This window comes from Ambystoma mexicanum, chromosome 4p (genome assembly GCF_040938575.1).
Source record: "Ambystoma mexicanum isolate Mex_15411 chromosome 4p, UKY_AmexF1_1, whole genome shotgun sequence".
Lineage (NCBI taxonomy): Eukaryota > Metazoa > Chordata > Amphibia > Caudata > Ambystomatidae > Ambystoma > Ambystoma mexicanum.
In genome coordinates this window covers 703,972,832-704,044,920 of record NC_090927.1, presented here as the reverse complement: position 1 = coordinate 704,044,920, position 72,089 = coordinate 703,972,832, and the positions used below count along the sequence as shown (strand labels likewise).

Here is a 72,089-nt window from a genome sequence, read left to right as displayed (position 1 = left end):
CTAGACGTCCTCCCTCTTGTTCCCACGAATGAGGCCCAGGAACAACAGGATCTGCAGACCTCCACAGGAACAGAAGCCAGCTGGAACCAATTTCTTCTAACCAAAGGTACTGTAAAACTAAGGGGACTTACCTGTTGTTGTGTAGCCATGCTAGTTCTCAGTTGAGATTTGTCTTGGTTGCAGCTTTGCCCGTCAAAAGCCTCCCAGCTTCTGGCCCTACAGTGCTTCTATTTTTCCTACAAAGACTTCTAAAACACTGTGCAAGAATTTTACATACCTGCAAGAAGTGCTTCAGCTCACCTAGACTTTTGCTCAACATTGGCTGGCCTGGCTCCCTGATTGACTCTTCTTACCTCTGACTTTGTGTTTGACCTTTCCTCCAGGAAAGGGTTAATTTGCTTTGCATTGGGAGTTTCAAAAAGTACTTACCTGCTTCAGAATATTTATTAACCTTTATGTTATTCCAAACCCTTTACTTTGACACCAAACTCAGTATTACTCTAAATGTACCAGTGATATATTAATGTCCACAGTGTCCTAGTTATTTAAGTCACCTCAGGGTGTAGGAGGAATCTGTGTGCCATCCCAAATGGGTACTTGTTGATTTAGAGAAACTAAGAGTGTGCATTTTGAAGTGCTTGTGTTACATAAATATTGCTCCCTTCTGAGGAAGGCTTATTCATCTGACTGTTAAATAAATTAATAATTTTTTACTCAAGAAACCTTGAGTGTAAGAGTTTATTTGAATACTTGTCACTGTGAATCTCTATGTAAACACCCTACTGCTCACATTGACCCCTCTTGAGATAAGCCTGGCTGCTCAGCCACACTACCAACCTCTGTACTACAGACTTATATCAAAGGTTGGGTTACCTATTGCCAGCAGGACAAGGTTGGTGTAGTCTCCCAAAGGGTACTGCATACAATCTTGCCTAACAGTCGTCATTTCTAATCACCCAACAATTGTACCTAAACCTCTTTACTGCCAAGGACGAGCTATCTCGTCCTTGGGATTACCTCCCTGAAGCCAAGGATGAGATAGCTTGTCCTTTCAGGCACTCTGTTTTGTGCGATCCCTGCAGAGCAGGCATCGCACAAAACTGTAATCCAACCCCCGGGCTATGTGAGGGGGAGGTCCCCCCTCACTGCCAGGGGGCTGGATTACCTTCAGTTTCACGTCGGCGTGCGTAAAGTACGTTGGCGTGAAACCGAAAGTAAAATCACTGCAGCAGCCGAAAACGGCTGCTGCAGTGAAAGAAAGAAGGTAAGAGCCCTTCTTTCTCCGCGTCGATCTCCGGCTTTATTTCAAGCTGGAGATCGAGACGGGTATCGTTGGAAAGGGGAGATCCTCCCCTTTCCAACGATACCCATTGTGTGGCATTGCTGCCCGCGGATCGGGCGCAGGGCGCGCTATCCGTGGGCAGCAATGTCACCGGATCAATGCAGATCCGTTTGTGACGCGGGGGGAGGGGGGCTGCTTACTAGGTAAGCGGCCCTCTTCCCCCCGTGGCCCCAAAGCATGGGGCCACAGCGCCAGAGACTCCTGGGGGCAGATGATCACTGCCCCCAGGGGTGAAAAGAAAAAAAGAAAAAAGAATCGAGGGAAGGGGGGAGGTGGGAGGGGGTTTAGGGCCCTGGGGCCCACTAGACCACCCGGGATATGGCAAAAAGTGGTGTCATTGGAAAGGGGAGGTTCTCCCCTTTCCAAGGACACCATCTACATGAGGCATTGCTGGTCACAGATCACCCACTGGACCACCATGGATCCGTTTGTTAGTTGGGGGGAGGGGGGAAGCTTCAAGTCCGCAGCCCTCCCCCCCCAGCCCCCAAAGCATGGGGGCACATGCATGTGAACCCTGGGGCAGATGGCTGACCATCTGCCCCCAGGGAATTATTAAAAAAACAAAAATGAAAAATTCGAGGGAAGGGGGAGGTGGGAGGGGGTTTGGGGCCTTGGGGCCCACTAGACCACCAGGGATATGGCAAAAAGTGGTGTCCTTGGAAAGGGGAGGTTCTCCCCTTTCCAAGGACACCCTCTACATGAGGCATTTCTGGTCACGGATCACTAGCCACCATGGATTTTTTACTGAATGAAAGGGGTGAGGCTGCCCACCCCAACCGAAGTAGAAAGGGGGGCACCCCTTGTAACCCTCCCTGGGGGCAGATATCTGCTCCTAGGAAGTGGCATCTGACCCCAGGGAGGGATGCATGAGGTGCCCCCCTATCTGCCCCAGGGAGGGTTGCATTAGGTGGGGCCCTCCATTTGGGGTGTGGGGGGGGGGTGAGTGCCACCCCCTGTTGCAGTACAACATTCGCTGCCAATTTAGGGTGGCCCTCAGCCCCCCCTAAAATGCAGCCTACAATTTTGTATATTTTTTTTTGTTTACCCAAGTTCGCTTGGCACAGATGGCCACATTAGTGTGCCAATCTGCCCCCAGGGTGCCCAAACCCTACTGCCCCATCTATTGGGGGTCCTGCCCCACCTTTTGTGGTGGCCCTCTTCCCCCCCCCACCCAAAATGGCTGGGGGGGACACCTCATGCAGCCTCCCTGAACCTCCTAGGAAGGGCTGTATGATGTGCCCCCCCTCCGTTCGGTGTGGGTGAGGAGAGGGCCAACACAAATGGTGGGACAGACTCCCCAATAGATGGGGCAGTAGGGTTTGGGCACCCTGGGGGCAGATTGGCACACTAATGTGGCCATCTGTGCCAAGTGAACCTGGGTAAACAAAAATAAATACAAGATCGTAGGCTGCATTTTAGGGGGGGGCTGAGGGGCATCCTAAATTGGCAGCGAATGATGTAGTGCCACGGGGGGTGGCCCTCACCCCCTTATCCCAAATGGAGGGCCCCACCTCATGCAACCCTCCCTGGGGGCAGTTATCTGCTCCTAGGAAGGGGCATCTGACCCCTGGGAGGGATGCATGAGGTGGGGCCTCCCCTATCTGACACCAGGGAGTGTTGCCCTCCATTTGGGGTGGGGTTGGGGTGAGGGCCACCCCATGTTGCAGTACATCATTCGCTGCCAATTTAGGGTGCCCCTCAGCCCCCCCTAAAATACAGCCTACAATTTTGTATTATTTTTTTTGTTTACCCAAGTTCGCTTGGCGCAGATGGCTACATTAGTGTGCCAATCTGCCCCAAGGGTGCCCAAACCCTACTGCCCCATCTATTGGGGGTCCTGCCCCCCCTTTTATGGTGGCCCTCTCCCCCCCACCCAAAATGGCTGGGGGGAACCTCATGCAGCCCTCCCTGAGCCTCCTAGAAAGGGCTGCATGATGTGCCCCCCCCTCCGTTCGGTGTGTGTGAGAAGAGGGCCAACACAAATGGTGGGACAAGCCCTCCAATAGATGGGCAGTAGGGGTTGGGCACCCTGGGGGCAGATTGGCACACTAATGTGGCCATCTGCGCCAAGCGAAGTTGGGTAAACAAAGAAAATAGTACAAAATTGTAGGCTGCTTTTTAGGGGGGGCTGAGGGGCACCCTACATTGCTGGCAAATGGTCTACTGTAACGGGGGGTGGCCCTCTCCCCCCCACCCCAAATGGAGGTCCTCACCTCATGCATCCCTACCTGGGGTCAGATGCCCCTTCCTAGGAGCAGATATCTACCCCCAGGGAGGGTTGCATGAGGTGTGGCCCTCCATTTGGGGAGGGGGGGTGAGGGCCACCCACGTTGCAGTATAACATTCACTGCCAATTTAGGGTGGCCCTCAGCCCCCCCTAAAAAGCAGCCTACGATTTTGTATTATTTTCTTTGTTTACCCAACTTCGCTTGGCACAGATGGGCACATTAGTGTCCCAATCTGCCCCCAGGGTGCCCAAACCCTACTGCCCCAGGCATTGGGGGGCCTGTCCCACCATTTTTGGAGGCCCTCTCCCCCCACCCCAAATGGAGGGGGTGTACCTCACGCAGCTGTTTGTAGGAGGCCCAGGGAGGCCTGCATGAGGTGCCCCTGCCACCCATTTGGGGTGAAGGGGGAGAGGGCCCCCAAAAATGGTGGGACAGGTCCCCCAGTGGGTGGGGCAGTAAGGTTTGGGCACCCTGGGGCCAGATTGGCACACCAATGTGCCCCTCTGCACCAAGGCAAGTTTCGTAAACAAAGAAAAAAATGGAAAATGGTGGAATGCTTTTTAGGGGGAGCTGTGGGGCACCCCAAAGGGTCTGGGAAGTTTCTAATGGGATGGGGCATTCACCCCCCCCCCCAGCCGCAATGGAGTGGGTGCCATGTCATTCAGCCCTCACTGGGACCAGATATCTGCTCCTAGGAACGGACGCCTGAGCCCAGGGAGGAGTGCAGGACGGCCCCCCCATTATCTGCCCCTGGGGAGGGCTACATGAGATGGGCCGCCCCTCCAATTTGGCCATGTGTGGGTTCCCACGGGTGTCCTCTTTTGGAAAATGTGTGGGGTGCCCTGTTTTCCTTGCTGGCTTTGACACCCTAGGCCCAAATCTGTAGGTTGCCCACATGAACAAAATGGGCAGTGGCGAAAGGCTTGGGGTTACCAGTGGGTTACCCTTTTCCTTTTGCGCCCCCGGTAGGTGCACCCACACATGTGAGGTAGCGTTTTCATCGGAACACGTGTGGGGACGCGGGAAGGTAGGCCATGTGTTGTTGGGGGCGTGTTTCGATGGGTGAGCCGAGCGAAATGTGCAGAAAATGCGTTTATTTTCCCCCATTTCAGACTTTGCAGGGGTGTCTGGGTAATAAATTCTGGGGAGATTTGCGCAAATCATACCTCTGCGGATTCCCACGGGTGTCCTCTTTTCGGAAATGCATGGGGTTCCCTATTTTCCTTGGTGGTTTGGACACCCGAGGGCCATATCTGTATGGTGTGCTGGTCGGCAGAGAATCTTAAATTCCGGTCTGAAAACAGACTTGGGGTTACTTGTGTTTTAGGCTTTCCCCTTCGTGCCTAGGTAGGTGCACCCACACATGTGAGGTACCGTTTTCATCGGGACACCTGTGGGAACGCGGGACGGTAGGCCATGTGTTGTTGGGGGTGTGTTTCGATGGGTGAGCCGAGCGAAATGTGCGGAAAATGTGTTTTTTTTCCCACATTTCGGACTTTGCGGGGGTGTCTGGGTTATTAATTCTGGGGCGATGTGCCCAAATCATACCTCTGCGGATTCCCATGGGTGTCCTCTTTTAGGAAATACATGGAGTTCCCTGTTTTCCTTGGTGGCTTGGACACCCAAGGCCCATATCTGTATGTTGTGCCGGTCGGCAGAGCGTCTGAAATTCCGGTCTGAAAACAGACTTGGGGTTACTTGTGTTTTAGGCTTTCCCCTTGGCGGCCAGGTAGGTGCACCCACACATGTGAGGTACCGTTTTCATCAGGACACCTGTGGGAACGCGAGATGGTAGGCTATGTGTTGTTGGGGGCGTGTTCCGATGGGTGAGCCGAGCGAAATGTGCAGAAAATGCGTTTTTTTCCCAACATTTCGGACTTTGCGGGGGTGTTTGGGTAATAAATTCTGGGGCGATGTGCGCAAATCATACCTCTGTGGATTCCCACGGGTGTCCTATTTTCGGAAATGCATGGGGTTCCCTGTTTTCCTTGGTGGCTTGGACACCCGAGGCCTATATCTGTATGTTGTGCCGCTCGGCAGAGAGTCTGAAATTCCAGTCTGAAAACAGACTTGGGGTTACTTTTGTTTTAGGCTTTTCCCTTGGCGGACAGGTAGGTGCACCCACACATGTGAGGTACCGTTTTCTTCGGGACAACTGTGGGAATGCGGGACGGTAGGCCATGTGTTGTTGGGGGCGTGTTTCGATGGGTGAGCCTAGCGAAATGTGCGGAAAATGCGTTTTTTCCCACATTTTGGAATTTGCGGGGGGGTCTGGGTAATAAATTCTGGGGCGATGTGCGCAAATCATACCTCTGCGGATTCCCAAGGGTGTCCTATTTTCGGAAATGCATGGGGTTCCCTGTTTTCCTTGGTGGCTTGGACACCCGAGGCCCGTATCTGTATGTTGTGCCGGTCGGCAGAGCGTCTGAAATTCCGGTCTGAAAACAGACTCGGGGTTACTTGTGTTTTAGGCTTTCCCCTTGGCGGCCAGGTAGGTGCACTTCCACATGTGAGGTACCGTTTTCATCTGGACACCTGTGGGAACGTGGGACGATAGGCCATGAGTTGTTGGGGGTGTGTTTCGAAGGGTGAGCCGAGCGAAATGTGCGGAAAATGCGTTTTTTTACCGACATTTCGGACTTTGCAGGGGTGTCTGGGTAATAAATTCTGGGGCGATGTGCACAAATCATACCTCTGCGGATTCCCACTGGTGTCCTCTTTTCGGAAATGCATGGGGTTCCCTGTTTTCCTTCGTGGCTTGGACACCCGAGGCCCATATCTGTATGTTGTGCCGGTCGGCAGAGAGTCTGAAATTCCGGTCTGAAAACCGACTTGGGGTTACTTGTGTTTTAGGCTTTCCCCTTGGCGACCAGGTAGGTGCACCCACACATGTGAGGTACCGTTTTCATCGGGACACCTGTGGGAACGGGGGACGGTAGGCCATGTGTTGTTGGGGGCATGTTTGGATGGGTGAGCCGAGCGAAATGTGCGGAAAATGCGTTTTTTTCCCACATTTCGTACTTTGCGGGGTTGTCTGGGTAATACATTCTGGGGCAATGTGCGCAAATCATACCTCTGCGGATTCCCACGGGTGTCCTCTTTTCGGAAATGCATGGGGTTCCCTGTTTTCCTTGGTGGCTTGGAACCCGAGGCCCATTGTTATGCCACTTACCCGGGGTACACGACGCATCCACAGGTCCCGGCGATTCCCGTCCTGGCGCATCTATCCCCGATACAGGTTGGGGGACCCTTGGTCATCTGCGGCCCAAGCCACCTCCGGAATTTCCCGTACGCGTGCTTTGCGCAGACGCGGAGGGCCGTGTTTCGCTCTCCGCGCATGCGCCGTCCACAGAGCGCTCGGGAGGTTGCAAGCTTGCTTCCCAAGCCTCGTTTTGGGCGCGTCAGCACCCGGGGACATCACGGATTGCGTTCCAAGCCTCTCGGATGCTGCCTGCCCTATATAAAGGGCCAGTTTGCTTGAACAAACCGCGTCTCAACGCGGTTTGTTTCCTGATCGCGTTCCCGCTCGTGTTACTCTTGAGTGGCACCTTGTCAGCATTCCTAGTCCTTTGCTCTTGTCCTTCCCTACTGAAGTTTCCTTTCCTTGTCAGCCTCTTGGTGTTCTTGCCTCATCTCCCTTCTAGCCAGTAGGTTTCCTGGGCCTCATTTCCTTCCTGCTCCCTTCCTTCCTGCCAGCGTTTTCCCTAGTTCTGCCCCAGGGTTCCTAATCCCTCCTGCCTCTTGCCTGTTGGTTCAGTGCCTTCCCTCCTGCCTCTTGCCTGTTGGTTCAGTGCCTTCCCTCCTGCCTCTTGCCTGTTGGTTCAGTGCCTTGCCTCCTGCTTCTTGCCTGTTGGTTCAGTGCCTTGCCTCCTGCTTCCTGCCTGCTGGTTCAGTGTCTTGCCTCCTGCTTCCTGTCTGTTGGTTCAGTGCCTAGTCTTCCTTGGAGTTCTGAGTCTACGACATCTTCTCTGCACCATCTGCTGTGGACCTTCTATCCAGTCAAGACCCGCCTTCCCTGTCAGTGCTTGCACTGTCCCGACGTCACTCAAATCAGGGAAGTGCGCATCCGTGGCGTTGGGAGCTGGTTCACCACTGACCCTGTTTGAATTCTGGGTGGGTGTTGTGCTGGTTCCTCGCGTCACACATTCTGCAACCATCAGTTGGACAGCCTGGCTACTTCACCACGACCATCCACTGGAAATTCAGGTACCCAGCGCCCACAAGATGCTTTCCTTAACAGATTGAGACACCTACCTTCTGATCCCGAGATGGATGAAACCCAGGAACTTCGGGATGAGATGCGGGCCCTTCGAGCTGAGATGTCAGCACTTCACCAGGAGAACATTGGTCTAAGACAGTTGGTGGCACAAGGTACCGGGGCTACACCTCAGGGTGAAGGTGCTATGGCTCATACCGCACCTATCAAATTCGATGGCGATTCAAGACGTGTGGTCGAGTTTTGTAATCATTGTAGAATACATTTCCTCTTCAGGTCTTCCTATTTTAACTCAGACAAGGCCAAGATTGGATATATTCTGGGTAATTTGACTGGGAACGCGCTTGCTTGGGCAGCGCCTTTGGTGGCTGCCAATAGCCCTATTCTCAACGACTTTGCAGCATTCGAAAAGGCATTTCTAGAGGTTTTTCAATCACCCAATTTGGCTTCTGCAGCACAGAATCAATTGATGGACCTTAAGCAAGGAGCCATGGACATAATAGCCTATATTGGTCGCTTCCGACAATTGGCCACCGATTCCCAAAATCGTAACCCAAAAGACTCTGTTTAGTCGGGGATTGAGAGAAGAATATAAGGACGAATTATTACACATTCCAGAGCCCGACACCCTTCAGCAACTAGTGGAACAAGTTTTGCGGATTGATCACAGACTGGCAGAACGAAGAGGAGAAAGACGTTGAGCTGAGAGGCTGTTTTCCAGACCCACAAACACCTCTACTGGAATTCCTGGGTCTTCGGACTCCGGTCCAGAACCCATGCAGTTGGGTGCTGTGAGGGGTCCGTTATCAGAAGCAGAAAAGAAACGCCGAAGAAGTCAAAGGTTATGTTTGTACTGCGGAGCCGCCGGACATTACTTGGGTACCTGTCCTTTACGTCCTCAAAGGAAGTCGGAAAACTAGGTGACCTGTCGTCTATAAGAAAGGCAACGACAGGTCTCGCTTTACTTTCAGTCCTTTCCGGTCCTTGCTCCCTGTTCCAGCCCATGCAACCCGCTGTTTTATTAGTTTTGGAAATCAAATTGAGATGGTTAGACAAAGAGGTGAGGGCTCTTGGCTTATTGGACTGTGGAGCATCTGGCAATTACATCGACGAAAGTTTCGCAGCAAGGCATGGTATACCTTTGTTTTCCCGGAAGAATGTTCTGTCTGTGGAGGTGATTGATGGGACTCCTTTATCCTCGGGGCCAATACGTCAACATACCATGGGTCTATTCATCCAGATCAATGAACATGGTGAAAGAATCGCTCTGGACGTTATCAAATCACCTTCGTATGCAATAGTTCTGGGTTTACCGTGGCTGCAATGCCACAATCCTACTATCGATTGGGAAGCACGTACTTTGGTTTTTGCTTCCGCTCATTGCCTTCGGAATTGCTGCTTGCCTGGCAGGCCTCAGAACATCGTCATCTCTACGCCTCTTACTAGAAGCAATAATTCACCCGGTCTTTGCTCACTGTTCCCAATACCTCAAGTGTACAACGATTTTCGGAAGGTCTTCTCCGAACCAGGGGATATTCCTCTACCTCCTCACAGACCATTCGATTTGATACCAGGTTCGGTGATACCTCACGGGAAGGTGTACGCCTTGTCCTTGACCGAGAAAAAGGCCTTACAGGAATACTTGGATGACTGCACCAAGAAGGGATACATAACAACCTCAAAATCCCCTGCTGGTTTTCCTTTATTCTTTGTGAAGAAGAAGGAAGGTACATTACGTCCTTGTATAGACTATCGACAACTGAACGACATCACGCAAAAGGACAGATATCCACTGCCCTTAATCCGGGATATCAAGGAATCCCTTCGAACAGCTCAAGTCTTCACCAAGCTAGATCTCCGTGGTGCTTATCATCTGATCCGGATAAAGGAAGGCGATGAATGGAAGACGGCCTTCAAAACCCCATTCGGACATTATGAATATCGGGTGATGCCATTCGGTTTGTGTAATGCCCCGGCCGTTTTTCAGCGCTTTATGGACTACATTTTTAGCGACTTGATTGGCCTCTCTGTCTGGGTGTATCTGGATGATATCCTCATTTTTTCTGTTACCCAGGAACAACATGTGAAACACGTCCGAGACGTACTTCGACGGCTATCCCAGAATCAATTGTACGCAAAAGCTGAGAAGTGCTCTTTTCACAAGCAAAGCATGGAGTTTTTCGGCTATGTGATCAGCGGATCAGGCATTTTCATGGATCCCGCAAAGGTACAAGCCATTCAGAACTGGAATCAACCTCGTGATCTGAAGTCCCTGCAGCGGTTTTTAGGATTTGCCAATTTTTATCAGCACTTCATACCTCATTTCTCACAGCTAACGACTCCTTTAACTGGACTAACCATCAGCAAAGTACCTTTCCTCTGGGATTCGCAGGCCACCTTGGCCTTTGACACCTTGAATAAGGCCTTCAGCACAGCACCTATTCTGTGTCACCCCAATGACGAAATACCATACATTGTAGAAGCAGACGCTTCCGACTTCGCTGTTGGTGCTGTTCTCCTGCAAAAGCAACCCGAAACCGACATGGAACATCCTGTGGCGTATTTCTCCCGTAAACTCACTCCTAGTGAAAGGAACTATGCCGTGATTGAGAAGGAGTTATTGGCCATAAAAGCAGCATTTGAAGAATGGAGGCATCATCTCCTCGGGGGACGGTATTCGGTGGAAGTCCGTACTGACCATCGCAATTTACAGTATTTACGTTCTCTTCAGTGCCGTACCTCTCGTCAAGCCCGATGGGCCTTCTTTTTCTCTCACTACGACTTCCATATTACTTACATTCCCTGTGCTCAGAACTTGAAGGCTGATGCCTTATCTCGTTCTTTGGAAGGAGACGTTAAGGGCGACTGTAGTGACAAACCACTGATCTCTCCGAAGCATTTTCTGCTTACGCTCTCGCCCCATCTCCAGAAGATTGCACAGGATACCATAACAGATCCAGTTCGGGCTAGCCTCTTGAAACGACCACAGATCACTGAAAACAATGGGTTGCTGTTTTACCGGAACAGGTTATACATACCCTCAAACTTTCTTCGAACTCTTGTACTTCGCGGGTTCCATGATTCCCGAATCGGCGGACATCGTGGCATAAAGGCCACCCAAGAACTAATATCCAGACAATTCTGGTGGCCAGGTTGGGCCGAAGAAATTGAGCAGTATGTCAAGAGCTGTCCTGTGTGCGCTCAGACCAAAATCCCAAGGAAAAGACCATTGGGGTTACTTCATCCCACAGAGATACCTCCTTACCCATGGCATACCATAGCCACAGATTTCATCGTTGATCTTCCTCCATCTGACGGATATACCTGCATCATGGTAGTTGTAGACTGTTTCACTAAGACTGCCCATTTTATTCCATTTCCCGGAATACCCACGGCATCCCAGATGGCTTTAGCGTTCTTCCAGGAAATATACAGATTACATGGATTGCCAGAAAAGATCATATCTGATCGTGGATCCCAGTTTCTGTCCTCTTTTTGGCGTCAGTTGTGTAGTCATCTAGGCATCCACAGAGCCCTGAGCTCGGGTTATCATCCACACACTAACGGTCAGACGGAAAGAACCAATCAAACTTTGGAGCACTACCTTCGATGTTTTGCTAACGCCACTCAGACCAATTGGAAGACACATCTGGTTCTTGCTGAAGCCTCCTATAATAACGCAAAACATTCTGCTACCGGACTCAGTCCTTTTTACTGTTCTTTTGGTCAACATCCTAAATTGGTGCCTTTTCATCCAGTACCACCCAGTACAGTTCCATCTGCTGATCGTCTGGTCGTCGCCATCCAAAGGCAGCACTTGTTGGCACACAGAACACTTGTTGAGGCACAGGGGCGCATGAAGCAGCAGGCTGATAAAGGACGCACTCCCGAACCACTTTTCCATGTGGGAGATTTGGTCTGGTTGTCCTCTAAGAATCTGCCAGTGCGTAATCTACCTACCAAACTGGCTCCCCGTTATTTTGGCCCATTCAAGGTTACTAAGCGTTTGTCCTCTGTAGCATATCGCCTACGGTTGCCGCAGTCCTGGCGGGTTCATCCTGTCTTCCATGTCTCCCTTTTGAAACCTTATGGGGTTGACACCTTCCAGCGATCCTTCTCCCGACCTGCCTCTGTTACTGTCCATGGTGTACCCGAATTCGAAGTACAGGAGATTTGTGATTTGCGCATACGACGGGGAGTGCTTCAGTATTTGGTGGACTGGAAGGGTTACCCGGCCTGTGATCGCACTTGGGAACCTTGCAGTTTTGTGCACGCTCCCCGTCTGGTTCGCGACTTCTACCTCCGATTTCCTTGGAAGCCTGGGGCCCCCGGCCTTTCTGGGAGGGGACATAGTGTTATGCCACTTACCCGGGATACAGGACGCATCCTCAGGTCGCGGCGATTCCCGTCCTGGCGCATCTATCCCCGATACAGGTTGGGGGACCCTTGGTCATCTGCGGCCCAAGCCGCCTCCGGAATTTCCCGTACGCGTGCTTTGCGCAGACGCGGAGGGCCGTGTTTTGCTCTCCGCGCATGCACCGTCCACAGAGCGCTCGGGAGGTTGCAAGCTTGCTTCCCAAGCCTCGTTTTGGGCGCGTCAGCACCCGGGGACATCACGGATTGCGTTCCAAGCCTCCCGGATGCTGCCTGCCCTATATAAAGGGCCAGTTTGCTTGAACAAACCGCGTCTCAACGCGGTTTGTTTCCTGATCGCGTTCCCGCTCGTGTTACTCTTGAGTGGCACCTTGTCAGCATTCCTAGTCCTTTGCTCTTGTCCTTCCCTACTGAAGTTTCCTTTCCTTGTCAGCCTGTTGGTGTTCTTGCCTCATCTCCCTTCTAGCCAGTAGGTTCCCTGGGCCTCATTTCCTTCCTGCTCCCTTCCTTCCTGCCAGCGTTTTCCCTAGTTCTGCCCCAGGGTTCCTAATCCCTCCTGCCTCTTGCCTGTTGGTTCAGTGCCTTCCCTCCTGCCTCTTGCCTGTTGGTTCAGTGCCTTCCCTCCTGCCTCTTGCCTGTTGGTTCAGTGCCTTGCCTCCTGCTTCTTGCCTGTTGGTTCAGTGCCTTGCCTCCTGCTTCCTGCCTGCTGGTTCAGTGTCTTGCCTCCTGCTTCCTGTCTGTTGGTTCAGTGCCTAGTCTTCCTTGGAGTTCTGAGTCTACGACACCTTCTCTGCACCATCTGCTGTGGACCTTCTATCCAGTCAAGACCCGCCTTCCCTGTCAGTGCTTGCACTGTCCCGACGTCACTCAAATCAGGGAAGTGTGCATCCGTGGCGTTGGGAGCTGGTTCACCACTGACCCTGTTTGAATTCTGGGTGGGTGTTGTGCTGGTTCCTCGCGTCACACATTCTGCAACCATCAGTTGGACAGCCTGGCTACTTCACCACGACCATCCACTGGAAATTCAGGTACCCAGCGCCCACGAGACGCTTTCCTTAACACCCATATCTGTATGTTGTGCCGGTCGGCAGAGCGTCTGAAATTCCGGTCTGAAAACAGACTTGGGGTTACTTGTGTTTTAGGCTTTCCCCTTGGCGGCCAGGTAGGTGCACCCACACATGTGAGGTACCGTTTTCATCGGGACACCTGTGGAAATGCGTGACAGTAGGCCATGTGTTGTTGGGGGCGTGTTTCGATGGGTGAGCCGAGTGAAATGTGCGAAAAATGCATTTTTTTTGCACATTTCGGACTTTGCAGGGGTTTCTGGGTATTAAATTCTGGGGCGATGTGCGCAAATCATACCTCTGCGGATTCCAACAGGTGTCCTCTTTTCGGAAATGCATGGGGTTCCCTGTTTTCCTTGGTGGCTTGGACACCTGAGGCCCATATCTGTATGTTGTGCCGGTCGGCAGAGCGTCTGAAATTCCGGTCTGAAAACAGACTTGGAGTTACTTGTGTTTTAGGCTTTCCCCTTGGCGGCCAGGTAGGTGCACCCACACATGTGAGGTACCATTTTCATCGGGACACCTGTGGGAACGCGGGACGGTAGGCCATGTGTTGTTGAGGGCGTGTTTCGATGGATGAGCCGAGCGAAATGTGCGGAAAATGTGTTTTTTTCCCCACATTTCGGACTTTGCAGGGGTGTCTGGGTAATAGTTTCTGGGGCGATGTGCGCAAATCATACCTCTGTGGATTCACACAGGTGTCCTCTTTTAGGAAATGCATGGGGTTCCATGTTTTCCTTGGTGGCTTGGACACCCGAGGCCCATATCTGTATGTTGTGCCGGTCGGCAGAGCGTCTGAAATTCTGGTCTGAAAACAGACTTGGGGTTACTTGTGTTTTAGGCTTTCCCCTTGGGGGCCAGGTAGGTGCACCCACACATGTGAGGTACCGTTTTCATCGAGACACTTGTGGGAATGCGGGACGGTAGGCCATGTGTTTTTGGGGGTGTGTTTCTATGGGTGAGCCGAGCGAAATGTGCGGAAAATGCTTTTTTTTCCCCACATTTCAGACTTTGCGGGGGTGTCTGGGTAATACATTCTGGGGCTATGTGCGCAAATCATACCTTTGCAGATTCCCACGGGTGTCCTCTTTTCGGAAATGCATGGGGTTCCCTCTTTTCCTTGGTGGCTTGGACACCCGAGGCCCATAGCTGTATGTTGTGCTGGTCGGCAGAGCGTCTGAAATTCCAGTCTGAAAACAGACTTGGGGTTACTTGTGTTGTAGGCTTTCCCCTTGGTGGCCAGGTAGGTGCACCCACACATGTGAGGTACTGTTTTCATCGGGACACCTGTGGGAACATGGGACGGTAGGCCATGTGTTGTGTTTGTGTGGTTTTCATAACGTTTTGTCCCATTTGCTGGTGCCCTTTGTCACACAACCCTTTAATTTCCCAAATGTGCCCTACATTTAGTCGCTGCTTCAGGCACCATACACTTTTGTAACCTGCACAAGTCACCTACCCTTGAAAAGTTCTGCCTGTGCTCTTTCAAAGAATGTATGCTTGCCGTTCCTCACCACATTGGTTTTCCCGATTACTAAGTGCGTCTGTTCAGGCCGTGAGCGTAAAACTCCTGTTTACCATGACTCAGTGTTTGGCTTGTGGTATTGCTTGTTTTGTAAAACACTACAAAAAATGTGTGCTTTCCTAACTGCAAGAGTCGGGGGAATGTATCGAAGCATTGCTTTTCTCAAAATTCATAGAAGCCATTGCCGTACCAAGCCAACCATGTCCAACGCATACCTTTTTTTCGGTCATTTTCCCGTTTTTCCCCCAATTTATGGCAGTTTCCCCTACCTAGTTGTTGCCTGACGTACGCAAATCACCCCTTCCTAAACTTGGAATTTTGTCTACTTTTCAGAAATATATGCCTTTCTGTCCTCCAATTTGGCTTTCCTACCCTTTTCTCCCATTCCGTCCATGCATGTCCAATTGGCAAAAATGGCCAAAATCGCCTACCTCTCACAAAACGGTTGATAACCACATCAAAATAATTTTCTTTAGTTTTCACTCAACCTGTTCTTGAAAGCCAGGAAATTGGGGAACTCAGCACAGCAAACCATTTGTTCCTAGCTCTTACAGGGAAAAAAACCACAGGCTTCTTTGTACATCATTTTATTGGCATTTTTTGGAAAAAAACCAAAATGTTTGCCCTTTTTGCTTATTTTCTCTCACCCCCCTACAGCAACCTAGGATTCCTGGATGGCGTTACGACCGCCTACATGTGGAGAAAAAAGGAGCCAAATGTGGCCGAGATAGTTCATGTAACAAAAACGTTACAAGCCATTGAATGGCCACATACCGAAATCACCAAAAAAGGCCCTGGCACTGGGGGGAAATACCCATGGCAGTTAAAGGGTTAAGTGCCACAGACAGAATTGCCTGAAAGACAGGCCCCCACACAAAGGCCTTGGAGTCCAGCATCCTTACTGGGTACAACCGGTTAATAATAATGTAATAATGTCGCCACAAAAATCTCCACAATATTGGAACCTAGTTGGGGGATCTGAACCTCAAATCTCCCCTATCGTTATATCACAATTTGATTTGAGTCAATTTTATTCAAGTATTGCTTTTCCTTATGGGTTTTTTTTACTCCATACTGTTGGATTCCTATTCTTGCTTTATCCTTCAAGGTTTTTCACACAATCTGTTGTTTCCCAAATAAAACATTACATTTTTATTTCGTTTCTTTTGAATGCAACCTTTATTAAAAAATGAGAGGTGTTGATCTAATATCTTCTCGGCTGCAAAGGAGATTATATAAGTCGAGAGATAGAACTCATGAAACTGTTACACAAGTCATATTTGTTAAAAAACATTTTTTGGAGTGTATGGACCAGGGATAGTCGAAAACAACTCCTATTCCTTGTGATTCGGAGATGTATTTCTTGATGTGGACTCTGAACCTCAAGTTTTAATAAAATTTAATTTACATGATCCCTTTTCGTGTTAGGATCTGAAGTGTGGCTTGATTTGGGGATATCTCTGATCCATAGTTATTCCTATCAGGTCACATAGAAGCCGACCGGCTTCAGTGGTATTGAGGTTATTAGAATCACTTTCTTCAGGGCTAAGGACCAACACCCCTTAGTGTGTGGTCTGATTTCTTCTGCTGGTAGTGGTGAATCTCTAAGTTCAGAATAGGAGATTGCCCTATTACAGGTGAAGCAGCTTCCCAATGTCAGGGTCCTTGGATGCAGGCAGATAAATTATTTACAGATTCCCGAATCCGAGATGATCGCACACGTATCAACATCGGACTTTGTTTTGAATCTTGAGGGGTACCTTTCATCTATCGCGAGGTGAACAAGGAATGTGCGATCACCCTTTAGAATGTGTCCGAAGTCTCGTCCTCTTTCTGTTTGGCGGACAACATCACGAAACGTTCATAGTCCGCGTTGACAAGAGGCAGAAAATGGGCTTGAAGTGCGGTTTTCGCCTGACCGTAGGATCCATCCCCTGGTGGAAGCGATTCAAAGATCTCCTGGACTGAGGGCCCTGCCCAGTACAACATGGTTGCCAGCCTGCTGTCATCATCAATCACTTGAGTGGCCCGAAAGTACATGTCCAGGCGGTCAATCCACCTCTTCCATCTGGGCCCAAAGCTAGAAGGCGACATCAAACTCTGGGATAGGCTGTAAGGCCGCGTGTGCACGTGCCTGGGCCATGGCAGGAAGTATTGGCTGGGCAACAGGTGCTACCGCCGGCTGCACTGGAGGCAGTGGGCCTGGAAGCCCTGCTTGAGCAAATGGAGGCTGCTGCAATGCTACTGGTTGTGCAGCGTCCTGATCTTCAGTATCACTCATGAGTTTGAACGCACAGGCACCCCCAGCATGGAAAATGGGGGCCGCAACTCAAACTCTGATCCACATCCAGGCACAGGAAAACTCACCTGGGAGCGAAGAAGGCAAGAGCACACTGTCCCCCTCCACGGGCAATCATTAACAGCCCAGTCCCAGCCACAAGGCCTGATGATTCCAGGAAGTAGAATGAAGAACCACTGCAACACACCTCTGTGATGATGAAGGAGATGAAAAAGCAGTAAGGCCACCATCTGATGATGAAGAGGATGAAGAAGGCCCCAGCCTTCAGCTGTTCCAAAAATTGAGTCAAGGAAGAATTATGGGCTATGCAGGCCCAGCCATTGTAGCCCTCCTCCTCGCTTGCACTCGACGTAGAAGATCCAAAATTCGAAAAGAAATCGAAATTCGGGCATAGGCACGCAGCTCAAACTGTCTGCTAGCAGTGTGTCCAAAAATTAGGCCTGGATGCCACTCACCGCCCAAACCGGAGCTCTGTGAAGTCCACGGCCTGATTATTCAAAATGGCCACCAGCCGCGTGGGTGAAGCACGGCCTACAGCATGAAACTAAATGTCAGCAAGATTCTGTTTCAGGAAGAAAAATTGCAGATTCATCACCGCCGGGCCCAGGCATCATTCCCCACTCGTCGCCACTGATGGGGGTGTGTCCTGACCCCCAGCGATACCCGTAAGCCCCCCAGCGCACAAGTACTCACACAGCACACCTCCTTCTGGCTCGGGCTTCCCGGTCGCACTGTTGCGGCCGGGAACACCCCGTTTATTTATACTGCACGCAGCGGCGTGCAACGTCACGCCGCCGCGTGCGTGCTCCGTCATCGGGCAGCGCCACAACATGTATACCCCATTCTATTCGGGTGGGCTAGGCCAGTCCTGTTTTATATTTGCATAGCTCCAAAACCTTTCATGGACCTTGGGCGGGTGAAACCACCCGATTTTTTCGGGTGAAACCCCATTCATTCCTATGGGGTGCACGCATAGCTCTCAACTCACACGCATTCGGAGGGTGTCACCCGCCTTATAAAGGGCCGACTCACCCGCCAAGCCTCCTGCACACCCATTCATTCCAATGGGCGTCTTACCCGCCAAAAACAAAATCGGGTGATTTCACCCGCCTATGCATCGCAAATGGTTGAGAGCTATGGTGTACGGAGCTCGGCAGGTGAAAGAGGTGCCTAAGTGGCGGGTGACACTCGCCAAAAGCGTGTGAGTTAAGAGGTATGTATTTGAGACTTCTAGTCATGGATTTCCAATTATAACATGTTTTCTATTCCATGACTCAGAACGGCCTCCACTCCTATGCTTTTCTTTCAATCCTCAGACTTAATAGTTTTTCCATTTATGGAAAAACAGGGCTGCATGGAACAGTAATCCAGAGAACTCCGTTGAAAATGCACACATTTAGCAACACCTTCGTATTTTCAGATCTGACAATTTCAAGACACATGAAGGTACACAGGATAAGAATGAAATCGGAAAACTAAAATCCTCATGCCATGCATATTTGGTAGCGACTAGTTCCCATTGAGAAACTGGCCATTGCTACACCCCGCCCACTCTTCTTTGCGTGCATAGTGGGATTATAGGACAGAACACGAATGGAAATAAAGCACCCTGTGGCTGCATCGCAGCGTACCCTGCGGATCGCGTCATAGACAGCGCATGCGTCGACGTGAAACGTCCCGGCTTCCGCTTCCTGTCATTACGTGCCCTTGGTTTGTCTGCATTTCGTTTTAGCGGAGCACAGAAAGTCCGTTCAGCGCTAGTCAAGATGTTGCGGAACCTGATGGTAACGTAGAAGCTCGCGCTTTTTGGGGTTATAGCGTGTTATACTGATGGGCTATTTGGTACAGAATTCGGAGATCCTGTGGTGGTTCGTGTCCTTGAGATCGCTCGTTTTGACTGCATCCTCGGTGTTGTGCGTAACTTCTTTCTTACGGAACTTATCATGTGCGCAAGATGTGGGGATTTATGTGTTAGGTATCCTTGGCCCTCGCACTGACTGTGGACCCCCTTCCCCCCCCCCCCCCCCCCCCCCATACAGCCACATTTGCTTAATGGCGCATAATTAGGCAAACGAGCACCGACTCGTTTTCTGTTCACGAGGCTACCACCTATACTGATACCCTCAATTACCAATCGTATCAACTTATATTGAAGAGCCTGCTTTTGATTTATTGTTATGGGCATGTATATTCAATGTACTTCAATTTTGAGCTGCTACGGAATCTCTATTCCTTAGACTCCCAGCGAATGACGTTGAGGCGGCGATGGTGTTAACTTGCTCATCGTCTTACCTAAAGTATCAATAGAAATGTTTGATTATAGGGGGCGGGTTATTTGGCCAAGACCTGAAATGGTGTAGTGCTGTGTGTGGTAGTTATTCTGGTGGGAAGACCTTCAGTATCTGCCATGTTTTCACGTCTATTTCTATGACTGCGATTGTGTAGTTATCCGAAGATATCTGGGGCTGTTAAAATTCCCCATCTGACCTTGAATCCTTTATTTGCGCTTTGGCATGCCCCATGAAAGTGAAACTGGCTACCCTCTATCCCTGTTTAATCAAAGGAGCCACCTTGACGTACAAGACGCCGGCGCAGTGCACATTTAACTTCCGCCTTAACATGGGTGTCCATAAAATAGGACCCATTCTGGTGTAAATGTCTACGTGTAACTTAACAGGGGTGCTGTCAGTCTCAGCATTTTGGTGGGGCTGGAGGATATTTTTGAAAAGTGGGTCGTGACGTGAGTGGGTTCTTGAATGAATACTCAATGCCGAAGTGCACATAAAAATTGGAACGATGTTCCTCTGCCCCACGCCACCCCTTGTTCTGCTCCCTTGTATTCCCCCATACAGCCCTCTGCCCAAATTCAACCCCCCCCTACCTGGCTCCTTCCTTTCCTTCCCTCCACCCCAAAAATCTTTGATGTACGAAAGTGGTCACAAGAATAAAGAAAACGTATATACATTTAAGTGACCACATTTGGTGTCATTGCCCCTCAGCATGCAGCTTTATGCAGCCTCCCCTTCACCCACTATTCACACCTCCTGAAGGGTTATGCCCATCCATATAGCCACTGATACTCCCCTCCCATTACCTGCAGACACCTGTTATTTTTTTTTCTTCCCTCATTTTGTTAAACATTACAATTAGGCGACAAACAGTGTTTCGTGTCATAACAGGCCAAAAAAAAAACAGTAAAAGGGGGTATACAGGAAAGGCGACAAGACAAACTGGTGGGGTAATAGCATAGGTTAGGGAAGAAAAACGAGACGAAAAGAAAAAAACCGACCAACCAATTATGCTGTTGTAGTATGGGTTCACCCCCAATCTTTCCAGCATTGTCTCTTATACAGGTATAGGTAAAAGTCTCTGGATCTATGTTGTCCATTTGGCAAGATGAAAAATGAAAAGCGAGATGTATCTATTATCTGGGGCTCATGGGGGTTTATCATCCAAAGGGTACAATGCATAGTTAACCAGAGACTTCCATGCCTTGAAGAGGAGGCCCACTTCCCCACCATGCACATCAATGCCCCCCCCACCCCCCATGCCGTCGTTTTGGCAGTGCTCCAGCGTTGCATTTCTTTGAACCACACCTCAAACCTCGGCCCCTTATTTGACTTCCACGTCATAGCAATACATCTCTTACCCAAAATGCAGGCCAGATCCATAAATCTGGAAATGTGTTTATATTTTAACGGCCCTGGCGTTCGTCCCCAGAATGCATTCTTGCGGGGTCCATTGGTATCTGGTGATTCCAGGAATCACACAGGTAAGTTTAATCGCATTCCAAAACCTGTGCACACACTCCCAAAACATATGCATCATGTGAGCGTCTGCCCTGCCGCACCTAGGGCAGTTAGACGTCGCATCATTGTTAAACTTACCTGCAGACACCTATGTGCCTACACAAGCGCCTACAGCTGTTCCCAGATTGCTGCTTGATGGCCTGGGAATAGGCTTAATTCGCAAACAGTCAACTGAAATAAACAGTTTAGCACAAGGTGGTTTGGCATAGCATTGTAAACGCAGAGCATAAATTCTAATCCCCAGCAGTGGACTGTTATTTATTTATATTTATAAATTAAAATGTATATTTAAAAGTGCCCTTTCCTACCGCCATGGAACGACACTGCAGGTCTGTTATGACAGGATCTCAGGAATTAAGCTCAAAGTATACGCTTTTAAGCTGCCAGTATTCATTAGTTTACTTTATTCAGGTAGCTCAGTTCATCAGGTCTCATCAGTTACATTAGGAGATTAGGAAGTACAGACATAGGAACCCACTGGCTCCCACCACCCAGGCTACATCTTTCAACTTCCTACTTCACACACAAACATTCCAATCATTCTACTAACATTCCACACATGACATCACAGCTTGCAATGCACCTCATACAAGCAGGCTGCAGGAAGGAAAGTCAATCACAAGGTCACATAAATTAAGGGAACTATGACGATTTCCCTGAGAAGTAAGGGAACGTCGTACCCTTTGATTCCCTCCCACTTTGACATCTGCTGCAAGTGAATACATGCCCACAATCAGTTGTGCTTTGCTTTGTGCACTATGGCTTCAGTAACCCCTACGCATAAGCTCTCTGCTCCCAGTAGTACTGAAAAAATGGAGACACAAAAGCGAATCAAAGGGGAGAGTGTAGATAATGTATCTGTGCTGGGAAGCAAATAAAGCACCTTCTCATGCATAACAACAAATACCTGCATTTAGAGACCCTCCCCTTAATGTCAATATATTTGTGTGGCACCAGCTGTCCGGGAGAGTCGACCATTGCTGCTTGTATCAGTTGGTGTCAAGCGAACCACGCTACTTTATTCTGCAAGTACAAGTTAACTACCTCCTCCAATTTCGAGCCCTGTAAGTCTATTCTAGTGCACTGCATTGAACGTGTCAAAAATGAATAATGCCTTGTTTAGTTTCTGATTTAGAGTTTTCACTGGTGCACTCGTCCCTGGAAAAATCTACCATCAGCTATGTACTAACTGGATTCAAAAACGGACTTCAGCCACACGTTTATTCTTCTTTAGGAAGGGTATGGTAATGGTGCAAAATTTTGTTTCTAGTTTTTATTTCGGATGATGGGTGGCCACACTTAATCTATGCACCATGAGCACAGATTTCGCTCCAGTCAAAGTGAGGGTACATTTCTCTCGCCAGTAAATGGTGCTTTAATACCACGATCAGCTTGGGCTCATAATGTTTTAGCACAACTAGATTTTACTCGTAGTGCAGTAGCTCCACCTATTGTGACAGCATAGTTGTAGCACTCCTACTAAAAACTACAACTGATTTAGGTGGGGAGGTTCAAGTATGCTCCAATCCTTCTACCGCTCTGTCCCCCTTTATCTTTTTGTCTGGGACACAACAGCTCCTTTCAGCAAAGCCAGCAGTTAGCCTCGACACTTTAAATCGCTCGGTACTGAATGTTCTGTATACAGTTCCATCTCAAAAAGTTCCTTGGTACTTAAAATGTAGTAAGCACTCTGAAAAACCATGCTCATCGTGCCTAGAGGAGGTAATGGCTTGAGGCATGGACACATCCAGAATAAAAGGAACACTGAAGGTAGCAGTGTATGCCAATTGCTTAAAAGGATGTACTTTTAAGGGGAAAACAATCCCATTAACTTACATCCAGGAATGTTGGTACAACTCTTGCTCAGATCTTTCCGGCCAGAGACATTTGAAGTAGGTAGGTGATTTGTTATAACTTTAAAGTAATAATCGACATACACAAATCAAACCCATTGATGCTCACCGCTTTGGCGAGGTATGGGCACATGGGTGAATCTTCTGTTTTTAAATAGATGGGTATGCAGCTGTGCTCACCAGTACGTTTCATGGGTGCTCCCCCTACTAAAAAAACACTCTAGACCCACTGATTCCCACCAACTACCGTCCCATCACTACAGTGCCATTTCTCTTAAAAACTCTAGATAAAATGGCTTATTCACAAATCCAAAACCATCTAGAATCGAACTCCTTGCTAGGATCTAGACAATCAGGCTTCAGATCTCAGCACGGGACAGAAACCGCACTATTGGATTTAAAGGCCCAAATCGATGAGATGAGGGAAACTCTGCCCTTCTTCTACTCTTGGATTTATCGGCTCCCTTTGATTTGGTCGATCAGGTCCTATGCAGCCACATGGACATGGCAGCTTTCTTCTCAGCTGACGCCATAGCATGGATGCAATCTTTTCTTAGTGATCGTACCATGCGAGTCTGCAGCGTGCCCCAGGGATCTTTTCTCACCCACACTAACATTTTCACCAAGCCACTTTTAGATGGGGTATCGCCTACACTAATTATGGTGATATACCCAGATCTTCCTACCCCTTACTGGCGACTGTGAAAAGGATTTGGCCTTGGTGAACAAGGTCTATCTCGTCATCCAGGTATGGATGCCCACCCATGGACTATGCCTCAATGATGACGAGACTGAGATCATTATCCTGGGCACCCCATCGTCTCTAAATATATCAACAATAACAAAATTACAGTTGTCTAGGAAGTAGTACTTGGACGCCACCCTCTCCCTCAACAAACAGGTAAATGCCATGGCTTCAACAACAGCCTACACCTGCAAGCTGATAAGAGCAGGCAAAGCCTTCCTCTCTAATGACAGTTGCATTACCCTGGCCAGAGCACTCATACACTCAAAGCTCGACTATTGCAACGCCATGTACATAGGAGCGAACAAACAAATAACCAAAAAAAAAATCCAAGTCCTGCAAAGCAGTGCTCTTAGAGCTGCCCTAGGAATCGCAAGGAGAGAACATACCTCTGAGACAAGAAGATACAACAATTGGCTATCCACCGTAGATAAAATCAAACTAAAAGTTGCCTCACTCACGCACAAATGCATAAAGTAGCCCCAAATTTCCTATCGGACAGAATTGCCATGAAACCCACAACCAAATTAACCAGACTCTCCAATACAAACTGCCTCCTAATTCCCAGATTCAAACTAACCAGAGTGGGTGGCAACAGCTTCCAGGTTAAGGCAGCACAGCTCTGGCACTCGCCCCCCCCCCCCTCTCAGAACAGAGCACTCCTATTACAAATTCCGACAGTGCACAATCAAGTGGCTTAAGGACTCAGACCTCCAAGCGAACCTATGACAACCTGTCAAACTGTCCTTGCTAGCCAGTGATCACTCTGCACACTGCATACACCCCATTCAACCTGCTTTGCCATCCACTACACTTACCGCCTTCAGCCCTAAGTTTATATGTCTGACCTTGTAAATACTCTATTTGTACATACCCTGTATATTTGAAACTCTGTGTATCTGACTGTGTAACTATTTTGACTGTATACTTCTCGTGTAACTAAGCTTTGAATGATCCTATGCTATACGCCCTTATACCCTTAGGTCTGGCGCGCAATACAAGTAATAAACAAATAGCGATGTATTGCGGGCCGCCTAGGTCGAATGTCCAATTGGTAGTTATTATACTTCTCGCAACGTCTAACACTGCTTATACATTGTTAACTAGGGGGGGTAACTGCTCCTATAGTGGTTTTATGATTCTAATACCTTGTTTTAGAACAAACCAATGTGAATAGGACAATGTTACGGTTCCCATCTATGGGATTTCTCCAATGGTTAGAATAGGTTGGCACGTTTTTAAATGCACTGCCATGCCACTCTGATATGCTGCCTTACCTGAATCCACCACACTAGCTCTATATTACTATTAACCCTCTCTGCCCATACTGCTGTCCCCAGCCTACGGCAACTTCGCTGCACTCTGTGAGCATACTGTCTAACCATCTGTGACGCTTGATGATACTTGCTCACTGTAACCCTATGTTTTTATATACTGCAACTACTTTATTTGCCTAATATGGCCATGATGATGTACCCTGCCATAATGACATTTGCCAAACTTACCCCATTGTGACCTTATTGATTTTCGTGCACCCCCTAGAAATTCAAATCTAGGTGTTGTGATTTTGCTGAACTGCTGCCCACTATGTCCCACCACCTTTGCATGCCACAACATAGAGAATCGACTCTAGGCACTATATCCTGTTGAATTTCTGATCTACTGCCTTACCACTCACTGGGGGGACGCACCCACCACCATTACCCCACACTAAGCTAAGCAAATACACTACCCTTCTCCCCCCTCCAACCCAACCTGCCTCTACTCTACCTCGCACTAAGCCCCCCCCAATACCACACAAGATAAAAAAAACATCAAATGCACACTACACCCACCTCTCAAATGTGCACTACTGAACGTCCGATCCCTACCTGCACATGCCCTAGAGATAAATGACCTCCTTACCACACTCAATCTGGACCTACTATGCATCACAGAAACATGGCTCCATGATGCCTCCTGCCCAGCCATTGCACTAGTCCTACCCACAGGCTACACCATCCTTGGGCAAGATAGATGTGACAAGATTGGAGGGGGAGTCGCCCTCATCCACAAAGTCTTGTTCTTCCCCCAACAATCTAATCAATATACACATCCTATACAGACCTCCCGTACTCTCAGCAGACTTCCGAGAGCACCTCTCCCACCGGCTCAGCAATAACATCAAAAAAGTCCTCCCAAATCCCCCTATTAGGAGACCTTAACCTTAGGATATAATGATCCTAAAGATAAATCTGCCGCAACCCTAGCAAAAGAACTCGCAGATTTGGGATTTGCTCAATGCGTCCTCACCTCCACTCATTCCAAAGGTCGCACCCTTGACTGGGTCATGGACCATAACTGTGCATCCCGCATTACTGCCAATACTCCCCTCCCTTGGAGGGACCACACATGCATCAAATTCCTTATCCCCACCAACCCCAAACCTAAAAATCTCACCTACGCACCACCTCCCACAAAAAGAAGTTCAAAAAACTAAAAGCAGACAACTGTCCGCACCTCAAAAATCCCTGCGTAGCACCACCTTTCCCTCAGGACCCAAACATACTATCAGCTATTTTAACGAGACTCTCACCAACGCCATAAACTCTATAGCCCCTCTTGAAAATAATAAAGGAAAAAAAATCATTCCACTGCAACTCATGGTTCTCAGATGAACTCCAAACCCTGCGAACTCAAAGCCTCAAGCGCTAAAAAACTGGCAAATGGATCCCAGTGACATAAATAAGAGCCTTTTCAAACAAATAGCCCTCCAATATAAAAAAGCCACCTTAGCAGCCAAATCCAACTCCTTCAATGACAGGATCTCAAAGGCCAACTCCCAAGATAAATAATTATTTGCAATCTTTAACAAACAGTCACTCCCCCAGCCAGCACCGAAGAGATAACCAAAGACGAAGCCTGGTGCATTAGCATTCAGTCTGCCATGCTCAACAAAATAAAACTCCTCCAGAACAAAATCCAAAACCATTGCAAAGATCTCCCTAATCAAAAAAACAACCGCACCTTTCAAGACAAGTGTAGTAATTTCAATCACGCTCAATTCTCTTTGAGACGTCGCTGAACTGGAGGTCCTCAATCTCATCAAAAACCTCAAACCATCTCTCCAAAGCAGAAATCTGCCCGCCCAAACTCATCGAGGAATGCACTAATGACCTAGCACCCCTGATTACTGCCTTCATCAATGCATCCTTCCAAACAGGAACCGTCCCAGACAATCTCAAGGAAGCCTGGGTACGGCCATTCCTTAAAAAAAAAAGGCCACACTTTACCCAACAACTACAGACCGATAACAACAGTCCCGTTCTCTTAAAAATCCTAGACAAAGCAGCTCACAACCAGATACAATCATACTTAGAAGCAAACTCACCCATGCAGCTCATTTCTCCAAACAAGCATCATCCTGGATCACATCCTTCCTTGAAGGTAGAGCCATGAAGATCTACTCGGACACAGCCAACGCAGACCCTACCACCGTCAACTGCGGCGTCCCCCAAGGATCTTGCACAGCCCCCACACTCTATAACCTCTTTACAAAACCCCTCTTCGACCTACTGGACTCTATGGGTATAGCATATACCAAATAGACGATACCCAAGTACTTATTCCCCTATCTGGACTCTTATCACCAAGACACCACGACCCTTCACAACATCTATGCCACTATCCAAGCCTGGATGGCAATTAATGGCCTCTGTCTTAACGTGGAGAAGACTGAAATCATCATCCTTGGCCTAACAAACACAAAGTCCCCAATACGCCAACTTCAATATAGACAACACTTCCATCACTGTATCATCCACCGTCAAGACTCTAGGCGTTCACGTTGACGCAAATCTATTGATGAACAAAGTCAGCTCCATAGCCTCTGCATCTGCATTCAGCACCAAACTCATCAATGCCATGAACCCATACCTGTCCACCCCCAACCGCCTGGCCATAGCCAGAGCAACTATAGGCGCCAAACTAGACTACTGCAACACCCTCCTTGCTGGCACCTCTGCCAAGAACATTCAAAGACTGCAAACCACACAACAATGCACTCGGAGCCGCCCTGAGCATCCCTAAAAGACCATATATCCCACGCCAGACGTGAAGCACGTTGGCTCCAGGTCAAAGACCGTATCACGCTGAAAATCCTCACCATCACACACAGATGTATCTACAAAACCTCCCCAATTTACCTATCTGAAGCATTATCCAGGACCACATCCACGCGCCCCACCAGAGCCCAGTACACCAACCAGTTACAACCACCACACATAAACAGAGCTACAGCTGGAGGTTTAGGCTTCTCCTACATTGCACCAAAACTTTGGAACTCTCTCCCGGCCACCCTTAAGGCTGAAACCTCCATCCATGTCTTCCGCAACAACCTCAAGGCCACGCTCCTCAACTAGCCTTGCCCTGGCATTCTGATTGTAATATAATACAAATGTATATCTTGTAACCTGTACATATATTACCAATGATTATATAACTATTTTGTAGCCTGTGTGTGTATGTATATATATATAATATATATATATATATATATATATATATATATATTCTAATGACTATGTAACTAAGCCTTGTACTGTAACAAGTGCCACGATGTCCTCGGACTGTTGTGCGCTATATAAATACGAATAAAACAAATAGGTTGCAGCCAAAGGCTGAAATTGCCCATTTGCTCATACCCATGTATAGTTAAGTATGACTCCAGTTCCTTTTTAACAAGAGTTTTGGATTCAAATATCTTATTGGCCACATGCTTAAAATTGGCAGTAATAGCTTAGTGTAGGTCAATTGGTCATGCCAATATATCTATTTAGTCGGAAGCAGACTGCTATTGTTCAGACACTTTCGTTTCATATTCCAGTTTATACAGCTTCTTGCACAGAAATCTCAGACTTGCATTATAAGAAACCATCAATTTTGTGCTCCTTATTGAGACCCTGTGTTGTACATCGAAGTCTACAAATCATCTTAGATTCCAGTTGTCTCAGATGTTGTTGCAAATCTCCATCTCGTTTGCCACAAGATGCTCTTTGGATGCCCATAAATTGAATCTCTGCCTTATTGGGCATCTGATGATCTTGCCAATGATTTGGCAACGATAGCTTGGAATCCTGACTGTTGAGACTGGAAAGATGCTCCCCGATACGCACCCGCAGTTCCCGTATGGTGCTGCCAATATACAGATACGCTTGTGTAGGCGCTATACAAATAAACATTAGTATACCATTACCAAATAATCGCGTACACTATATAATTTGATCTACAATTAATACATTCTTTTATTTCCGTTTTGATCTCTACATGACCTACAAATGCTGTCGTATTACGATGCGCATATCTCAGCCAATCACTGCCACTCTAATGACGGACATAATTTTGTTTTATTGTAGGTGTACGAGTGTACACAAACCTAGGTTTACCTTAAATAGAATTACTTGGATCAGTATCCAATAGTAACGGGTGTCAATTCTTCAGTTCCATGCATTAGATCACTATCTTGCAAGTACTTAGTGGTACTTTCTACTTGTAATCTGAGCTGCTTCTTAATGGTTCTATCATATCCCATCTCTGAACAGAATAAGCCTGCTCTTACGCCCTCTCCACGCAACCCCATGAGTACCCTCGTTCCTGAAAGCTTTTGCCTAACAAATCACATTCCCGTTCAAAAGTAATATTTGTGCTGCAGTTCCTTTTGGCTCTGTAAAATTCTCCCACTTGATATTAGCAATGGTTGCCCTCTTATGGCAACTACTAGCAAATAAAGTAGAATTCTGTTGGCTTCCAAAGTCTTGTTTTCCAATGTCGTAAGGTCAAGGAAATCTATGGAGTTAACATCAATATTCCCTGTAAACTCACGAATTATTCAGATAATCAATCTTCAAGTTATCTTGGATACCCTGCCAAATTAAAAACACATCGTCAACATACCTCCTCCAGAGCTTGACTTCATTATTATTATAAATGTAATTATGCTCCAAGTATTCCATAAATAGGTTGGCCAGCAAGGGTGCATATTTTGCTCCCATCGCTACAACTTTAATTGATTGGGAAGTAATTGTGTTGTAATGTAAATTCTAAGACCATGTCTAGTTTTTACATTCCATTAGACCAGATATGATGGCTGACAAACAAGGTGACCCAGCAAGTAGGTTTTGAAAACCATACAGCCACGGTGTTGCAGATAGTTGACAGAAAAGGATCACAGTCTTAAAAAGATAACTTGACACATCCCTTCTCTCTACAGGGTGCACCTGTAGGAAGTGTTAGGGGAATATTATGTGACAAAAGGAAATCCTATCCCAAATCCTACCATTATTTTCTAGCTTGGAACGATAAATTCCCTATGACACGAATTGCTAACAAGTTACCAAAGGTGGCAGGAAGAGAGTGAATAATTGATTGGTGGCCATTAGATTGTTACGGAACAGGTCCGTCCCACCAGAAGCGAGAGTAGTGCTTGTTACAGCGCAGAATACACAAATGTACGGAATACCAGACTTTGGATAGGTTGGTTGACCAAAATTCCTTTGGAACCTCGAAACGGACTTTTGTGCACAGTAAATAACAATAAAAAAAGATGTTCTAGTGAAGGGAGAACAAGATGTTCTAGGGAAGAGAGAACGAGAACAATTCCAATCCACTTAACGGCTAGGTCCCTAGACGGATTTGCTTTTGGGTGATCCGTGTCTCGACAATGCACGAAAACGTGCCTAATGAAATATCCAGTAATTATGATCAGGTCAAAGTTTTTCACCCATCAATTCTCAAAGGAAATACACTGTATAATAGAACAGCCCTTTGAAGCACCTACTACAAAACTAAGAATGTTTGTCATATTCCAAAAGTAACGAGATAGCAGAACCTGCATGATGCAGGGACATTGGTTTAACTTGCAACAGACCGGTCATTAGTCAATCTCCGAGATTGTCTCATCAGTAGCAAGTCTCATCGGTAGCACTAGATTCAACATCCTATGAAGATTGTGGTTGACGAAATTGGCAATGAACAGCATTGGTCTTGTTAAAAACGGAACATCTTGCCAGTATAGCAGTTATACAAACAGATTCAATTAACAGTTTATTTCTGCCAATTTGGCATGAATTGACATTTTTTTTGCCCCAAATTCGAGACCTGGAGAGTTTTACGATGGTTAAGAGATTAAAGGATTGTTAAAATAATACTATTTTAAAAAGTAAAAATGTCAATGGAGTACTGGTGTAGACAAGCTATAGGCCTGCTTTGATGGCAAGCAGATCTAAAAGTGCAGCAAGTCAATAAAACAGATTATAGCAGGGGTGGGGCTGACTATTTGCCCAGTTGTTTGGGGGCACATGAATAGATGGCTCTAGAACCTGCTGAGGACAACGATGGCAACAGTGAAACATGTGTAGAGTAGGAGGTGTTTAAAGTTGGTAAGGAGTTTTTGCTGGAGCAGAAGAATGCATGGTAGTACCCTTCAGAGAAGGTGAGTAAGAAAGTAAACAAAAACGGGATTATAAAGTGATCTGACTAGATAATCAGCAGAATGATGCAACTACGGGCAATAATGTAACCAAGGCAGTGAAAGGATTCCGGAAAGGAGGAGAATGAAGCTTGGGGACATATGGAAAAATAGCTTGGACACGTTACCAGTTGTCCTTTAACCAAATTTGAAATCTCAACCTAGAACAAATGTGTGCCATTATGGGAGTTGTGAATGAAAAATCTACACAATTTTTAAAGTTTCAGGGGAACAGAAGCATGTGGGCGATTTGTAGTAGGTTGCGTGGTAAACTGATCGGAAGCAGCTTCAGGTAAGAAGTACAGACAGTATAGTTTAAACAAAACGTGCCACAGTCTAATGCACTCGTCCAAACTATTATGGCAAGTATTGTCACACTATATACATACCTTAAACCGATTTCTTTCATTTATTTTTTTAAATTTATTTTTGCTGTTGTTGGACACCTTCCAGGTTACTGCACCTGGTTACTCCAAATTATCAATATTGTACACATTGCAGGTTCCTACTATTTACCAACACGTGCTCCAATAAGGTATTTTTCAAGGCAGAAATCTTTAACGTGATTAGTCTAAATCATAACCTAATACAAAAAGTAAATATTGACAATGCAAATACAATCATGTCCAAATTGTGTGCAGAACAGAGAAGAGGCGACAAGCGTTCAGGGAGAACATGAGGAAAAAGAAAAATAATTAGGTCTGTCAAACGTATCTCCTAAAGCACCAATAACATGTGGTTGCTTCGGATTCATAAAACAATTGCTTGACAAGTGCTCTTTTGTCAGTTAACAGGGTATTTGATTCCCCGTCTAACATTGGTGTACAGTACTTCTCATCTGAGGTATCATTCTAAATGAATCGGCTCTTGCCCAATTAGCATATCAATTGGTAGGTGCCATATATCGCTGTTGTATTATGCCCACTGTCTTGAAAATGCCATACACCTTGAAAGCATGACGAACGACTTAGCTGATCATAAGAAATACAAGTTACTTGGTATAGAGAGCTGTATTGTTGTTCAACCAAAATTTGGGAAAGAAGTCTTCTTTGTAAGGAGTACAAACGTCCCCGTGGATTTCAGTCCGTTTACTCTAGAATTTTATTAGAAGTTTACTTTGAAAACCCTCCCATTACACATGATTTCCAAATGGGGTTGGATGCAGGATACTTCAGTACTACTCACCCTGTATGCGTTTGCAGTCCTCTTGATATAGTTTATATAAATATCACTGAGTTAACGAGTACGTCGTCGACTCAATCCTATATAAGCTCTTCTCACCAGAAATGTGTTCCAGTTTCTGGTTCTCTACAAGAATGGTACCAAGTTGGTTCCGCCTCTAGCCTGCATGGATTACATGTACAATTTAGTTCATACACCGTCACATTAAGCACACATTTGCTCCAAAAATCCCTGATTTAGCTTTTACCAATAAGCCTTGGTGATCCCAAGTCTTGTTGGGTACCTTGCAATGAAGGTTCCAGCCTCCGTCTGGGGACCGTGAGTTTTCGCTCATGGGCGCCATTTATATAATGCTGTTGACTTCTTGCGTGTGTGAAGCACGGCGTGACGGCAACTGCATTCCTTTACTCTAGCCTACTCTTCCCCAATTGAGCCTACCATGGTTGCATTACCTACATTGTTCAGTTGCATGAAATACTTAGTTAGCACTCCATCCAGGCAGTGATGATCCTTTGTTCAAGCAAATCATTGCAGAATCATGTCAAAATTGCCTAACATAACAAAATATGGTTTGTGTTGAGTTGGTTAATCTTAGTATGAAATTATGGGGATCCTGCTTTCGGGCACTACAGCTGTTCAAGTCTAGGGGTGTGTGGGGGGAAATCATCATTTCACTTGGGTTGGCAGATTCGGTTTATTGATGCACAGTACCATGTCTCATAAAGCCCAAACATTAGTTTTATACAGTGCCCTAGATAAGTGCCATATTGTGCTTCATTTCATTTAGGCTACATGCAAATGTTTTGTTGTCTTAGACTTTCAGTGAACACAGGTTCACTACTCCATGAGTCTATTTTGTGTCCCTCACAGGAGAATTGCCAAGCCTGAGACAAGTACAGTAAACTTACTGTCGATCCACTGGCTTAATTGTATGCCACTGTTTGTGCTCATTCAGGCTGTGCATGCCATTTCCTGTAAGAACTTATTACCAGTAGTTACCTTTTGGATTATGGACCAACTTCAGAAGCGAAAAAAACATCTCCTGGGTATCCAGCATTGACCAATGACCAGGAGCATCCATTGAGGAACCAGGAACTAGAACATTGCGTTCTGCAAATCTAACTTTTACATAAGTTGTAAACCTATCACTTTGTCCATTATTTATGACCCATTATGCTTTAAATGTCGTATAGAGGTGTCCTACTGCTTATTTATAGATTGTCACAAATGCACATTCGCATAAATGTTTGTTCGAGATCAGTTGGTACGGTTAGCCAATAGTTGCTCCTGGTAGCTAAGCAGGCTCTTCTAGCAGGAGCTAAATGGCTCCCAACTCACCTCAATTCTGAACTCTAATTACTGGCATCTTTCTCAGTATGCCTTTTTTCCCCCTATACTGTGATGGATGCCATACAGGTTGCAAAAGTTGCACTCGCTGCTAGCTAGCAATATTTGACTCTTGGCGAGTAAGGAATGGTGTCTGGCGTGTATGTTTAGCATTAAGGTGGCCATTTATGGTGTCTGGCTTTTAGCTTGCAATTTAATTTTTGCACCCTCTGCTATAAGACACATGGAGTAGTGGCAAGGGTCTAATCAAATAATGAATGTACCTTTCCTTTAGAGGTACTTGATATTACCCTTGTCTATTAAACCTTTGGCAGGTGAAACTGCTGATTTCGCAGCTCTTGCTTAAGAGTGGTCCGGTTCATGTAAATGGGTAGCTGGTGGCCGAGTCTTGCGCACTGCACACTCTCGTAAACTAGATGGGTTGCTATAGTAACTGGCCAATTTCCAGCATGCTGTCATCTGCAAGCTCACAATAGAATTCATTGCAATACATTTGTAGAATGATGCATGTTTTGGGCTTTAAATCACCTTCATAATAGTAGCCTTATTCTATCCTCACTGACTATGGTTTAATGCTGTATGAAACTTGGATCTCGACTTCCAGTACATAGGCATTTTTTCCATTGGATTCCTTGTCTGTAACGGGACCCCGTTTGGTAAAGAACAGTTACTCAACGTCATACCAGGAAATTAAAATTGAAACCTGTGTTTGCACCCAGACACAGTAAACACCCCAGCAAGTGAAGAGACGAAGAATGTTACAATAGGATTGCAGTCCATTTTCTAATGAGATGTTTTCTTTCAGGCACTCCGTCAAATTTCTCAAAGGGCAATCAACACCACCTCTAGGAAACAAGTTCAAAACAAAGTTGCAGAGAAACAGAAGCTTTTTCAGGTACTTTTTAAAAAAAACTTTTTTCAGTTTTCTGTATAGTGTTGAGTAGTTTGTTCTTAAATTTCAGGACCACAGATTATGGGATGATTGCTCCCATCCTCTCCACGTGCCAACCCCTTTCAATAGGTTTTGGTAGTTGGTGTTTGTGACTTCCTTTTCCAGTGACCAAGAAATGGACTTAAGCGCCAACAAGCAAACCTATGACTAATAAAGACGTCCTTGCTGCCTGTGTGTTTTCATTGCAGTTGTTTTGCTTTTTAAGTTGGGATTCATAAACACTCAAGGAAAGCGGACGATGGCTGCACCCCTGCTTTCTTTGTTTACCATTTGTTTGCAATTATGAACTCCTCCTTTAATTTGTAAGCGAGCAAAGCGATGGCACAACTGTAGAGCGAGTAGATGAATAAATATGCTGTATAAATTGTAAGGCAGTAAACGTAAGCATACTTTCTCTAGCCAACATTCTAAAGGTGTTCAGTCGACATGCAAGTACTTGGGTAGTGTTTTTGGACCTTCAACAAGACCTTTTTACCCCATTGGTAAAAACGCACGTTAGTAAATCATCTGAAGCAGACCTGTTGCAGAGATTCCCAAATGGACGGGACATGCTTCCTTGGACGACCACTGCTACGATGATGGACCAGCCCTCCAATCCCCATATTCTCTCAACAATGCAGGTGTGGTGAGTTGTCAAAGAAACCAGTCTGTCTGTCAGGCAGGTTCAGTTCTTGGTAGGGTGCAACACAGACCTCTCCACAAGCAAAATGTAAAACTTCAGTGAGATTATGAGCAGTGCAGTGAAGATGCCTCTTCAGTAGCTGGTCTGCCCCGGGGCACTTCCGCCATCCAGTCTATGGGAGGGAATGCACAAAGTAAGGTTGCTGGAGTGTTAAGTGACCTCAATTCAGCACTCCAACTAAGTCCATGCCAAGTCTGGGAAGCCCTTATTTATATATTTTTATGACCAGTTCATGGATCTGGATGATAAACCCTTGTAAAACGTCCCTCTCTTTGAATCCCCCTGACCTCACTGAGCCAAGAAGTAGGTTTGTTTTGCAAACTGTTATAATTAATATTTGATAGCACACTGTTGTAATCAGTTAGGAGTTGGTATAGAAAGGATAAGGTAGCTGAGAATGCTTTTATGGTTTCAAGGAAAAACATGAGGGAAAGAATGCAGCACAGAAATAAACTGATATGGTTTCAAAAAGAGGGAATATAATCACTTTTCCCCTTGTGGCAATTCACCCCCCACCCCCCCCCCCCCCATGCAGTATAAAGAGATGGAAGGAGAGCACACATTTTTCAGGAATACCATCAGATACAATACCAATTCAGTCCTCCACCCCCCCTCCCCCCCTAGCAAGCTTGGAGCACAGGGATGATTTTAAAACCCCACCCTCTGAGGATCCTGATAGGCTAGAGAATTCTCTGTGCTCTCACTGGGAAACTAAGTTGTGAGTCAGAGTGATGCTGCCATTTTACAATCTATTGAAGAAACGCCCCTTTGCTTTTACTGAGAATCAATTTTACCCAAAACACATATTTCCCAGATACCATTTGTTGAAATGACATATACACATCATAGATTGATCAAGGTACAGTTTGGTTCGAGGCCCATGTTTCTACGAACTTGGGTTCAAAAATACATTTTGCATTTTTTTAGTGACTTTCGCCATATTGGTTTTTCCTCAAAATTTACACAGACCTGTACCCTCTCCCTGAGCATGTTAATATAAGTTATCATGTCTCTAGCATAAATACAGTGTCTACAGCATTAATAAATTGCAGGGTTCCGTCCCAGAACATCGTACGGAATTGAGTATAGACTCAAATTGTAGGTACATTTTTCATATTCAGGATCTCCAACTTGTACATTTCTGTAAGCTTAATACAATATTATATAAGCAATTAAATAACGCATACATTTGCCCTTAATGGAATTCACATCTTCTGAGTCTGGGTCCACCCCCCAGAAGCTTGGCTTGACTCAGATCAGATGTCTTGTTTCTCCTAGAGCAGTGTTGACAGTTAACACCCAAATCAGCATATCCTATTCAGTGGAAAGAGGCTATTGTTCCTTTCTGCCAGGCTGCAGGAAACTCTCCTCCCCTCCTAATTTACATGTCAAGGCGATATCCTGTACTGTTGGTGGTAAGAGCAGGTGTGAAGACTTCCCATCCTCTTGAACTTTTAATTGAATCAGACTGTCTTGTGAGGAGTTCTGGGAAGAGTAGGTGTTAAGAATTCTCCAGCAGGGGGTCTGGCATGGATTCACATGCTCATGAATATTCCCCGTCGTCAGGCTGGGAATCCTCGGTAAAGAAAAAACCAGTATCAGTTTCGTTTCTGATCTGTCTTTCGTAGTAGTAACCAATCACTGGTCTCTGCGTCATACTGACCACAGCCAATGACTGCCCTCTACCTAAGCCCCGCCTCTGGCAGCCATCTTCAGATTTTTACCGCACGTTCATGTGTTTGGATCCTCGTGCTATTGCTCTCGAGCGTTAGTGCTATTTTTTTCACGTTTTTTTCTCAAAAAACTTTGTTTTTTTCGGTCAAAAGAGCCTCAAGCTCCACCGACTCTCCATCCGATCAACGGGGACCCGTGTCAGATTCGTCTACGCCCCTCAAGGGTGAAGATTCGTCGCGCTACGTTTTTTGGAGGATTCCAGAAGTTTCTCAGGCCCATCTCGGTCATGGCCCAGGAGAAGGGAAGCTCGATGCCCGGAAAGCTGTTCAGGGTCTGCCCTGGATGCCAGCTACAGAATGTCTTTAAGGAAGACGAACACTCCTTTTGTCTTTACTGCCTACATGAGGACAAGACGCACGTGGAGAAGGACGTGCGTTTTGCGGCAACATGTCGGAGCGGACCATGAAGGACCGCCATCAACGTCTCGCCAAGTGGCTGGAAGGGAAGAGCCCGTCTGGCGAGAAAAGGAGGAAGAAATCCGAGCGGTCGCCAAGCACCGCGAGTCCGCTGGCACCGGGAGTGCCGAACGGTCGGGCTCTACGGGCGCCAGGCAGGGCGCACCCTCCCCGGCACCATCAACCACAAGCCAACGCTCTGGGTCGGGTAAGAGGAAGTCCGAGAACCCGGCGAAGCTCCTGGAGAGGCCCCGGTCGAGCTTGAAGGCGGAGGGGGAGCGAGGCAGTGTCCCCTCTCCCCCCTCAAGGAGAAGGCGGTGAGCGCACCTAAGGTGGTGAAAGCCTTGATCCATCCGGCCAAGGGCTCTATCTAGACAGTCGCGGCGGCCCTGGCTCAGCCTGTGGAGGCTACACCAGTGGTGGCGACCTCGGGGCTCAGTCTCCCAGCCACCGCGGAGGGAGTCCTCTTTTATGCCCATCGACAGGACCCCGTGAAACCTCCGACGGAGAAGAAAAAGGGGGGGCAGGAGGTCGTCGTGGATTCGGCCTCAACCTCTGAGGAAGAACTGATCGAGGTCTTAAGCCACGGCGTTGGCGTGGAAGACCAGCCCGTCGGGAGGGATCCCGACGCAGGAGACGACGACCCTGACCGCCCGTCGGACTCCCCTCTACCAGCGCCGCAAGACAACTCGGCGGCCATTTTGTTGGCTATACAGTCCTTGTGCTCAGAGATAAGGACGAGACTGCCGTTGCCAGTGGAGGAGCCACTCCCGTCGGGGGACCCGGAACCAGGCCCTTCGGGCGGCCCCCCTCCTAAGAAAAGAAGGATTCACCCTCCACCTCGTTGTCAGCCGTCGCGCCCCGTTCAGCCCTCCTCCCCGTCCACGACTCGAGGGGATGACACGGGGACTGACACGGCCGCGACGGGTACGGACGACGAGGTGGACGACGAGGATCTGCCGTCACCTCCCACCCGGGCTTCCCCGCCCGACGAGATTGGATCTTTTCACTCCATGATCGCCAGGGCGTCCGAGCTCTTCCAGCTCTGCCCTGAGGAGAAGAAGGAAGGTTTCCTTTATCAGCGGCGCGAGGCCAAGAGGAAGACGGTCCTCTCGGTACCTCTGCTGGACGATATTTGGGATGATGGCCTTGCCCTCCTCAAGAACCCATCCACGACGCCGGCTAGAAGAGACCGGTACGAGAAGAAGTACCGGGTCCCGGACGCGGCCCCCTTGTGTCTCCGGGCACAGCCTACCCCGGACTCCGTCGTCTCCACAGCGGCCAGGAAGAAAGCGGCGGGGTGCGGCCCCCACGTCGACTTCCCCCGCCGGGGGGCGAGGGAAAGAAATTGGACACGATGGGACGCAGGGTCATCTCGTCGGCAGCAACGACGATTAAGGCGGCCAACGCCTTGGCTATCGTAGCCCGCTACGACAGGGAGCTGTGGTACAAACTGGCTCCCCTGCTGGACTTCCTACCGGACGACAAGAGGGCGGATGCCCTGGAGATCTTGCAGGAAGGTGAGGTGGCGTCGGACCACGCCATCACGATTGCGACGGACATCGCCGACACTGGATTTTCGCCAGTTGGGCAACGGCGTGTGCCTTAGGCGGCGGGGATGGCTCAAGGCTACTGACTTCCGTCAAGACGTACAGACCAGAGTCCTGGACATGCCGTTCGATGGGAACAACCTGTTTGGGAAAACAGTGGACGATTCCCTTCAAGCCATTAAAGCGGACACGGGGACGGCCCGGGCTCTTGGGGTTCTCCAGCAACGGCGGCCGCCCTTTCGGAGCCTCAAGGTTCCGGCGGCGGATTTTCCACCTACCGTCAAGCGGCCCGTTCGTCGTCTCAGGAAGCTTACAGGCGACGAGGCAAGTCAGGCGGACCCCGCCGTCTTCGTCAAGGCGGCAAAGCCACGTCTAAGCAGGATTGAACCGGCCGTGGGGTCGGGGCCCCCACCGAAGCACCCCAGTGGGAGGCCGGCTGGTGAGCTTAGTCAGCGTGTGGGAGTCCATCTCCACCGACCGTTGGGTGCCCTGGCCCAGGGCCACGCGCTCGAGCTTCAAAGAAGGTGCCTGCGCGTCCCCCCTGTGGCCAGGAAAGAGCTTCACGTCCCTCAGCTTCTCCGGGAGGTAAAGGCGATGCTCAGGAAGGGCGCCATCAAACTCGTCCCAAAGAGGATTCGGGGCTCCGGAGGATGGCGCCCCATCCTAGACCTACGACAGCTGAACAAGTTCATCAAGGTGCAGAAGTTCCGGATGGTCACCCTCCAGCACGTCCTGGGTCAGCTGGAGGAGGGCGACTTCCTGTCGTCGCTGGATTTGGAGGATGCCTACTTCCATATTCCCATCCTAAAGGGGCACCGGAAATTTCTCAGGTTCGTGGTCCAAGGGCGTCACTATCAGTTCAGAGCCCTTCCCTTCGGTCTGCGGTGGGCACCCAGGGTATTCACCAAGTGCCTTGCACCAGTGGCGGCACAGCTGCGCCGAGAGGGGATCCACGTCTACCCCTACCTGGACGACTGGCTCATCCGAGCCAAGACGAGGGAGCTCGCCGTGGAGCACACGGCAAGGACCGTCCAACTTCTTACGGACCTGGGATTCTCTGTGAACTACGCCAAGTCCCATCTGGTACCCGCGCAAGACGCACTGTGTTTCTGGGAGCGAAGCTCGACCGTGTCCCTTCTGGCCTCCCCGTCGGAGGAAAGGACCAGGGCCATCCTGGGCAAGGTACAGCGGATGTTGGTTGCCGACGCGGCCAAGGTGAGGTCCATCCAGTCCCTCCTCGGAATGATGTCTTCTTGCATCTACCTCATTCCCATGTGCAGGCTCCGGATGCGCCCGTTGCAGGAGTTCCTGGATGCGCGCTGGATCCAAAGGACGGGCAACTTCGAGGAGAGGATCACACTCAACTAGAGTTTCCGACGAGCGATCCGGTGGTGGAGCACCCGCGCGCATCTGACGGCGGGCATGGACTTCCAGACCCCAGGCCACCAGGAGAAAGTGAACACGGATGCCTCCCTGGAAGGGTGGGGAGCGCACACCGGAAATCTGCACGCGAGAGGCCTTTGGCTCCCGACGAAGAAGTCCCTCCATATCAACGTCCTGGAGCTCCATGCAGTGTTTTGGGCCCTCAGGTCCTTCCTTCCGTCCCTCAAGGGCAAGGTGGTGAGGATCTTCACCGACAACACCCACCATGTTTTACATCAGGAAACAGGGCGGAACCAGGTCCCCAGCACTGTCCAAGGAGGCGCAGGACCTGTGGCATTGGGCCGTCGCCCAAAGGATGTTTCTGGTGCCGTTTCATCTGGCAGGGATAAACACCATCGCCGACTCACTCAGCAGGGAGCTGCGCTCGTGCTACAAGTGGGAACTACGGCAGGATCTAGTGGATCGCCTCTTCCGACGGTGGTGCACACCCCAGATCGACCTGTTCGCGACGTCGACGAACTCCCAAGTGCCGGAGGTTCGCCAGCAGGTTTCCCCAGCCGAGGAGCATGGGCGATGCTTACGCGTTCCCTCCTCTGCCACTGCTGATCCGGCTCATCAACCAGCTCAAGAGGTCACGGTGCAGGATGATCCTAGTCGCACCTGCGTGGCCGAGGCAGATATGGTTCCCGGACCTTCTGGACTTGTCACCGTCCCCGTCAATCAAGCTGCCAGTGGACGCGGATCTGCTCTCCAGGGAAGGAGGCGCCATCCTCCACCACGACCCAAAGTCACTGAACTTGCAGGCCTGGCTCCTGCAGCGCTAGAGTTTGGAGGATACGACATACCGGCCGACTGCAGAGAGGTTCTTGCAAAGGCCAGGGCGTCCTCGACTCTTAAATGCTACGGACACAAATGGAAGAGGTTCTGTCTGGTGCCACGCACAGAACATTAACCCTCTAAGGATTACGGCTCCCCAAGTGCTGCCGTACCTGTTGACGCTGGCCAAGGCTGGACTGGCACACGCGTCCATCAAGATTCATCTTGCTGCGATCTCCCGATACACCAGAACCACGGGGCGGACGTCCTTGTGGTCTCATCGTCTGGTGAAAGAGTTAATGAAGGGACTGTTCAGATTGTTCCCGCCGGTGAAGGCTCCGGCCCCGGCGTGGGAGCTCAACGTGGTGCTGACCGAGCTCATGGGACCTCTGTTCGAGCCTCTGCACTCGGCCCCGTTGAAGTTTCTGTCGTGGAAAACAGCGTTTCTTGTGGCCATCACCTCCGCACGACGAGTGGGAGAGATCCAGGCCCTATCTTGCAAGCCACCATACTTGACTTTTCACGACACGAGGGTGGTGCTCAGGACGCACCCCTCCTTCATGCCCAATGTGCCGTCGGACTTCCACCTCAACGAACCCTTGGTGTTGCCTGTGTTTTTCCCGTCGCCTTAGTCGCCGGCTGAGAGGACTTTGCACTCGCTGGATGTGGCTAGAGCGCGAAGTTCTACGTGGACCGCACGAAGTGTTTTCGGAAGACGTCACAACTCTTTGTGAACTTTGGACCTGTCAATCAGGGGAAGGCTCTCTCGAAGGCTTCCATTTCCAGATGGCTCTCCGGCTGTAACATGTACTGTCATCGGTTGGCAAACCGACCGCTGCCTGGCCGTCCGAGAGCCCATTCCACCAGAGCGATCGCAGCTACCACGGCGTTCCTTTCTGGTGTGCCCCTGCTGGACATATGCAGGGCTGCTACGTGGAGGTCGACGCACACCTTCACAAAATTCTACTGCGTCGATCGGGATTCCAGGGAGGAGTCCAGGGTCGGCCAAGCAGTGCTGCGCAACCTGTTCGCCTGAGGTGAGCCTGGTGAGGAGGTAAGATTGCTTGATGTTGAGTTTGATGTAATGCTTAATGTTGAGCCTTTGCCACCTCCCGTGGTTGTGCATGTGTGTACTGCTATGTATTCTTTATTCATGAGCATGTGAATCCATGCCAGACCCCATGCTGGAGAAGGAACAAGTTATTTACCTGTAACTGTTGTTCTCCAGCATGGGTCTGGCATGGATTCACATGCGAACCCTCCCGCCTACCCCTCTGCGGCTCTTCACTTGGTCATACTGCCACTTCACGTGCTTCCAAATCTGAAGATGGCTGCCAGAGGCGGGGCTTAGGTAGAGGGCAGTCATTGGCTGTGGTCAGTATGACGCAGAGAACAGTGATTGGTTACTACTACGAAAGACAGATCAGAAACGAAACTGATACTGTTTTTTTCTTTACCGAGGATTCCCAGCCTGACGACGGGGAATATTCATGAGCATGTGAATCCATGCCAGACCCATGCTGGAGAACAGTTACAGGTAAGTAACTTGTTCCTTCTCATTGATCAGCAAGCCTTTGAAGTTCAGGCTGACTCGGGTTCCTTTTGGAACTCCTGAAATGCAGGTCTCCTGTCAGAGTTTAGATCGCTAGCGCCGGTTCGTGTCAAATGCTGGTACTGCACCCATTTTTGGGAGCTGTCTTGAATTAATACATTTCAAAAAGAGAGGATTTTACTTGATAGTATATGATCCTTGCTTAACATGGCATTGATGTGGATCTGCAGTAGAGTAAAGTATAACTCAACCAGAGTTGGATTTTTGTTTGGTTTCGTACCCATGATCTTAGCAATTTTTGACATTAACAAGAACAGATTTTGAACAGAACCATCTTTCTTTGCACTGGTTTTTGCTCTGTGTACAGGCCCATCACGCTCGCACTGGTGGGTGGCAGGTCAGGCGACCATTTTGGTGTGCGCAAAACTGCACGGTTTTACTGGATTCTGGCGCAAATGTGGGCTTTTCCACCATCTTGGATTTTCTAAGCCCACAGCACCAAATGTTGTAGCATAATAGTTCAAACGTGGGTCAAGACACCCGACAAGCGCCCCCCCACATCCCCCCGCCCGACTGCACTTTGATTTCGAGTCGAGGGGGAGTCTGGTGCAAAGGATGTTTTGATCCACGCGCTGGGAGGCCCGCATCATCTTCTGATTCCACAGATGGCACAGTTCAGCATCTTTTCCTCCATCGGGGTGGATCGATCGGTTCTCCTCGCCGGTCCTGATGGGAGTTTCGGGCGGTACCCCGGGCCCCTCGGATCTTTGCTCTCGGTCCCCGGGTCGTCCTCCTTGGTCCGTCTCCATGGTTTCATCTCTCCTAGGATGACAAAGCAAAGCGGCAGAAACATATTCGCTTTCGGCTATGCACCCACGACTCTAGGCCCTGACCACAACCACCGCAGCATAACATACCCATAGAAACACCTACCAAATGACCACAACCCAAAAAACATAATACATCCACCTTAGAACTGTGCACTTCAATTAACATTCTAAAAAATTACAACCAACGTACAAACTCAATACATACCCTCTTCAACCATTGCTCTTCTAACGACCCAAAACCAACCTCATACTAAACTAAAATAGCCAGTAGTGCGCTCCGTGTTTAGTATGTCCTCGGACAAGTGCGGTGACCGCACACACCTCATGGCCTTCTACCTAAACAAATACAACATTTAACCCATCTTACTCCCCGCCCCACCCTCCAACAACTAATACACACATACACTCCCCAAAATTGGATTTATGCTCCCTTCCAGCGCATGTCCGCGCATCCAATATGGCGGGCGCATCGAAACTATTTGATGCGCCTCATCCCAGCCAATCGGAGAGCACGTCGCGTGTAAGCTGATTATCCACAATCTGTGACCTGTCCGCGGAGTGAACAGCGAAGTGTGCCCACGGAGCAGACATGGATATCTCTTTTTTAAAAAAAAAAAGACCTACTTTTTGGTTGTGTTAAAAATAAAACGCAACTGGACGGATTTTCACCAAATTTACAAAAGTACGCTTTCGGGACCAAGTCGCAGGCCCTGCTGCAAATTTGGTGAACATCCGTCCATCGGTTTGGGCTGTAGGCGCAACAGAAATGTTTTCACCTTTAGTCTATTGGGGGGGGGGATACATTTTGGGACCAACTATAACTTTGCCCCCCCCTTCCTCCTCCTCCTCCCCGGACCAAACTTCAACAAACTGGAAATATGAAAACTGAAATATTTATATATTTCAAATGTACAGCCCTGCATGGGGGGGGGTGGTGATGGATGTCCTATTGAGTGATTCTTTCTACTACATGTTAACACCCCATTCTGAAACCTGCTTTAGGAAGTAAAAAAAGGCTTTTGAATAGCTGGAAATTGGTACAAAAGCCATTAGTTCTGCAGTTCAATTCCTACTAAATATACAGTATCTGAACTTGATACAGGATGCAAGGGCTGCATTTGCACGATGACTCTCTTTAGCCCCCAAATCCCTTCCTAGACTTTGTAATACTTGCCGCTGCTGAGCAAGATGAATGGCCACACACTTTTTGCGTTTGACAAGTGTGACATAACCTGAAAGGCAGAGGCAATGAAACGGTGATGGTTCCTAGCAAGGCATTGACAGGAGTGTACCCCGACCCATCTATTTCACTAGCCATTATACTATATTAACGCTGGTGAAGCTGGTGTTCTGCCTTTTAAACTCTGACGTTCATTACATCCCGAAACATGCATTATAGCATAAGTAATAAACCTCTAGCTGGTTAACCTGATAACAATGGGGATGAAGGCTCTGCACACGCGTTTTTCTACTAGTGCTTTGTTCTCTGCATTCGAAGGAGACCAACTTGCGGAGTTGTCGTACATTTTAACTTCCCCTCACTTCTGTTCTATTTTGCTATTTGCATTGCAACAATCCTGTTTCAGATCCCATGTTCGCTGCATCGGTGAAGTGACGCTGCTTTACTGTTTTCTTTGATACGCTGCATAAGAAGTGAGGCCACAAATCAATATCTGAACTGTACCATGTAACAAACTTTTCTTTGTGCTTTTCAACGATTAGGAAATGCAGATTCAGAAACTCATTGAGAGAACTGATTAGACGAAAGCAATGGTTTTTATAAGATCAGTTCATTTGGCACATGAGAAACTAACAGTCACTGACCTTTTAGTTGCTGCTTTGGCATAGTCCTCATTGGTTAGCCGGTTCTACGTGGCTTGGGTGTACAACTTCCCCGTCCTTGCGTTTTGCAGGAAATGGGATGAATTCCAAAAGCACATCCTCCCCACATCCCCAAACTGCCTTGCCACCATATAGCACCTGTGATTACATAATCCGATGTGGGAGTTTATCACATTTCTTGATCTCAGTTTTTGCTGCTGTAGCTGTTCTTGCCAATAGCATGCATGCAGCATTCACCACTACAGCGAAATCCCAAATCCCCCCCGCCCCCCTACGTATCGACTAATCGCCATTAGCGTGCCCTCCATTTTTCAGTGTAACTCTTTGCTTACAATGGAAGCGTGCACCCAGACGGTAAATCTACCTTTTACTGCGGTCCCAATAACTAGAATGGCCTGATGGGTTCCACGCCATTGGTGTGCAGTGCGGTTTTCTGTTGGAATAATGTTTCAGTACACAATTCCCCCAGCCTAGATACAGTGGAAGGCTTCCTCTGGCCCTTTGGCAAAGTTTCCTATAAATGAAACCTAGTTTGGAGCAAAACCCATATTTGAAGCCCCAACCATACATTTAGAAGCTACACCCGCTGGAATGTTCCCCTTTCTAAATTTGAAACCTGTAGTACAATCGCAATGAAGAGGAAGTCATGCTTTCAGTTTATACCAAAAAATTCGTAGTTTTTTTTTTTTCGTTTTTTAAATGCGCAATCTGCATAATTTATGTAAGGCTTAAATTGACACATCACTGAATTGTATGCAACGTATTTTTTTTAACATGGAACAATTTAAAATCTGATCTGGTTCTGGCAAAATTGGATCCAGTGACTGCCAAGCTGTTCGTGAATTAGACATCTAGCCAAATAAATGACTTCATTCACCATTTCATTAAAAAAAGTTTGTTTTAAAAGCCAATCCAAACGAGGCTTGTATTCCTATCCTTATTTTAAGCTCTGAATGCTAGTGTAGCTTGGAATAGATAAGTGGGTTAAGAACCTGCAGCGGATATTTGGCTGCCAGTTTCACATCAAAATGACAAGGGCACATTAACCCACCAAGCCAACAATAAAAAAAATAACGGGGGAACAAGTGAGCGTTTCTTTAACCATTTTATAAAGTGCAGAATGGACTGTTGCAAATTGTAGGCAACCATGCTATAATTTCCATGCCTAAATTTTGTAGGTACAAGACAAATTAAAGCTGGTTTCCACGCCCACTTTATCCCCGTGAGGTAAGATGATGAAACCTAGCTTTATTAGGCATTTTTACCATAAGTATTACATTTTTGTAAATGCATTTTGAATACTATTTAAATACAATACAATCTGTTCACATAATAATTTGTATTGATAAAATCAAGTAAAATCTCTATTGGCACATCTAGACCTTCTTAGCCATGCACGAAGTAAAAACTTTGATGCAGAATACAACATTTTAGATGATTAGTGTTCTTGCACAAATTTAATGCAAAATTAATGGTCCTAACGCCGTTATAATTAAATGGAGGCCGTAATTAACAAGATCTCACATCTTTAACCCTTGCAGAGGAGCAAAAGGTGGCCTGCTGTCTCCTTTGCCACACCACAAACCGGTCAGCTCAACTTATTGGTAGTCTTCCACTTCACAGTGAAAGCTGCCACTTCAATTTGAACGTAATTTGAATATAAAGTGCACGTTAATCCAGGAGTCATCACACCAAGGTTATTTTCATAAACCACAACTTGCTTGAAGGATAGATGCAAACGTCCAGTGGCCCAAGTTAAGTAGTCCTGTTGCATTTGATACTGGGTTGATCCTTGGCATGCCTTCTTTACCTGTTACATTTTTTCTGGGTTATCCCATAATGATGCCAGGCAACATATGCAGACTTGAACCATGGCAGTGGTCTTGATCATTCAGGTAAAGAAATCTGTTGGCTTTCGATAATGTTTTAGTCCATATTCACACCCAGTTTAGTAGCGGTTTGGTGCGCAAGATCTCGGCTATGGGCTATAGATTACACCCCCAACGGAGACTGACCAGCGTTGCTGCTCCAGGTTGCATGAGCTCTTACCTCCGTCATTCTCCGATACACTCAAAGCAGATACCTTTAGGTCTTTTCCCCCAATTATGCCCAATAAGTGCTGCTGGCAGAGCTTGGGGCTTATACAGTTGTGATGCGGGTGAGATTTCTCCTCTGCTAGGAGTGTGTGCCCCTAAATATTGACCAATTGTAGCTGTTACCTGATGACACTAAACCATAAAAGAATCTGATAGTCTAATCCCAAGATCATCAACGTTGAAGCCTTTAAAATCCTGATTAAGGTTAATCGGGTCAAGAGCTAAGCTGGTTACTCTGAGAATCCCTTTTCCCAGTTCCTCGTAGCCTTTCAGAAACTGGGCTGTTATCTTCCCATTTTCTTTGTTGCACTTCTTAAGCATATCCCAAAGCAATACTGCAAATATCTTGCTCTTGCACAAAGTGACGTTGTCCATGCAGCTCTCCAAGTAGCAAACCTACAGGTTGATGTTGGCCTCGAATAGTGTAACTGTCACTTGATTAGCTAGATCTATAGAGTGGTTTACATTGTAACCAGCCTTGCAGATGGGGGGGGGTTATATCGGCACATTTGACTGCCTAAAAAGAGGCATATTCTATCAAAAAATAAAACCATGGAGTAATAATACTCCCAACAAAGAATTGGGAAACGCCTTTACTTGTCCCCCTTATTTCACTCAAATGGCTCCATGGATGTTTGGACCAGCTGTGCACGTAGTACCACAGGAAGAAATTGCTATTACTGCCTGATTGGTAAAAGTAAAGCTGTATCTTTTATGTGTATGAATAACTAGGTGCAAAGAAATAATTTTACAAAAACATTTCTGTTTCTCAGTTGAAACATTATTTCACTCGCTTATAAAATACTCCGATTGGGAAGACTTGCATATCATTTTAGTTCCAACTTAAACTTCAAAACCTTATCTGGATCACTGACTAATAGTACATTGCCTCACATCCACCCTTGTCTTGTTACAGTCCAACAATAAATGAAGCTATAGAAAGCAGTATAATTTAGCTCTGCCATGTAAACCAGGTATACATTAATCGAGTGCTAGTGGAAGCACTACGAAACAGCACCCTATGAAGGGTCTGCACGAAAAATGAGTAATTGTATTTGACAGGGAGTCTTGTAAATGATGGCTGCATGGCTGTATGAATATGCATGTATCTACCCAAGCATACAGGTAGATGTCTGTGTATGCGATGAACCTTTTCCCGGGTGTAGCCCTGCCTACGGTAAGTGAGTTTGAGGCGTAGCCGTGAACTGAACTCCCTTAGGATGAATTTGAGATTGTGCCATTCAGAATTGAGTTACCCTGCAGAAAAACGCCATGTACCTTCAAGGATGATGCCCTCAGTATGTTGTCTCCTAGTCCTCTTCCCTTAACCGCAGCTAACCAAACACCTTTCTTTTCCTGTGCCCCCTTTTTTATCCTCCCCAATCCAATTTGCCCCTCCTGTGGCTCACTCCCTCTCTTGATTCGCTGAGACAACCACTGTGTATTTTTCCCAGGGGAGGTGTTCCAGGCAAGAAAACGCACCCTTTCTTGTGCGTGGGTCTACCAGCTACATGCACTGAGGGACAGCCAACCTTCTAGAATCCTCCCCAGCAACAGTCTCTTGGAAGAATGTGTATCCTGGGCGCCCACTTCCTACCAGCGCACAGACCAGGAGAAGCTTTGCTGGATTTTCTGCAAGAAACCTGAAGGGTGCATGAAAGGAACCCCCCCCCCCCCCCCCAAACCCTCTCCACCGCTCTGCCTGGGAAAGATGGCCGCCAAAGGACAGGACATCTTCAACGGGTTTTAAAATGACAAGGGGAGCCATTTTAAATGATGCGCCCCCCCCATTGTGAATTATCGCGGCTGCAGCAACAGCTGCCTTGATCAATGCTTCAGAAAAATCAACAAATGTCACCAGCCTGTTCATGGGATGCCTGGAAAGTACCAATGTCACTTTTTCAACAAAGTTATGGGGATACAAAGTGTCCCCACATCACTCCAGGGAGGATGACTTGTGCTGCAATTGGTAAAAAAAACTGTTGCAGAAAGGCGACTACTCCTGAATGGAGGTCTGGCGGTACTGCAGTGGCCCCAAAATGACTTGCAGTAGGGACCCTGTGGTGGGCTACTGCCATAGGAATGAGGCTCAAAAAGGCTATGGAGAGAGATAGCCCCTTAAGAGGGGTCCAGTGATCTCTACCACTGTACTTAAAGGTGGCAAAAAAGTCTCTCACCTCCAGAGTCAAGAAAATATCCCTGAGTCGAGCAGTAGTGCTGGGATGCACAGGACTGAGGGGAAAATATTTCACAAATAAAAATCTGTCTTAACCAGGTCTGCATTCAGCTACTCTATTTATAAGCACTATGCATATCATTCACTGAAGTACTGTTAAAAACGAGCATTGGCAAAGTCAACAGTTGTAGTTTGTGTATGTTTCAGCCATTTGCCAGGCAGTGCTATTAGATTCCGGGTACTCGGGCCATTTTTCACCAGCTACTATCAACGCGCAGTTGAATAACACTACAGCAGTGGCTGGCGAGTGACCATACCTACACAAAAGCCCAAACTGTTGGCATTGCAAATGCTTGCTTGTACATGTTACCATGCAGAGCTGCCCTGGTAAATTCAGTGGGCCAGTCAATTTAAGATTTGTGTATTCTACATAAAAGCCTCACTAAAGGAATTGCTTCCCATATAATGGCAACGGAACTTGATATATTGCACATCAGGTTCTTGGCATAATAGCGACTTATGATTTAACTTATCACAATCTCTTTGGGTATCGAATACTACCTGTGACGTTGTTTTCTTTCACTTACAGTGATGTCGGTGCCTATGTAACTTGGGGAGCATGCATGTTTTTTGCTGCAGAGCCATGTAAATCATAAACCTGGCCCGGCTCTCAGTGGAATACTTCACATTTGGACTGCAGGTCAAGTCACCATGCAAATTGTCATAAGTCCTCCCTTCACCTTGGTATAGCATGCATGCACACTACAAATACTAGTTTATGCTCTGCACGGCTGGTCTGGAAAATCTACCATTGTTGATGTTAATTTCTGACCTCTACAATCGCAGACGCATACCAGAGCAATACATACTTTACTATCCAACGAGGCATCAAATGTGTGCACTCCTTTGTACATACGTACACACCCAATAAAGCCTTGCCCATGCCTGCACTCCACAGCCATTCAAGTGCACCATGTCCTCTTACATACACACATGACTGCTTATTACCTCCAAGAAAACTGCATGCAGAGCTTTGGAAAGGCGAGCAGAGATGAAATAAACTATTTTAGAATACAGAGAAGACGTGCGAGGATAAGCTTAAATGAGGGTGACTGGGAAGGGACATGGTGAAATGGGTGAGGAGGTACTTGGAGGAAGGGATGAAGGAGTGTATAAAAAGGAAGGGTGACAAACTTGATTGCAGTCAGATCAAGTGAGGAAAGATAGTTGGAGAGTGGTCAACTCCTTTAGTCCCATCTTGCCAGCATCCCCTTTACAATATGTATTTATGGCAGGCTTTACTTGCAAGGAAGAGCAGCTGACACACACGGACTCCCAAACTCCAATCCTGAGTTTCCATCTATCCGCATTTGGGGTTTGCCTGCAGCTTGAGACTACTTTGTGATGGTCGTGTGATGTCCTGGTGCTTGGTGACCACAATCTACTGAGCTTCTGTGAAATCGGTTGCAGTTAGCGCAACAGCGGCTTTCTCCTATAACCCTGTCTCTGCCGTGCACCATTTCTCCAAATCCCTCCACCACTTGGCTACACTCGGCGCTCTCATATCTTTCCATCCCATGGCTATATTGCGCTTGCTCGTGATATATATCGCGTCTTTCTCATTTCTTTTGAACCGCCCCAGCATGCAGGCTTCTGGCGTTTCTACATCAATATCCCCCCCCCTCCCTGGGCCACTTTCCATGCCATCTCCCTCCAAAAACCCTGTACCACCGGGCATCCCCAAAACATGAGCCCCGCCCCCTCTTTGCACTTGGGACACACGGGTGTCCTGCTCCCTAAAATGTGGATATTACAGCAGGCGTAAGATATGCTCTTTGCACTATGTATAGTTGTATCAACTGTAGCCTGGCATTTCTTATGGTACTTCTTGATTCCACCCCACTCGCCCTCCTCAAATTACCTCCCCAGCTCCCTCTCCGGTTTGCTTCTACAGTGCAGCTCGGCCCGAGCAGTACAGCCCAATGATACATTGTATATCCTGGACACCTCGTGTCTCCCTTCTGCTGCCGCAAGAATTCTCTACATCCTCGTTCTCTATATTCCCCCCCCCCGCCCCCTTCCTGGCTCTGGGCCACCTCTCGCCGAGCAATCCTAGCATTGTGAAGTGCAGCAAGACTGTCCTGCCTGTATCCCAGACTCCTCCCCGTATTTCCACCTTCCCCTCAGATCTCCTAACGTGGCCACTCTTCACGTCTTCCAACCTGCCTCTATTCTCCTGTCTCCTGCTCTGTTGTCCACCACCGCCACTATCGGTATCTGCGGGGAGAGTGTGGTCGGGATACCGGACACTTTACAAGCCCTGCCCCAGATTTGCATCCCCAGTTTCTCCAGGGTACCCTTTCCCTCCCGTGCTTCCCGCGGAGCCAAGAGGAGGTCTCTCAGGCACCGTCCTCTCAGCCTGGGCTGCAATTATGTCTCTATCGTAACTTAATCAGCCATCCACTTCACCACGTGCCGCAACTGACAATCCAGGAAGTACAGCTCGAAATTTGGCACCCGCAGCCCTCCCTGGTCGTATGGTCTCTGCAATGTGTGGAGGGCCACCCTATGCCTACCTTCCTGCCACAGGTACCCCCTGCATAATTTCTAACACCCGGGAATATCGTATGGGACATTCCCAAAGCAGTGCATGAGGCACGGCAAGGCCACCATTTTCAGCACTGCCACTCTTCCCACCACGGACAAGGGCGGTTTGCTCCAGAACCTCATGGAAGCCGCCGAGCCCGCCTTGGCTCGCATCGTATTGTGCTTCCATTCCTGGGCAGGTTCCCAGCAAATGTTAATGCCCAAATATCTAAATGTGGTCCTGCTCCAGGTCAGGGGGAGTACCAGCAATTCTCCAGCATGGGGTCTGGCATGGATTCACATGCTCATGAATATTCCCCGTCATCAGGCTGGGAATCCTTGGTAAAGAAAAAATCAGTTTCGTTTCTGATCCGTCTTTCGTAGTAGTAACCAATTGCTGATCTCTGCGTCATATTGACCAGAGCCAATGACTGCCCTCTACCTAGGCCCCGCCTCTGGCAGCCATCTTCTGATTTTTACTGCACGTTCAAGTGTTTGGAGTCCTCGTGCTTAGCTCTCGAGCTTTTATTGCGCGTTTTGCGCTTTTTCAGGTGAATTTTCACATTTTTCCGGTTAATCGTGCCTCAAGCTCCACCGTTTCTACTCCCGTTAACGGCTACCCGTTGCAGGATTTTCCTACGCCCCTCAAGGGTGAAGATTTCGTCGACTTCTTGGAGGATTCCAGAAGATTCGCGGCCTACTTCGAGATGGCCCAGGATGCGAGTTTGTCGCCCGGACCCAAGCTGTTTCGCAGCTGCCCTGGATGCGGGCTGCAGAATGTGTTTAAGGAAGACGAACATTCGCGATGCCTCTTCTGTCTTCATGGGGACAAGACTCATGTAGAGAAGGACTGCCAGTTCTGCAAGAACTTGTCGGAGCGGACCATGAGGGACCGTCGATCCCGTCTCGCAAGCTGGTTGGAGAAGGGCTCGACGGGTGAGCAGAAGAAGAAAGGGTCCGAGTGGGCTTCTAAGTCCTGTGCGGGTGCCCCGGCAACGGGGGCCCAACACCAGGCAAAGCGCCGCTGGCTCCGGGAGCGCCGAAAGGTCGGGCTCTTCGGTCGCCAGGCAGGGCGCACCTTCCCCGGCACCGTCAACCACGAGCCAACGCTCCGGTTCGGGGAAGAGTAAGGCCGAGACCCCGGGTAACCTTCGGGAGAAGCCCCGTCCGATCTCGGAAGAGGGGGAGCGAGGCGTCGCCCCTCCCCGAAGGAGAGGGCCCGGGACGCACCTAAGGTGGTGAAGGCCCCTACCCAGCAGGCGAAGGCCTCTATCGAGGCTATCGCGGAGACTCTGGCCAAGCCGGCAGAGACACCGCCAGCGGAGACCGCCTCCGGGACTAGTTTCCCTGCCGCCAAGGAGGGAATCCTCTTTTCAGCCCATCGTCGTGGCCGCCATGATGGAAGAAGCGAGGGGCGGGGGCACAGTGCCCTCCTCGAGCTCGGAGTCAGCCTCGGAGGAGGAACTGACCGAGGCCGTGAGGAACCTCGAAGTCCAATTCGAGAAGGTTCGATCCCGTCAGGAAGATCCTCGGGAGATGACCGAGGAATACAACCATGGTGAGGAAGAGCGGCCTTCCCTTCCGGCGCAGCCGGATCCTAGGCCTCAGGATGGCTCGGCGGCCATTTTGTCTGCCATCCAGTCCTTGAGATGAGGACGAGATTCCCACGGCCCAGGCCGGAGGACCCGCAACCTGGCCCGTCAGGAAGTCCTCAGAACAAACGGCAGAGGACCCAACCCTCTCCTCCACTCGCCCCCGTAAGGCCTACATTTCTCTCCTCATCCTCCCACGAGTCGGGAGATGACGGTGCATTGGGCTCGACGACGGGTTCTGAGGGTGACGACGACGGAACGGGTCTCCCGTTGCACGGGCCTTGCCGCCCGATGAGATTGGCTCATTCCACGCCATGATCGCCAGGGCGTCCGAATTGTTCCAGCTCTGCCCGGAGGAGCAGAAAAAGGAAGGTTTCCTCTATCGGCGCCGGGAGGCCAAGAGGAAGACGGTCATCGCGGTGCCCCTAATCGATGACATCTGGGAGGAGGGCCTCTCGGTTCTCAAGAACCCCTCCACGGCACCAGCCAAACGGGACCAGTACGAGAAGAAGTACCGGGTCCCCGAAACCGCTCCCCTGTGCCTCAGGGCCAAGCCAACGCCAGACTCGGTCGTCTCGGCGGCGGCGAAGAAGAAAGCGGCGGGGCCCGGAGCCTCGACGTCGAATTCCCTGCCGGACGGCGAGGGAAAGAAGTTGGACGCCATGGGGCGGCGGGTCATTTCGTCGGCGACGACTATCAAAGCGGCCAATGCCCTGGCGATCGTGGCCCGTTACGACAGGGAGCTCTGGTTTAAGCTGGCCCCCATATTGGAATTCCTGCCGGACGACAAGAGGTCCGAGGCTCTGGAAATACTGCAATACTGCAAGAGGGCGAGGTGGCGTCGGACCACGCCATAACGGTGGCAACCGATATTGCCGATACCGGGTTCCGCCAGCTGGGCAACAGTGTTTGCCTACGGCGACGGGGTTGGCTCCGGGCGACCGACTTCCGTCAGGACGTCCAGACCAGGGTGTTGGACATGCCGTTCGGCAGCAACTTGTTCGGGAAGGCGGTGGACGAATCCCTCCAAGCCATAAAAACGGACACGGCCCGCGCCCTAGGAGCCCTTCAGCAACGACAGCCCTTTTGGGGCTCCGGGGGCAGACAGGGTGCCTCCAAGGGATCCAGCGGTGGCTCGTCGTCCTACCGCCAGGCGGCACGCTCCTCGTCTCAGGAGGCCTACAGGGGTCAAGGCAAGCAGGGAGCGCCTCGTCGGCAAGGTGGCCAGGGCGGCAAGGCCACCACCTCCAAGCAGGACTGAACCGGCCGTGGTCTCGGGCCCCCACCGAAGCACCCCGGTAGGAGGCCGGCTGACTAACTTCGTCAGCGTGTGGAAGTCCATCTCCACCGACCGTTGGGTGCTGGATACCCTGACAAGAGGACACACTATCGAATTCCTGAAGAAGTGCCCTCACGTTCCACCTGTGGCCAGGAAGGAAAATCACGTCCCGCAACTGCTGTTGGAAGTACGGGCGATGCTCAGGAAAGGCGCCATTGAGCTTGTCCCGAAGAGGCTCCGGGGTATACTCAAGATACTTCCACGTCGGGAAGAAGACGGGCGGCTGGCGCCCCATCCTGGACCTTCGTCGTTTGAACAAATACATCAGATCACAAAAGTTCAGGATGGTCACCCTCCAGCATGTACTGGGACAGCTGGAGGAAGGCGACTTTCTATCGTCGTTGGACCTGGAGGATGCATACTTCCACATTCCCATCCTCAAAAGTCACCGAAAGTTCCTCAGGTTCGTCGTCCAGGGACGCCACTACCAATTCAGAGCACTGCCGTTCGGATTGAAGTCGGGCCCCTGGGTCTTTACCAAGTGCTAGCACCAGTGGCGGCGCGGCTGCGCCTGCAGGGGATTCACGTCTACCCCTACCTGGATAACTGGCTCATCCGCTCAAGGACGAGGGAACTCGCCGTCGAACACACTGCAAGGACCGTGTAGCTACTCGCAGACCTGGGATTCGCCATAAACTACCGAGTCCCACCTGGTGCCATCGCAGGTGGCCCTGTTTCTGGGAGCGAAGCTCGATACAGTGAGGCGCCTGGCGGCCCCGTCGGAGGAACGGACCATTCTAGGCAAAGTGCAGCGCCTGCTTGCCACGGACGTGGCCAGGGTGAGGTCCATCAAGTCCCTCCTGGGGATGATGTCGTCTTGCATCTACCTGGTGCGCCTCTGCAGACTACGGATGCGCCCTCTTCAAGAATTTCTCGACGCCCATTGGATGCAGGCGACGGGCACCTTCGAAGAGAGGGTCCCCCTCAACGAGGTGTTCTGGCGGGCGATTCAGTGGTGGGGTGTTTGAGCGCACCTCACGGCGGGCAAGGACTTTCAGACGCCGGCGTACCATGAGACGGTGACGGCGGACATCTCCCTGGAAGGTTGGGGCGCCCACACCGGAGATCTCCACGCAAGAGGCCTCTGGCTCCCGGAGGAGAGGCTCCTGCACATCAACGTCCTAGAACTCCGAGCCGTGTTCTGGGCTCTCAAATCGTTCCTCCCGTCGCTCAAGGGCAAGGTGGTGCGGATCTTCACGGACAACACCACAACAATATTTTACATACGGAAGCAGGGAGGCACTAGATCCCCAGCCCTATCCAGGGAGGCACAGGATCTGTGGCACTGGGCGGTCGCCCAGGGGATGTTCCTGGTTCCCTTCCACCTGGCAGGAGAAGGAAACTCCATCGCCGACTCGCTCAGCAGGGAGCTGCGCGCGTGTCACGAGTGGGAACTGCGCCAGGATCAGGTGGATCAACTCTTCCGACGATGGGGCAAACCCCAAATCGACCTGTTCGCAACAGCGACGAACTCGAAGTGCAAGAGGTTTCCCCAGCCGAGAAGCATGGGCGATGCGTTCTCGTTCCCCTGGGACGGCCTATACCTGTTTGTGTTCCCTCCGTTGCTGCTTCGACTAATCAGCCAGCTCGAGGTCCCGGTGCAGGATGATCCTCGTCGCACCGGCGTGGCCGAGGCAGATCTGGTTCCCGGACCTTCTGGACTTGTCAACGTCCCCTCCCATCAAGCTGTCGGACGCGGACCTTCTCTCCAGAGAAGGAGGCGCCATCTTCCACCACGACCCGGCGTCGCTGAACCTGCAGGCTTGGCTCCTGCAGCGCTAGAGTTTGGAGGCCACGATATACCGGCCGATTGCAGAGAGGTTCTTGCAAAGGCCAGGGCGTCCTCGACTCTCAAATGCTACGGTCATAAGTGGAAGAGGTTCTCTATCTGGTGCCGAGCACAGAAGATCAACCTCCTACGGATTACGGCCCCTCAAGTGCTGCCGTACCTGCTATCGCTGGCAAAGGCTGGGCTAGCCCATGCCTCCATTAAGATTCATCTGGCGGCGATCTCCAGATATACCAGAACCACAGGACGGACGTCCCTGTGGTCCCATCGACTGGTAATAGTTTATGAAAGGACTGTGAAGGCCCCGGCGTGGGAACGTAACGTGGTGCTGACCAGGCTCATGGGGTCCCCCATTCGAGCTGATGCACTCCGCACCGATGAAGTTTGTGTCGTGGAAGTCTGCGTTCCTGGTGGCCATTACCTCTGCACGACGAGTGGGAGAGATCCAGGCCCTATTCTGCAAAGCACCGTACTTGACTTTCCATGCCTCGAGGGTGGGGCTTAGGACGCACCCCTCCTTTATGCCCAAGGTGCCGTCGGACTTCCATCTTAACGAGCCCTGTTGTCTTCCCGTCTCCTTCGTCGCCGGCCGAGAGGACTTTGCACTCGCTGGATGTGGCTAGAGCGCTGAAGTTCTACGTGGACCGCACAAAGAGTTTCCGGAGGACATCACAGCTGTTCGTGAACTTTGGACCTGTGAATCAAGGGAAGGCTCTCTCGAAGTCTTCTATTTCCAGATGGCTCTCCGGCTGCATCATGCACTGTCACCGGTTGGCTAACCGACCGCTGCCAGGCCGTCAGAGCCCATTCGACCAGGGCGATCGCTGCTACTACGGCGTTCTTATCTGGTGTGCCCCTGCTGGACATCTGCAGTGCTGCTACGTGGAGGTCGACGCACACCTTCACGAGATTCTACTGCGTCGATCGGGATTCCAGGGAGGAGTCCAGGGTCGGCCAAGCAGGGCTGCGCAACCTGTTCGCTTAAGGTGAGCCTGGTGAGGAGGTAAGAGATGCTTAATGTTGAGTTGTGGTATTGCTTAATGTTGAGCCTTTTGCCACCCCCCCACCCCCGTGGTTGTGCATGTGTACTGCTATTTATTCTTATATTCATGAGCATGTGAATCCATGCCAGACCCCATGCTGGAGAAGGAACAAGTTACTTCCCTGTAACTGTTGTTCTCCAGCATGGGTCTGGCATGGATTCACATGCCAACCCTCCCGCCTACCCCTCTGTGGCTCTTCACTTGGTCATACTGCCACTTCACGTGCTACCAAGCTACCAAATCTGAAGATGGCTGCCAGAGGCGGGGCCTAGGTAGAGGGCAGTCATTGGCTGTGGTCAGTATGACGCAGAGATCAGTGATTGGTTACTACTACGAAAGACAGATCAGAAACTAAACTGATACTGATTTTTTCTTTACCGAGGATTCCCAGCCTGACGGGGAATATTCATGAGCATGTGAATCCATGCCAGACCCATGCTGGAGAACAGTTACAGGTAAGTAACTTGTTCCTTCTCCTGCTTCTAGAGAAGCCGTGGCAGCCAAGGGGAACAGGCATGATTTCGTCTTGTTCACTTTAATACCAGTGAGCTTGCTAGAGTTATCCAGCACCTCCCTCATATATGGCAAATTTGCTTCGGGGTCTTGTACATACAGTAACACATTGTCCGCGTACATTATCACGTCTCATCCACCTCTATCCCCATACTCCTTTCTCAGGTATGCCGCCATGTATATATGCCAGTATATCCGTTGCCAGTATATACAGCATCTGGGACAGCGGGCACCCTTGCCTGGTGCCTCTATATAGCTGTCGGGCTTCTGAGTACCTCTTCCTGTCTTAACCCTGGCCATTGGAAGCGTGTTTATCAAGTGCACCCACCTCATGTACTGCAGTCCGATCCCCATTTTCTCCATTGTTGCATACAGCCAGTCCCAGTGCACCGAGTCAAATGCTTTGACGGCATCTAGTGAGGCTACCGCTCCCTGCACGGGACAGTCTATCATGCTATATATAGCATGGTGCAGTCGCTTCAGGTTCTCCGAGATGCCTCTCGCAAGCACATACCCCATCTGATCCGGATGGCTTGGGGATCACTTTGCGTAGTCTGCCTGCCAGGACTGCGGTCAGGATTTTACTGTCCTGATTCAGTAGGGACAATGGTCTGTAGGCCCCTCACCCCCAAATCCTTGTCTGGTTTTCGGCAGGGGCACTATCTGGGCCTCTCTCATGCTCACTGGTAGTAATCCGGTCCCCAATGACTCATTATACACTTTTGTCAGCAGTGGCGCCAATATGTCCACATACGCCTTATAGAACTCCCCCCGGGTGGCCATCTGTACCCAGTGCTTTCCCCGTGGGCAGAGTTCTAATTATGGCCTCCACCTTTGTTACGGGAGCCTCCAGCAACTCTGCCTGGGAGTCCTCCAATCTGGGTAAGTCTTATCTATTCCAGTACATCTTGTATCTCCTCCCCGTCCTGTCTTGGGGCGCAGCATATGCTTTCTAATATTTGGAAAACGCCTCCCTTATCTCCTTCTGCGTCCCAACTTCCTCCCTCTCCTCATTTCGGACCATACAAATAGGGGGCCCTCAGGGTCTCCCTCTTGCACAGCCACTTCAGCATTTTACCTGGTTTCTCCCAACGCATGGCTCCTCTTGACATACTTGGCATAATTAAACTTCCCCTGTCTATCCCATTGTTAGAGGCCAGTTAGTCTCCGTGCGATCATCTCCTCCTGCTGCTGTCCTGACAAGGTCGCCCCCTCGCACTCTTTCAGTACTCTTTGTTTTATCTAAGTCTCTCACCAGTGCCTTTTGTACACCTCCTGATTCGGCTATCTTCACAACCCTGATGACCATTCTGTTTCCCAGACTGTGCCTACTTCAGTCACACTCCCCTCATTAATTCCAATGTATTCTACAGTTTTTTTTTTTTCCTGGCATGCTCAGTGAATGTGACGTCCTGAAACGCTTCAACCTCCACGTGGGATCTGTGGTCTAGGTGCCAACACCCTCCATCTTGCTACCAGCGGGGAGTGGTCTGACAATATTCTGTCCAGGTATTATCTCTGCGAATTCAGGACCACTTTCTACCCCAGTTATGTGGTGCTGAGTAATGGGAATATCCTTTCAATACACCGTGCTCCGCCCTCCACAAATCACGCAATTTTTAAAGTGTTCTACCAGCAAGTTTAGCACTTTCGCTGTGGGGGATAGTCTCTTATGTTTGGAGTCGGATCTATGGAAGACTGGGTCCCTTGTACAATTACTAGTACCCCCCCACCACCCCCATATAGGAGTGCCACCTCTATATTACCCCAACCTTGCATGCAACGATCTAAAGAACACTGTGGCGTCATGGTTGGGTGCATATGTATTAACAACACAAACCTCACGTTTCTCTATTAACCCATTTTATCCTCCCCTCGTTATCTGATTTCACTGCTAACACTTTCAAAGGTATGTCCGGCGCCATCCAGATGAGAACTCGTCTTGCATACGTCGTGTAAGTAGAGCCCACCAGCACCCACACTCTCTCCAGGTTCTTTTGTCTGTCTAGGTGTCTCCTGTAGCAACGATTCCCACCTTATGCCGCCAGATATACATGCTCACTCTTTTAAGTTTCACAGAATTATTCAACCCCTGTACATTCCAGGACATAATTCTTATCGAGTCGGCCATCTTCTCTCATGCTTGTATGTACACCTCTCTGTTGGTAGTCTTAGGTGATCGACCTACCATATCTTGAATCGCGACAGGCATCCCCTTACCCCTTTATCCCCAAATCACCCCCCATACACCCAGTTACACCACCCCACCCATAACTAGAACTACAAAAATAACTAGTTCTGCTATGCGATGCATGCTGGGATAATCCTGTTTCCGCTCCTTTCCACACATCAAAAGACAGTTTCCGGTGCCCTACGGGCGGACCCTACCAACAGTCCTCAACTACTCTAAAACTAGGGGGCTACAGGTCCACTCGGTGTCCCTCTACCAGACTAACATAATTCCCTCTGGCCCCTGCGCTATTGCCACATCGTAGCAAGTTATCACACCAGGTTTGCTTATTGCCAACCATATGAAAGTCCCCACCAGTGCTCAGGAGCCTCACTCTTTCCTGCGCTTTCTCGACTTTCAGCACTAGCTGGGCCCTTGGCTGGTCTCGAGTTTCTCCGGCAATTGCGTGCTGTCCATCCAACGTGCGCTTCCTCCGGCGATTCGAAGAAAAGGGATTTGTTGCGAGTTATTGTGGATCACTTTCAGTCTCGCAGGTTATATAAGCATGTACTTAAGTCCTGCTTCCGTAGCCTAGCCTTTACGACAATGAACTCCGCCCTCCTCTGCTGGACTTGAAATGTATAGTCTGGGTACACGGCTGAGTCTCTTTGGATCCTTCCCCCGGCTCTGGAAAAGGCTAGAATTTTCTCACGGTCCCTATAGTTCAGCACCTTGGCTATCACCGGCTTGGCGGGCGCTTCGGGGGGCGGTCTTCTGCCCAGGGAGCGGTGCGCTCTTTCAATTGTCAACCCCTGAGCTGGTTCTCCCGCTCCAATCTCCTGCAGCAATATATTCTACACATAGTTGGTGGGATCCGCTCCTTCTGCACCCTCCGGCAGGCCCACAATTCCTATGTGTTCTCTGGGCGCGTCCTTCTACCTCCTCCGTCCTTTCTTCCTGCAGTTTCACTCTGCATCAGAACGTCCACATCTTTCGTGGTTTGCTCACGTATTTGTGTTCTCCTCCGCCTGCTCTTCCAGGTGGCTTGTACGTGCCGCAATTGTGCTGACATCTTGGCGTAGCAGTGTCGGGTCAATAGCGACTGCGTCAATCCTACCTTCCAATTTGGTCTGCAGCACTCCTATCGTATCTATGATCTGTTGATTACTGGTTCCTGGGGTGCCCGGAGGCTGAGGCTGCCTCCTTCATTGCCCCCTCCAGTCGAGGCATCTGATTTGTTGTCTCCAGGGTGGTCTGCTTGTTTTTGGACTTGACTCCCTTATTAGTTCCAGTATAGGTATCGACGAGGCCGCCCACTCGCAGTATATGCTCCAGGTCTTGTCCCTGTTGGCCACTCACACTGCTCAGCTGCCTCCCAATCTTATTGCTACAGTAATCTTCCCTTGAGCTAGTTTGCCCGGCACCCTACTTTCCTTTGGCCCTGTCTTACGCCACTAATTGACCGCTGCTGCCTCTAGAGTGCCTCCTGTGTCACCCTCTTGACTGCATGGGCTCAGCCATTTCCAGGGTTCCAATTTGATGACCTGCTGGGGGGGCCCAGGCAGTGCTTAAAGTGGGCCGGAGCCTGCCGGGTCCGGGCCCCGGCAGTCTCCAAAAAGTGGGACTGAGCCGGGGGCCCCCGTCCAACCGCAACATTGGCGGAATGCATTATCCCGTCGCGGCTGCAGCCGCGACGGGAGATGCGCCTGCCATGAAGTCAGGCGAGCTGACAGAAGTGGCAGCCAGCCACAGCGACGCTGTGACTGGCTGCCACTTCTGTGAGTCATAGTAACTGCCTTTGGTGACCCCTCACGCGAGAGGTCACCAGAGGTAGTTACTGTCCCTTTGTTTCCCCAGGTCACCGAGGCGTCTTTAACCCTCGGCGAACCTGGGGATTCCTCAGCGTTTCAGGTTTTATAAAAGATGGCTTTGAAAGTACACATTTCAAGCCATCTTTTATAAAGCTTTGTCAACGGACAACTTTGTCCGTAGTCAAAGCTTTATAAAAGATGGCTTGAATTGTGTACTTTCAAAGCCATCTTTTATAAACCCGAAATCTTTAAAAAAAAGATGGCCTGAAAACTAGGCAAACCGTAAGGTATGCACACAAATATTTTTTAATGTTATATATTTGTGTGCGTACCTTACTATGGTTTGTGTACTTTGCAAGCCATCATTTATAAACGTAGAAATGTTACATATCTCTGTTTAGAAAAGATGGCTTGCATAGTACACAAACCATAGTAAGGTACGCACACAAATATATAAGGTTTATATATATATTTGTGTGTATACCCTACGATTTGCGTACTTTTCAGGCCACGCCCCAAATGAGGCCCCCCCCTCGATTTCTTACCCCACCAGTGTTGCCAGGTCCGCTTATTATAAGCGACTTTGGGCTTGTTTTTGCCCAAAGTCGCTTATAATATTTGGAGGTCGCTTGTCGCGGTTTTCGTCCGCTTGTTGGACCGTCTGTGCGCGTGTAATTGGGCTTGTTTATATTGCTGTTAAGCCCATTACACGTCGCACAGAGCGTCCTGCACTGGGCTGCTGGCAGCATTTGACGGCAATTGCTGCTTTGTCTTGCTCTCGGGTGCGCCCTGTATTTTGAATATGCTTAAGTGTTTGGCACTGATGGGATCGTTACTTGCCCACCAGGTGGCCCATCAATGCCAAATGCCTAAACATATGCAAAAAAGCACACTTTAAAAGTTTTGTCATGCAGGCAGACACACTGACATGTAAAGATGTAAAGAAGGGGATTGGTTTAGTTTAGCAAGCGTCACTCTATAGCAATATTATCCTGGTGATATCCCCAGTGCTGACGCATTATCCACTAACATCCTTTATTTATTTTTTTAAAACTTTTTTTTGCAAGACTGGGTTAGAGGATTATTGGAATCTATATACAACATTTTCTCAGAAAGATGTATTCAGGAAGGCCATGTTTCTTTTCAGCTTCCAATTGGCCATGTTACAATATTATATAGCGCCTTGGATTAAGGCGCTATATAAAATAAATACAAATATTTCAGGGCCGTATTATTTTGCAATCTGGGACTTCTAGTCACCATGCAATAAAATATTGTTCTAACACACTATGTCGGTGTTCTGTCTATGTATGTTTTTCTTGTTGTGTTATGTTTCTTACTTTTGAGACCTTTCCACAACTGTTTAGGTGCACGCTTGTTTTTTCCGCTTATTTGGATGGGAGTCAGCTTGTTTTGGGCTTGTTTTTGAAGGGCATTCTGCTTATTTTTTCCTTCCGACCTGGCAACACTGTACCCCACTTAAAGCCATGGGCCCAGGGTTCTTACACGGGCCACCGGAGTAGAGAGGGGGAAGCCGTCTTCATGTTACGTTGTCTAGCTAGGGCCCCCTCTACCCCACCAACTCCTCACCTTGGCTCTGCAGTCCTCTCCTGGTCAGTCATGTGCATTATGTCATTCGCTCAGCGTTGCAGGCCGCTGCGATGGTGTCAGCTGTGCTCCCTGCCACAACGTAACAGTAACAGCCTCACACTCTTCTACGGGGCTCCGATCAGCTGGCTGTCTTCCTTGCGCGAATTTCTGCCTTCTGCCAGGGGTGCTCCCAGTCACCGTATAGGCAAGGTAGTTTGTGGTCCCCTTCTGCTGCCTGGGATCCACTTGTGAGGGTGTTTCGTTAACCACGTCGACGAAGTGCCTTCTCTTGCCTTTGTGTTCTCCCGGGCGGCCATTTTGAGTACTAGTATGCCGGGCTTCTCTCGGCTTCTGCTGTCCGAATCCGTTCCTTTCACTGCCGTGCAGCCCTCATACTGGCACAGCGCATGGGCTGGGTGTTCATGTATCCATGGCTGCGTCTGCGCGATGGGCATAAAATGCAGTTTCTTCACAGGATCAGCTCTGGATCGGCAGGCGCTTTAGGGAAGTTCACCCTATCCCGCAGCAATAAACCACGCCCCCAACAGTGCAGTTAAGTTATTGCATTACTTTTATGCCTTACCCACTGGATTTCCTGCCAAGATGAAAACTATGTGCAAAAACAATTTGCTTCTTTCACCCAGGTCACCCCCACCTTGATGTGAAACAACCCCTTTCCCTTCAAATATAATTTTGATCCCTTTTTTGTTTTTTGGCTTCCCGCTAGATTAGCTCAGGAACCACTCCTTAAACGTCAGCGCAAGAATGCACCATGGGAGATTGTTTGGACCATGGGGTGCACCTTTTCCTTTATGGGAAAATTAATAACGTTGATAATTTAACCATTCTCTGCGCTCCCACAATTTCCATATTCCTGTGGCGAGATGCAGGAGGCTAGAGGATCCTGTGGCATTCGCAACATACATCGTGGAAGAGCAAATGATGCTTCCAGAAGACCCTTTCCCACTTGTCAGGGGAGGATGGCTCAGGGGCAAAGTCGCCTTGGAAGCACAACGATGTGGTGCGGGGCAACACAGGGTTGATCCCCGGGTCCGCTCTTAGAAACCTCTGGGTATTAAGCGCGTTATAAATAATCCATTACAATCACTGATGTCCCATATAAAACAGTCACCAGGGCTACCCCTTATGCTTTATGCAAATGACTCGCAGATTAGTTGGGGTACTCTCGAACATTTTCAATTTAGTTTTTCCAGGTGGTCTGCTTGTATCTTGGAATCTTTCTGTGTTAGACCGAAGGGGTTAATCAAAGGCATGCACTTTCCCACCCATGTTAAGGAGGCATGCCAAAATAGCTCAGTTTGCAGAAAATTCTGGATCCATTTCAGATGCAAATCTTGTTAGAATGCTCAAGAAAATTCACTGCTTACATTGACTTCGTACCTTGTGTTTTGTTTAGGAGGACAATGGCATGCCAGTGTATCTAAAAGGAGGAATTCGCGATGCCCTGCTCTACCGATTAACAATGACACTTTCCGTTGTGGGTAAGTTTGCCAGACTGTATGGAAGCATCTATCTTTTTCTTCATGTGGCTAACTGTCCGAGTATTGCTGGGATCCATTTCAGTTTGAAGATCTTGCAACTGACTGACCTACTGCAGAATATACACATTTTAGTTATTATCTACCAGAATGATGATGGAATGCTGAGTGACCCAGACCATGGCAAAGCTTAACCTCTGTCACTCGGAATTCCAAGTTGATGCACGCAACTTGTTCACTAGACTGCTTCACCAATGTTGTGTGTCCCATACCATGGAACATGGAGGAACAATAAAGCTGACACATTACCAGACTTTACCAGGTTTATGGGAGTAGACTTGAGTTTGTGCACCCCTCTTGCTCTCCTCTCGTCCCCTTGCTTTAGTGGTTTGGATGCCACCTCCTTACTGCCTCTCCCCGCACCCTCCTGCTCACCATGACCCCCTTATGGGCACTTCCGAAATTGCTTTTTCAACACTCATTTGCTCCCTTGTTCAATGTACCATGTTCGAAGAAAAGGCATACTACATACAAGGCTACTAATAAGAGATGGACGTAGGGACTAGGGCTTGTCTGATCTACCAAGGGGGCTGTAGTTTGCTGTGACCTTGCAGCAGAGTGCAGGTTTCGGTATTCTCGTTGGCTTATTGAATTAGTTATATTGGTGCTGTCTTTCAGAGAAATCTAGATGCTGTTCAACCTTAAGTAACTAAATCTAAAAATAGGTTCTTATTTGTCTGGCATCTGCCTTGCGCTGCATATGACCCCACATATCCAAACATAATTGCTATGCACATAGGCGCAGTATGCACATGACGTGAACAAATGAAATGAAAGGAAAAATACTACTATCCCAATATGTTGGTTCTTTTAAATTTAGATGTGAAGTCCATAACCAATACATTCCAAAGAAACTCCCAACTATACTGTGAAGACGCAATTTTCTTTATCTTAGTACAACAGGAGATGCCAAACTATGCATACTGCTGTCAGTTATTTTTTTTTTTTTTTACAAGTGATTTGGCTGAGCAATGGTTGCTTTTCGATCAATTTAGTGGGTTTGTCATTTTGCGTTGCAACCATAAAATCCCTTTACATGTTTTCACTGTCTAGATGTGTATTAATATGAGGCTGCCCTTGTAAAATTGTTTGGGTTCTGACATCGTGTGGACCTTTGAATTTCACGGAGTTGATGAATGGAAATACCTGCTGTTTAAATCAGATTTCCTATTGTAAGATTCCACATAGGAAAGAATATTACATTGCCCATGGATCCCTCTGCGTTTGGGTCAAACTAACATCTATCTACCACAATGTTCTAAACCAGGGAACCATGCGTTTGCCCTTCCGTTATGTTGCATCAGTGAATAATTGTGGCATAGTTACTGCAAATAAATCTGCTAATGTTTTTGGGTATGCCATATCAATGCTTTTTACAAAGGTTTTTTTTTTTTGTTTATTGTAGGAACTGGTTATCTTCTATATTCACTCTTAAATGCTGCAATGCCTAAGAAACGCTAATGATTGCAGTTCGCCATTTGTCTGCTTTGCGTCCACCAGTACCTTTGTCCAACTGAATGCAGTTCTTCAGGGACCCGACTCGTCGTACAAGCTGGTTTCTCCTTTGGGATCAATATTTATTAAACTGTCCTTTTTGAGCTGTGATTTAAATAAAGCAGTTTTACATGTGATCAATATTCTTGTGGCGTTTTATTGTTTTAGGGGTACACAACAATACAGTAAATCTACAATAATTTCTCAGGAAACGGGGTTCTATGTACATTGTTAATGGAAGAGCTACAGAATTTCATTCTCTTACTGTAGCAGTAGATGGAGCTCCTTGTCCCTTTAAACAGGTACACCATTTCCCAATGGTTTGTAATTAACTGACCTTGCAACAGTGGTAAGGTTGCAGTGCACCTGCTGGGAATCAAACATTTTAATCTAGAGCCCATGCATTCCTTTTAGAATTGCTCATGGTAGCCACAACCTATATGTTGCGATGGTTAATTGTGTTTCTGAAGCGGTCTATACAAAAATGATATAGATGTAATAATCAGATGCTCCACATAGTGTATGGTCTAAAGCTTCACTGCCCACATTGGCTTGTTATGCATGATGCATCTTTACCTTGTATCTGTACTTGCTCTCTGTATGCATGTCCCGGGCAAGCATGATTGTAGAATATATTTATGGGGCAACAATTTGGGGAGTTCTTTTCTCCCTCGGCCCTCCCCACAAGCGCCACACCAATTGATAATGTTATCAGCTTCTAGACTAACTCCGCTTTTGATTATGTCGCACCACTGTAAGCCCTTCTACAATATATCCGCCAAGAACAAGGCCGCTGGTCATTTATTTTTCTTTACTTGGTAGACAAAATCCTTATTCACAGAATGATGAAAAGGTATGCCACTTTACTCTGTGGCACAACACTTCTCTCTTCCTAGCTAAGACTTCTCACTACCAACAAGTAGAATTTTTTTTTTTTATTTAATCACAATTCACTTGCATATAAGACACAACCACATAAACCGTTTTCCATTTCTGGTCTCCATGCCCCACCCCTCCCACGGTCAGATATGCAGGGAACACAGGTCGGATGAATACTTAAGCTAATTGGGTCGCTCACAAGAATACCCCTAATGTGAAGAGAATTAATGCAGCAACCTGGAACATGACAGAGCAATTCTGTATTACAATGTAATTTGTATGTGGCTTACTTAAATACATGTAGCGATTTTTCTATTAGGCAAAAGGTTTGACATGCACAGCAATGCGATCCTTGCACACTTTGCATTTCTAGCACAGGCATTTAATGACATGCTCATCTCGACGAATAAGGAGACCCTTTCCCACTGTACAGTGAGAATGTTCCCATTGGAATTCGTGGCTCACTCTATGGAGTGCTCTTAAATCCGCTATTTTCACATTGCTTCACAAGAATTGCACTTTTTTGTACAGCACAGACCTGGAGATTCCGCATACTATTGGGACCCCTTCTGCTTTAATGCAGGGTTTGGGGAGTGTTGAACAGTTTGGAATTTTGTTTTTGAATGCACAGGTGTTGGCAAAAGGGAAATGGGTGATCAGCACTTGTCGATGAATTTCCCCAAGATTGCCCCTTTGTCCTTTTGGTTATGTGGGAATTAAATTATTTGTAAAGTGCTAGGCATCTACTTCTGGATGCCCACCCCATTAAATATAGGGGGAAGATAATAATTTAAATAAACCCCCCCCCCCCCAATTGCTTAATCTGTTGCAATTATGTACTTTGGATAGCACTGGGTTCTTCTTCACTGGTGCATCAGGCAGTCCTCCTGGTTCATTGCATGGGAAGCATAGCCTGGTTAGACTGCCTTTCCTGGTCTGTCATTAATTACACTCCAGCTTCAAACCTGTCTGGCTCTCTAAATTGTAGTGGCACCTCTCTTTTTAGTTCCTGCTTTGGCCCTTAAAACATAAATTCTCCCACATTTCCATTGTGCGTCTAGTTTTAGCACCTCCACAAAATATTAAGTTTTTTATAACGCGCCTGATACTGTACCTGAGTTTGGCGCGATCTGGGATTCGAAGCTCTGTTACCGTGTGGTCTTGCTTCCAAGACCAGCACTTTGCCCCTGTGCTGTCCTCTGTTCACAAGGATATCAGTGATTCCTATATTAGGATGTACAGGGTAATTGGCTAATTATTCTGATTGGACATCTATTCTTCCTCCTCAACAAGGCCTCGTCTCTTCCCAATGATTGGCCATCCGGTGTCCAGATCCCATTTCCGTGAGTTTTAATCCACCCATCTGAAATTGGATTTCTGACCAACTGAAATATGAAGTTAATTTTCAACTTGGCTCTTTTCTCCAATTTTTGTAAATGAAGGTAACACCCATATATTTCTAAATTGGTCTGATCATATGCATCGAACAATGTCTGGTGTCAGCAGACAGTTGCTTGCGCGAATGGTATATTTTTGTCAAAAGAATCCAATGACCGGATTAAAGTTAAGGTTCTGTTATTTTTTACGGACAGATATTTGATTAAGTAACCAGATACCTGGCTCGCTGATTTATTATGGGAAGTTGCATTCATATTTTACCTTAACTTTGGTCAAATTTTGATGGCGGCCCCATCAACTCTGCTTTTTGGAAAGGTATGAATATCTATGTACCAGTTTCACAAGTTTATGAGCAAAATATGATTTCGCATAGAAACCTATGGTATCCTCTTAATAATATGCATACTCTTGGCTCCATAAAATGGCATATTTCAATTCCCCCAAGCCATGTAGCGGTGCATGGTTTTCTCTTATTTTGACAGTCTGCAATGAAGCCTCTTTACATTCTTCCAGGGATATTGAACTGAACATCCTTCTCTCCTTGGGCAGAGGGACAACTCCACATCTTGTGGCCTTCTGCTGCTCTAAAACGTCCACAAAACTAAATTTAATTTTGGTTATTTTAGAAAGTTTTTTATATTTTTGTTTACTCCGTGGACCTCATTCCACCCCAATAAACCTTTTCGGACCAGGCCCAAGCTCGGGCCCCTTCCTGATTCTGGTAAACTACTAAGTGATTGCAGAATGAGTCTGGCAAATGTATTTGGGTGGGGGAGATGTGGTTTGGGTGAGTGCTTAACCTTTGTAACCGAATGAACACAGCAACAGAGAAAAATGATGATTTTTAAATTGAATGTTCTTTCCACCCGAGGCCTGCACCAATATCTTGCATTACATAACCTATATTTTGAACCTGCACCATGCCATCAGTGTCCACTTTACATTACAACATACTTTTGAATGACTCTGACAATGGAGTTTTTTTCTTTTATGAAGTTCATTTTCAATCCATCTGTCAAAAGAATCAAATGTTATGGAGAGCTGTGTATTTGGCAAAGCTGTACTTCAGTACATCAGTCATCTGTTTCAAAACGCATACCTTCTGGCCCTGTTGCTGGGCTTTTGTCTGCCAGCCAACAGTGTTCCACTTTTGGGCGTAACATAGCCTGATGCAGTTCATTTATATTCTGGGGCTGAAAATAACCCACAACCCCTCTTCTCCCCCAACCCCCTCTTTGCTTATATTGGAACTTTGGTAAGAAGGCAGGGAATAGTAGGGATTTTCTTTTTCATTTTCTTTTTTCTAATCATTCCCACCATCTTTCCTTTTGATGGAAAATGGCCCGTTCTCCATTTTTTTTCTTCAATAGGTGGTGCTCTGGTTTCCATCCATCTTCTGTGTTCCCAAGGGAAGCAAGGGGTCTCTTTTCCTCGATTTCCATCTCTCTTCCTTTCCAGGTTTACGGGGTACTCTTTGGACTCCTTTAAGTCAGTTAATTTGTTTAAACATTATCTCAGTTTTAATGTTCTGTCGGCATTAATACTATAAGTTTTTAGTACTCACCGGAGATATATAGATATATACATTTTTTTTTTTTACCTTTCATCCTTCAAATGGGTCACCGGCTCGAACTTCTGCGAGCTAACTGATATGGACCCATTTCTCTTCCATCTGTTCTCCTTTTGGGATGCAGATCATACAGGCACCAGGTGAAATGATATCCATCATCTCCAACTTCCACGCCAAGACGGAAGGAACTTCAGTTCCTTGGCCTGGTTCCTCTGAAAATGTATAAAGATGAACGTTCACCTACCTCCTCCTTTTCCGTGATATTAGTAGGAGTTCATCCCTTCAGTTGACTTCTCCAAGTTGGACTGGGCATAAGCAAAAACAGGCTGGAGGTACTTCATTGGATTCTCCATATACTCGTGAGTGGTGAGCACGTTATTCAGTCTGGTCCCGAGTTCTATAGAGCAGATGCTGAGGGTTTTTGTACGGGCATCTGTTCAAATGGAGACATTTGAATTGTAGAAGGGGTTAGACCGAAGAGCCATCGGGATCATTGGTAATCGAACGTCCCAACTTGGTGCAGAGTCAGCCGCAAACATCTTTTTACAATATTTGCAATGGTCTTATTGCATCGCTCGATGCTGGGCGGTAAGCTATGTGGAGCTTTCTTTTGCCCCTAGAATCTCCCACATCTTGGTGTCGCCTCACTGGTAAATGACTCCCTTTATCCGACTCCTTTGCAGAAGGTTGAAACGGGAGAACGTGGTTGATCAGTAGAGCAGCAGCTGACTCCGCCTTACGATTTGGAGATGGAAGACTGCCCACTTTGCAAATAATCATATCGCCGTCAACATGTATGTTTCCCCTAGAAGAGTGAATCCCTGGCCAGATTAAATCAACTTGCAAATCTGACCAATGCATCTTCATTCACCTTTTATGTAAGGGAGCTCAATGTGTGTGAGAACTTGATTGGAATTGAGCACACATTTTGGATGTATGTTAAGGTCCTGGCCCATATGCAACTTCTCACAAAATTTGTAATGTCTTGTGAAACCCCTTATGACTGCAGCTGCGTCATGGGTGTGATTCAACATCAGGCTCTTGGTCACATCCAGATGGTGCACTCCTTACCAACAAACTGTCTTTGATTCAAAACATCTTGGAAAATGTGTGTGATTTCAATCCAGCACTCCAACTAAGTCAATGCCTAGTATGGGATGCCCAATGGAAACCCTTATTTATATATTTTTATGTCAAAGGTTCGTTTAATTCTGGATGATGTACCCTTATATAACGCCCCTCTTTGAATTCCCCCGGTCT

The 72,089-nt window shown here is 48.3% G+C and overlaps 1 protein-coding gene across 1 annotated transcript; it reads left to right on the top strand.

The window, feature by feature from the left end:
* The first annotated feature begins 18,584 nt into the window (after positions 1 to 18,584).
* On the top strand, positions 18,585 to 67,119 carry COX7A2 (cytochrome c oxidase subunit 7A2). Its single transcript, XM_069606264.1, has 4 exons — positions 18,585 to 18,832; positions 34,294 to 34,383; positions 65,347 to 65,431; positions 66,894 to 67,119. The coding sequence occupies exons 1-4, from the start codon at positions 18,815 to 18,817 to the stop codon at positions 66,947 to 66,949; spliced, it is 249 nt and encodes an 82-aa protein (XP_069462365.1). The 5' UTR covers positions 18,585 to 18,814; the 3' UTR covers positions 66,950 to 67,119.
* The last annotated feature ends 4,970 nt before the right edge of the window (positions 67,120 to 72,089 follow it).

What these genes read in the sequence shown, in the direction of transcription:
- COX7A2 (XM_069606264.1), top strand. An exon ending in AGAAACAGAAGCTTTTTCAG is followed by an intron (nt 34,384 to 65,346) that starts GTACTTTTTAAA and finishes TGTTTTGTTTAG; the next exon opens with GAGGACAATGGCATGCCAGT. An exon ending in AATGACACTTTCCGTTGTGG is followed by an intron (nt 65,432 to 66,893) that starts GTAAGTTTGCCA and finishes TGTTTATTGTAG; the next exon opens with GAACTGGTTATCTTCTATAT.